Raw genomic sequence first — 72089 nt, forward strand, 5'->3', positions numbered from 1 at the left:
ATCAAGGAACTGAGATCAGAGAGGGCTCAAACCTTTTCTCAGTGGGTGTGCTAGTGTTTGTGTGAGCTCGTCTGTGGGTGACACACTTGTATGTAAGAGCAGGAATGTATATTGTTTCCTTTTGTCTGTGTGTCTGTTACCATGTGTATGTTACCATGTGCATGGGTTGGAGATGGTGGTTTGATGACCATGCCTGTGACTGAACAGGCTTACCTGACCCATGATGACACCTTCTCTGAGTGGGAAGGGGCCAAAGCATGCTTTTCAGTAATGGGACTGCGTGTGCTGCTTGTAGTGAGTGATTAATTGTGCATGTGTGTTCTTGGTGGATGTTTCTTGTGAGATTTTGAAATTGTGTGTGGCCTTGTGTGTTTTTGGTGATATGTACGTATATGATGAGTTACTGATATGTTGTATGTGAGTTGTGTATTTTACCAGGTATGTTATGCTTGTGTGTTAATGGTGCATTGTGAGTGTATTTGTGGGTGATACATTATTGCATACTGTGTGATACATTATTGCATATTATGTGTTATAAATGACTTGTATGTATATTAGTATTTATGAAATGAAACAAATACTGGCTCTCTTTCCCTTACAATGGGACTCAAACACTGGTGCCTGAAATCCTCAAATCAGCAGTGTGTGTACGCATGCGTGTGTGTGTGTGCGCATGTGTGGTGTTTGTACGTGTGTTTGGAGGCTTCTGATTTGCACTCATGACCTCAAATAGTTCTTTAAGTGACCTCCTTCTGGGGTAAAATAAACGGAGATGACCAGTGCCCCAAGAGACTGTTTTCTAAAAAGGATCTGTGTGACTGAGTGGCTCAGAGTTTTGTAACCCTTGCACGTTCACCTAACATACCAGGCAAAGAAATGTTAGTTGTCATGCCCAGTGAAGTTAGAGCACAGAAGCCCCACCAAATGGTGGCAGGGCCTTGGGAAAATCACTCAATTCTTTGGCCTCAGTTTACATATCTATAAAATGGAAGCTTACAAGCCCTCAATAAGTATTTATGGCTTGAACAGAAGTTAATGTATGTGAGAGTCTTTTGTCAGTTGGAAAATATGTAAATATGAAAGGAAATATCTAGACGGGGCACTAAGAAAACTTTGGACAACTTCAGTTTCCTTGCAAACCTAAAATAACATAGTGTGTCTGGCATTTACAACCAATGAAGTGGGAGAGTTCCATGTTAAAAGCCTGGGCACTGATCACACAGTATTAAGTTGAACTCCATGAAGTGACCACTATTTGATCATTTTAGCCTACAGAAAATGGCAATTATATATACAAGACTATAGTTCAATATATATATATATGCATATATATATATATGTATACATACATTACAGTTGACCCTTGAACAACATGGGTTTGAACTGCACAAGTCCACTTATACATGGGTTTCTTCCGATAAATACAGAACATACAGTAAGTGTGCTTTCTCTTCCTACGGTCTTTTGATGACATTTTTTTCTAGATTACTGTATTGTAAGAATATAGTATATAATACATATACAAAGTATGTGTTAATCAACTGTTTATGTTATTGGTAAGGTTTCTGGTCAACAGTAGGCTATTAGTAGTTAAGTTTTGGAGGAGTCAAAAGTAATATGTAGATTTTCAACTGTGTGCAGAGTCGGTGCCCCAACCCCCATGTTATTTAAGGGTTACCTGTATATTGCATATATGTGTGTGTATGTATATGTACATTCCATGTGTATGTTTATATATATTCCATCTAAGTATATGTATATGCATAGATGGAATATAGAGATGGAATATACTTATGTATACAATATCGTTATCTCTGTGCATATGTATGTGTGTATATGTATCCCCTTTTATATGTATGGATATACATATTCACAAGAGGAATGTGACAATATTCCAACAATGCCACCTCAGCACTGGCACTGCATGTCACTTTATAGCAGAAACAACTGATACCAATTTGCCAAGGGTCATCTACTATTTCTGCCACAGTGAACTGTTATGCTTTGACTCTATCTCAGTGTCATGAATTATCCCAGTAAGTGCATAAAAAATATACCCATAGAAGGAAGGGACCCTGCTTTTCTTGTTCGCTGCTGCATTCTCAGTCCTTAGTAGAGGGCCAGGTTCAGTCTCAATGTTCAATAAATAATGGTCAAATGAAAGAGTGAACACCCTCTTGCTTCTGTGCAATGAGATCTTGTTGGCTGCTTTTGGTTGTAATGTTTTCCCAGAACCAGACTGGGATAGAGTGAAGATGCATGCATCCACAGGTGTGAGAAATTAATAGGAATGTAGTTTAAAATGCACTGTCTTTTCAGAAATTTACAGTATGGACTGTATCCCTATCATTCTTCCCTTTTATTCCCAACCCTTCTTTATCCCCAGCATGCAAAAGCACAGCATGAGTCTGAAGAACCAGAGCAGCATGTCCGAGTTCCTCCTCCTGGGGCTCCCCATCCGGCCAGAGCAGCAGGGTGTGTTCTTCGCCCTGTTCCTGGGCATGTACCTGACCACGGTGCTGGGGAACCTGCTCATCATCCTGCTCATCAGGCTAGATTCTTGCCTCCACACCCCCATGTACTTCTTCCTCAGCCACTTGGCCTTCTCTGACATTTCCCTTTCATCTGTCACAGTTCCAAAGACGTTGATGAACATGCAGACTCAGCAACAATCCATCCCCTATGTGGGGTGCATTTCACAGGTGTATTTCTTTTTATTTTTTGGTTGCCTTGACACTCTTCTTCTCACAGTGATGGCCTATGACAGGTATTTGGCTGTCTGTCACCCTCTCCACTACACCACCATCATGGAGGACAGGCTTTGTATTATCCTAGTGGCTGGATCCTGGTTGTTCTCTTGTGTCCAAGCTCTGTTGCACACCCTCCTCGTGGACCAGTTGTCCTTCTGTGCCGGGACTATCATCCCCCACTTCTTTTGTGATCTTGCTGTTGTGCTCAAGTCCTCCTGCTCAGACACCTCCCTCAATGAGCTGCTTATCCTCACTGAAGGAGGATTCGTCTTCACCCTGCCATTGAGTGGTATCTTGGCCTCATATATCCGCATGGCAGGCATCATTCTGAAGGTCCCCTCTTTCAAAAGAATCTCCAAAGCCTTGTCTACATGTGGCTCCCACCTCTTTGTGGTGTTTTTATACTATGGGACAATTGCCGGTGTTTACTTTTTCCCTTCATCAGGCAACTCCAAAAACAAAAATATAATTGCTTCTGTGATGTACATGGTGGTCACTCCTATGCTGAATCCCTTCATCTACAGCCTGAGGAATAAGGATATGAAACATGCTCTTCAGAAAATTTTTAGAGCCAAAGACTCCCCCTTGGTGTGATTAATTTAACCCTGCTGTCATGGGCACTCATTGGGCTATAAACATGTTTCCTTTAAAAGTTGTGACTTGGGGGGCGCCTGGGTGGCTCAGTTGGTTAAGCGACTGCCTTCAGCTCAGGTCATGATCCTGGAGTCCCAGGATCGAGTCCCGCATCGGGCTCCCTGCTCGGCAGCGAGTCTGCTTCTCCCTCTGACCCTCCCCCCTCTCATGCTCTCTCTCTCTCATTCTCTCTCTCAAATAAATAAATAAAATCTTTAAAAAAAAAAAAAAAAAGTTGTGACTTGGGAGGGCAAGAGGATGGGTTAAATGGGTGATGGGTATTAAGGAGTACACGTGTTGTGATGAGCACCAGGTGTTGTGTGTGAGTGATGAATCACTAAATTCTATACCTAAAAATAATATTAGACTGTCTGTTAACTAACCGGAATTTAAATAAAAACTTGGGGGGACTAACATAACATAATAAAATTTAAAAAAAAAGAAATTGTACACTATGCTTAGAGAAAAACTGCCAATTAGCATTTATTACAGTGAACGGATATTACACTAAATTTTTGTTCTACAATTGTAACTAAAGCAAAGATATGAGCGAAATTCTATTCTCTTATTAAATGCCTGTAAGCACACACACACAAAAAAAACTTGGGAAAAAGTTGTGACTTGGACAGCTCTTACTGCTGACACCATTCTTGACGTTGTCTCATTTTACATTTCTTCTCATGTTTTTCTTCACCTGATTGGTTTTTGTCCCTACTTGTTCTCTGAATTCTGTGTATTACTGTTTCTGCAGAGAAATCCCAAGCCCTCCTGTGATGTTCACTGCAAGTCTGAGACTTTTGAGCCCACTTCCCTGAGCTTTAAGAAGTTTTCTTATCTCCATCTTTTTCTTCAATAACTCTCTTTATCTGGTACTGATATCAACACATATTTATATGAATTTTCTTAATACCACCAAATTTTGTTTATTTCATACATGAAGAATTCAGAAGTTACCAAACTGCTTTATGTATTGAATGGTGTCTATCACAGCTGGTATTAATTAACCATTTAACTGCATATTTTATTTAATCCTCAGTACAAGCCTCTTATGAGGATACTAATATTTTCCATATTTAGCAAGCCCAGAGAAATCAAGTAAGTAGCTGCCCTAAGACTTAATCTCAGACATGAGATTTAAAGCCATCTGTTTAACCAGATTACTTTATCACCACTATCCTGGTCTGCAACACCATTGACCACTCTGGACATTTTTGATCCTTATATATAGCATACAATAAATACTCTTTTGTATTCCATTTTTATTCAGTATACTTATGGTTAAATCATTCTCAAGGCTTTATAGTTTTCAAATGTGTCTATACATCTTAATTTATTCATCCATTCTAGTTTTTGTTTTTTTTTTTTTAATTTAGAGACAGAGTATGTGTGAGCGGGGTGGGGCAGAAGGAGAAGGAGAGAATCTTTTTGTTTTGGTGTTTTTTCTTTTAACATATCATGTATTATTTGTTTCAGGGGTACAGGTCTGTGATTCATCAGTCTTATACAATTCACAGTGCTCACCATAGTACATACCCTCCCCAATGTCCATCACCCAGCCACCCCATTCCTCCCACCTCCCTCCACTCCAGCAACCCTCAGTTTGTTTCCTGAGATTAAGAGGCTGTTATGGTTTGTCTCCCCCTCTGGTTTCGTCTTGTTTCATTTTTCCCTCCCTTCGTCTATGATCCTCTGTCTTGTTTCTCAAATTCCTCATATCAGTGAGCTCATATGATACTTGTCTTTCTCTGATTGACTTATTTTGCTTAGCATAATACCCTTTAGTTCTATCCACATCGTTGCAAATGGCAAGATTTCATTTTTGATGGCTGCATAATATTCCTGTGTGTGTGTGTGTGTGTGTGTGTGTGTGTGTGTGTGTGTGTATGACATCTTCTTTATCCATTCATCTGTTGATGGACACATCTAGGCTCTTTCCATAGTTTGGCTATTGTGGACATTGCTGCTATAAACATTGGGGTGCATGTGCCCCTTCGGATCACTACATTTGTATCTTTGGGGTAAATACCCAGTAGTGCAATTGCTGGTCATAGGGTAGCTCTATTTTCGACTTTTTGAGGAACCTTCATACTGTTTTCCAGAGTGGCTGCACCAGCTTGCATTCCCACCAACAGTGTAGGAGGGTTCCCCTTTCTCTGCCCCTCGCCAACATCTGTCCTTTCCTGACTTGTTAATTTTAGCCATTCTGACTGGTGTGAGGTGGTATCTCATCGAGCTTTTGATTTGGATTTCCCTGATGCCAAGTGATGTGGAGCACTTTTTCATGTGTCTGTTGGCCATTTGGATGTCTTCTTTGCAGAAATGTCTGTTCATGTCTTCTGCCCATTTCTTGATTGGATTATTTGTTCTTTGGGTGTTGAGTTTGGTAAGTTCTTTATAGATTTTGGATACTAGCCCTTTATCTGATATGTCATTTGCAAATATCTTCAGAAGAGAGACTCTAAAGGAGGCTCCACGTTCAGTGCAGAGCCCGATGTGGGGCTCAATCCCACAACCCAAGATGATGACCTGATCTGAAATCAAAAGCTGGATGCTTAAGTGACTGAGCCACCCAGGTGACCCTCATTCATTCTAGTTTTGATTGACATTTGGGTTGTTTCCAGTTTGGGACTGTGTATATACTGGAGAATGGGTCATAGTGTATTCATATTTTCAGCATTAATAGATAATATCAGAAAGTTAGATAAAGTGCTTGTACCATTACACTCATCCCTGTAATAAATGAAAAAGTGTGGTCCACTTCCTCAACAACAAATATACTGTCCATCTTCTCCAATGTACACATTCTTATGGGTTTGTAGAAATCATGTGTTGTGGTTTTTATTTGCCTTCTCTGATAACTCATGTAGTTTATCTCTTTTGCCTATGCTTATTGATCATTTAGGTATTTTCTCTTGTAAAGGACCTGCTCCCAATCCTTTACTGCTGTTTTATTGGGTAGTCTGCTTTTTAACATTAATTTGTAAAAATTCTTTATATATTCTAGGTATGAGTCCTTTGTTAAATATATGTATTGAGGACTTTTTCATTATGTGGCTTGCTTTTTCAATATATTAACAGTCTATTTTGAGTTAATTTTGTGTAATTAACACACAACTAAAGGTTCAATTTCATTCTTTTGCATGTAGATATTCAGTGTTCCCAGAGCCATTTATTTAAAAGATATTTCTTTCCCCTACTGATCTGTCTTGGCATCTTATAAAAATTCAGCTGGATATAAATTTGAGGGATTACTTCTGGATTTTCAGCTCTGTTCCATTGGCCTATATCTATCTTCATGCCTATATCATAATATCTTGATTAGTGTAGTTTTGTAGTAAGATTTGAAATCAGGACATATGGATCCTGACACTTTGTTCTATTTCTTTGACATTGTTTTTTTTAGTTGGGATCCCTTGAATTTCCATGCATAGTTTAAAATCAGCTTGTCAATTTCTGCAAAGAAGACAGCTAGGTAATGACAAGCTGATTTTAAACTACATATACTGTATTCTTACAACAAACTACGCTAGAGAGAAGAAAATATTATTAAGAAAATCATAAGGAAGAGAAAATACATTTACATACTGTCCTATATTTATATAAAAAAAAAATCCACATATAAGTGGACCCATGCAGCTCAAAGTTGAGTTGTTCAAGGATCAACTGTATATACAAAATCATCAGAAAATACAGTTTTGCTCCTTCCTTTCCAATCTAGATGCCTTTTATTTTATTTTATTTTTTGCTTGACTGCCCTAGCTAGAACCTCCAGTAAACATTGAATACAAGTGATATTGTTCGTGAACTTAAAAGGGAAGCCTAGATAGAGGTGATGGTTGCACACCACTGTGAATATACTTAATGCTACTGAGTTGTACACATTAAAATGGTTAAAATGGTAAATTTTATGTGTATTTTAGCACAATAAAAAATAATCAAACAATGCAATTTATCCCCTAAGCAAAATAAAAGAAGGACTAATGAAAAAAATTATATGAATCTCAGAAGAACAAAAAATAAAATTGGAGAAGAAATATTTAGAAAAATAATGGAGACAAATTATTCAGAGTTAAATATTAATGACTTCAGAGTTCAAGGGTCTAGAGAGTGATAAAGAGGAAAGAAAATGAAAAGCTCACACATTCATAGGTTTAATAAATTTTAAGAATTTCAAAGTCAAAGAAAAATTCTGAGAGAAAGGGAAGTTTGCCTGCAGGAATCATACTCATATCAGACTTCTTAATAGCTACACTGGATGTAAAAAAGCAATTAAATATTTTTATTTTTTTATTATGTTATGTTAATCACCATACATTACATCATTAGTTTTTGATGTAGTGTTCCATGATTCATTGTTTGTGTATAACACCCAGTGCTCCATGCAATACGTGCCCTCCTTAATACCCATCACCAAGCTACCTATCTCCCACCCTCTTTCCCTCTAAAACCCTCAGTTTGTTTCCCGGAGTCCATAGTCTCTCATGATTATCTCCCCCTCTAATTTCCCCCCTTTCATTTGAAATATTTTTAATGCATAAAAGGAATACAGCTTTAAAATCAATAATTTATATCCAGCAAAGTTGCCATTCAAATGTAGAAACATATTACAAATATTCTTATATATCTAAATAAAGGTAATTTATATATCTATATAAAGCTTCAGAAGGTTTGCCTCACTGAAATTTGTGAAGGAAACACTACATCAAAAACTAATGATGGGAGGGGGGAAAGATGGCGGAGGAGTAGGGGACCCTATTTCAACTGGTCCCCGGAATTGAGCTGGATATCTACCAGACTGCTCTGAGCACCCACGAAACCAGCCTGAGATGTAAGAAGATCTGGACCTCTACAAACAGAATATCGTAGGCGGTTGGTTTTGAGGTAGGAAGCGGAGAGCCGTGATTCCGCGGGCAGATATCGGAGGATAAAGGGCAGCGGGAGGGTGCCTGGCCGTGGGGATCCTACACCGCCGGTGAGTGACAGCCTCGTGTGTTGGGGACAGGCACAGACTCACAGACCGGTAGCGGCGGGAAAGGACTTTAGGGCAGCCCCCGGGGTGGAAAACCAGACCGGTGGGGTCGCGCACACGCGAACTGCAGCCCCCCCAGGACAGAAACCGGAGCAACAGTCGCACGCACGCGAACTGCAGCCTTGGAGACGGAAACCCGGTGTGCTGGGGTCGGGCCGGTGAACTGCAACCCCCGGGGTGGAAACCCCAAGTGCACGCGAACTGGGAGCGGCCGGCGGTTTTAGAAGCACAAAGGGCAGAGACGTGCCCGGACCTGGAGGCAGGACTGGGGGTGCCGTGGAGGGGCGCACAGCCAAGGCCGCTGCAATTTATAGCAGCAGGGACAGAAACAGAGACGGTGTGGCCTGGAGAGCTCACTGAAGAACAGACTGAGGTCTCTCTGTTCTGAGGTAGAGGGTTGGAAACGGTCTCTTCTGCTCTGACTCGCGGAAGAGACGCGGAAAGTCGCCAGGGAAAGCAGCCAGAGAACAAAAGCCCCAAAGACTGATTCCCACTGAGCCCATCCCCCACCACAGGGGCGCAGGGCAACTCCGCCCAAACAGGGCTGCCTGAGTAACAGTGCGGCAGGCCCCTCCCCCAGAAGACAGGCTGGGAAAACAAGAGGCCAGCAACCCTAAGGTCCCAAGAAAACAGGTGCATCTTGCTTGGGTTCTGGTCAATAATTTGGACTCTATACATTCCCTCAAACACCCATCAACAGAATGACTAGGAGGAGGAGCCCCCAAAATAGAAAAGACTCAGAGATTATGACTTATGCTGCAGATTTACAAATGGATGCAGATATAACCAAGATGTCGGAGATGGAATTCAGGCTAGCAATTGGGAAGACAATGGCTACAATGGAGAAATCAATTAATGGCAACATAGAGTCTCTAAGGGCAGAAATAAAAGGTGAATTGGCAGAACTTAAAAATGCTATCAATGAGATCCAATCCAATCTAGATAATCTAACAGCTAGGGTAACTGAGACAGAAGAGAGAATAAGCGATCTGGAAGACAATATAATAGATAAAAAGGGAAAAGAGGAGGCCAGGGAAAAACAACTCAGAATCCATGAAAATAGAATCAGAGAAATAAGTGACACCATGAAGCGTTCCAATGTCAGAATAATTGGAATCCCGGAGGGAGTGGAGAGAGAGAGAGGACTAGAAGATGTATTTGAGCAAATCGTAGCTGAGAACTTCCCTAATCTGGGGAATGAAACAAACATTCGAGTCCTAGAGGCAGAGAGGACCCCTCCTAAGATCAAGGAAAACAGGCCAACACCCCGGCATGTAATAGTAAAACTTGCAAATCTTAGAACCAAGGAAACCATCTTAAGGGCACTTAGGGGGAAGAGATTCCTTACGTACAGAGGGAGGAACATCAGAATAATGTCAGACCTATCCACAGAGACCTGGCAAGCCAGAAAGGCCTGGCAAGACATATTCAGGATACTAAACGAGAAGAACATGCAGCCAAGAATACTTTATCCGGCAAGGCTTTCATTTAGAACGGATGGAGAGATGCAGAGCTTCCACAACCGGCAGAAACTGAAAGAATATGTGACCACTAAGCCAGCCCTGCAAGAAATATTAAGGGGGGTTCTATAAAAGGAGAAAGACCCCAAGAGTGATATACAACAGAAATTTACAGGGACAATCTATAAAAACAACGTCTTCACAGGCAACATGATGACAATTAATTCATATCTTTCAATAATCACTCTCAACATGAATGGCCTAAACGCTCCCATAAAACGGCACAGGATTGCAGATTGGATAAAAAGACAGGACCCATCCATATGCTGTCTGCAAGAGACTCATTTTGAACCTAAAGATACATCCAGACTGAAAGTGAAGGGATGGAGATCCATCTTCCATGCCAGCAGACCTCAAAAGAAAGCTGGGGTAGCAATTCTTATATCAGACAAATTAGATTTTAAACTAAAGTCTGTAATAAGAGACACAGAAGGACACTATATCATTCTTAAAGAGTCTATCCAACAAGAAGATCTAACAATTGTAAATATCTATGCCCCCAACATGGGAGCAGCCATCTACATAAGCCAACTGTTAACCAAAATAAAGAGTCATATTGATAACAATACGTTAATTGTAGGAGACCTCAATACTCCACTCTGAGCAACGGACAGATCATCTAAGCAGAAAATCAACAAGGAAACAAGAGCTTTGAATGATACATTGGACCAGATGGACCTCATAGATATTTACAGAACATTCCACCCTAAAACAATAGAATACTCATTCTTCTCGAGCGCACATGGAACTTTCTCCAGAATAGACCATATACTGGGTCACAAATCAGGTCTCAACTGATACCAAAAGATTGAGATTATTCCCTGCATATTCTCAGACCACGATGCTCTAAAACTGGAACTCAATCACAAGAAAAAATTTGGCAGAAATTCAAACACTTGGAAGCTAAAGACCACTCTGCTCAAGAATGTTTGGGTCAACCAGGAAATCAAAGAAGAACTTAAACAATTCATGGAAATCAATGAGAACGAAGACACATCGGTCCAAAACCTATGGGATACTGCAAAGGCGGTCCTAAGGGGGAAATACATAGCCATCCAAGCCTCACTCAAAAAAATAGAAAAATCCCGAATTCACCAACTAACTCTACACCTTAAAGAACTAGAGAAAAAGCAACAAACGACGCCTAAGCCACGCATTAGAAGAGAAATAATTAAAATAAGAGCAGAAATCAATGAATTAGAAACCAGAAACACAGTAGATCAGATCAATGAAACTAGAAGTTGGTTCTTTGCAAGAATTAATAAGATCGATAAACCACTGGCCAGACTTATCCAAAAGAAAAGAGAAAGGACCCAAATTAATAAAATTATGAATGAAAGGGGAGAGATCACGACTAACACCAAGGAAATAGAAACAATTATTAGAAATTATTATCAACAACTATATGCCAATAAACTGAGCAATCTGGATGAAATGGAGGCCTTCCTGGAAACCTATAAGCTGCCAAGACTGAAACAGGAAGAAATTGGCAACCTGAATAGGCCAATAACCAGTAATGAGATTGAAGCAGTGATCAAAAACCTCCCAAAAAACAAGAGTCCAGGGCCTGATGGATTCCCTGGGGAATTCTACCAAACATTCAAAGAAGAAATAATACTTATTCTACTGAAGCTCTTTCAAAAAATAGAAACAGAAGGAAAACTTCCAAACTCATTCTATGAGGCCAGCATTACCTTAATCCCCAAACCAGGCAAAGACCCCAACAAAAAGGAGAATTTCAGACCGATATCCCTGATGAATATGGATTCCAAAATCCTCAACAAAATCCTAGCTAATAGGATCCAACAATACATTAAAAGGATCATCCAGCACGACCAAGTGGGATTTATCCCCAGGATGCAAGGGTGGTTCAACATTCGCAAATCAATCAATGTGATAGAACACATTAATAAGAGGAGAGAGAAGAACCATATGGTCCTCTCGATGCAGAAAAAGCATTTGACAAAATACAGCATCCTTTCCTGATTAAAACTCTCCAGAGTATAGGGATAGAGGGAACATTCCTCAAGCTCATAAAATCCAGCTATGAAAAACCCACAGCGAATATCATCCTCAATGGGGAAAAGCTGAGAGCCTTTCCCTTAAGATCAGGAACACGTCAAGGGTGCCCACTCTCACCACTGTTGTTCAACATAATACTAGAAGTCCTAGCAACAGCAATCAGACAACAAAAAGAAATAAAAGGTATTCAAATTGGCAAAGAAGAAGTCAAACTCTCTCTTTTCGCAGACGACATGATACTTTATGTGGAAAACCCAAAAGACTCCACCCCCAAATTACTAGAACTCATCCAGCAATTCAGTCATGTGGCAGGATACAAAATCAATGCACAGAAATCAGTTGCTTTCTTATACACTAACAATGCAACTGTAGAAAGAGAAATTAGAGAAACGATTCCATTTACAATAGCACCAAAAACCATAAGATACCTCGGAATAAACCTAACCGAAGAGGTAAAGGGTCTATACTCTAGGAACTACAAAACACTCATGAAAGAAATTGAAGAAGACACAAAAAGATGGAAAAATATTCCATGCTCATGGATCGGAAGACTAAACATTATTAAAATGTCTATGCTACCCAGAGCAATCTATACCTTCAATGCCATCCCGATCAAAACTCCAATGACATTTTTCAAAGTGCTGGAACAAACAATCCTAAAATTTGTATGGAATCAGAAAAGACCCCGAATCGCCAAGGAGATGTTGAAAAAGAAAAACAAAGCTGGGGGCGTCACGTTGCCTGATTTCAAGCTATATTACAAAGCTGTGATCACCAAGACAGCATGGTACTGGCACAAAAACAGACATACAGACCAATGGAACAGAATAGAGAACCCAGATATGGACCCTCAACTCTATGGTCAAATAATCTTTGACAAAGCAGGAAAAAATATGCAATGGAAAAAAGACAGTCTCTTCAATAAATGGTGCTGGGAAAATGGGACAGCCATATGCAGAAGAATGAAACTCGACCATTCTCTAACACCATTCACAAAGATAAATTCAAAGTGGATGAAAGACCTCAATGTGAGGCAGGAATCCATGAAAATCCTAGAGGAGAACATAGGCAGTAACCTCTTTGTCATCGCCCACAGCAACTTCTTTCAAGATAACATCTCCAAAAGCTAGTGAAACAAAAGCAAAAATGAACTTTTGGGACTTCATCAAGATAAAAAGCTTCTGCACAGCAAAGGAAACAGTCAACAAAACAAAGAGGCAACCCACAGAATGGGAGAAGATATTTGCAAATGACACTACAGATAAAGGGCTGGTATCCAAAATCTATAAAGAACTTCTCAAACTCAACACCCAAAAAACAAATAATCAAGTCAAATTTTCTCAGTATGGCAGACAGTGTTGGTGTCTGAGTTCTGGGTGCACACTAAGGAGTCTGGCCCCTGAGCGGGGGGAATTGGAGGGAGAGATGAACCATGAGAGACTATGGACCTGAAAAACAAACAGGGTTTTAGAGGGGAGTGGGGAGGGGGGATTGGTTAGCCCGGTGATGGGTATTAAGGAGGGCACGTACTGCATGGAGCACTGGGTGTTATATGAAAACAATGGATCGTGGATCACTACATCAAAAACTAATGATGTATTGTATGGTAACTAACATAACAATAAAATTTTAAAAAAATAAAAAATAAAATAAAAAAACTAATGATACAGTGGCTAACTGAACATAATAAAAAAAAGAAACACTTAAAAGATAAACATTTTTTAAGGAATTGTTGAACAGTACATCAAAAACTAATGATGGCTAACTGAACATAATAATAAAAAAGAGTAAAATGTTAAAAAAAAGATTTATTTATTTATTTATTTTAGAGAGAGCATGTGTGAGTGTTGGGGAGAGAATCCTCAAGCAGACTCCCTGCTGAGTGGGGAGCCTGATGCAGGGCTGGATCCCAGGACCCTGAGATCATGACCTGAACCGAAATCCAGAGTCAGCCGCTTAACCAACTGAGGCACCTTAAAGGATGAACATTTTTAGGAAATGCTGCAAGATGTATGGAAATTAAGGATGGTTAAACATCTTGATAAAATTTGGGGTTTTTTAAGTCTTAAACTAAAGGAAAAATGAGAAAGCATATCTACTATAAATCAGAATTAAAATTCCTACAAATCATTATCAAAAGACAATTAACCCAAAAAAAATGGGCAGACTCTTCATAAAAAGAAGATACAAGAATGGCCAATAAGCACAAGAAAATATGCTCAGCATCATTAAGGATTGGGGAAATGTGAAATAAAAGCACAATGAGCTACCACTTCATACACTTAGGATGGCAAAAATGGGAACTCTAAGATTTTTTTTCTACACACACACACACACACACACACACACATATATAATTTCACATGATACTAAGATTAGAACTTTCTGTTCCTTTAAAATAGCTAGAAACATAGAGAAGCATTTAATGTTCAGCTAGCCAACTGAGAATTTCCCAGATTGAAACCTCAACACTAAATCACTCCATCTATAACTTTTCTGCTTTCCCTATAAAAATCAAAGCAAAACCACTCAAGTGAGACATTTTAATTTTCAGATATTGGTTGTTCTCCCTATAGAAATTAGCCTGAATGAAATTGACCTTTTTATTTGTTCAGCTCTTATTTTTCTGTTATTATTTAAATTTCAGTTAGTTAGCATACAGTGTGTTAGCATACAGTTAGTTAGCATACAATATAGTGATTCAACACTTTCATACAACACTTGGTGCTTATCACAACAAGTGGACTACTACTTAGTCCCCATCAACTATTTGACCCATCCCCCTAACCACCTTCCCTCTGGAAAAGATCAGTATATTCCCTACAGTTAAGAGTCTGTTACTTCGTTTGCCTCTTTTTTTCCCTTTGCTTGTTTGTTTTGCTTCTTAAATTCCACATATGAGTGAAACACGTGATATTTGTCTTTCTCTGACTGACTTATTTCACTTAGCATACTACTCTCTAGCTTCAACCTTGTTTCTGCAAATGGCAAGATTTCATTCTTGTTTATGGCTGAGTAATATACCACTGTGTGTGTGTGTGTGTGTGTGTGTGTGTGTGGTGTGTGTGTGTGTACAACATCTTCTTTATCCATTCATCAGTGGATAGATACTTGGGCTGCATCCATAATTTGGATTTTGTAGATAATGCTGCTATAAACATTAGGGTGTATGTACCCTTTGGTTTAGTGTTTTTGTACCCTTTGGGTAAATATGTAGTAGTACAATTGCTATGGAGGTTCTCTAAAAAGTTAAAAATAGAACTCTAAGATTTCTATTGTGAGAGAACATTGTTTTCTGACTTACTTACCTGAGAAAATCAAAGTCCAGAGAGGATAAGTGAACTTCCCGAAGTCACAGAGCAGTTCATTTAGAGTTTGAGGACTCGGCAACAGACGAAGGTGTTCCCACAGTGAATACTTCATCTGGGAATACTGGTGTTCCCAGATGTCTCTGCAACTTCCAGCAGGGAGCTCTGGGTATTGCTCCAGAAACTGCAGGTAGATAGCTTCTTTTCTTCTGGGTTTCTAGTCAGTTTGGCTGACTCAGGATCTAGGATGGCCTGCTCTCATTTCTCCATCCTTGGAGTAGATGAGGGTTCCATGTCCCAGGAGTCCCTTATGCTTTAAATATAGAGGAAGATGCTGTCTTTTCATCTGGTCATCAAATATGGTTTCTCCACTCTTGACAAGTGAGAACCCAGAGCAGATGAGTCAAATCTCTACCTTAACGTGAAAAAATGAGGCACTCTTTTGGGCCCAACTCAGGACTGAGCGTAAGTCACTGGCCATGCTTTCCCCCTTCCCTGTCAGTCAAGAGAAGCAGAATGGTCCTTTGGAAATTGCTTCAGGAATCCTGTTTGTGGTATCAGTTGTGGTGCTGAACTTGGACAGATTACAGCAGCTCTTTGAGATTCTGTTTACTCATTCATAAAATTGAGTTGTATAAGATGGCTTAATATCCATTAGTCCTTAAAGGGTGGAGTGGCAGGGTAGCTTTGATCCAGAGGACTATTTCACTGGGTTATGAATTTAACCCTCTAGCACCTGAAACTACATTCCTGAAACCTCTATATATTCCTGAAAGGGACTTGACATGTGGATGGAGCATGTCAGGTCAGACTGACTGTTTTCCAATATGGAAAAGCAAGAGATTTGGGGGAACATTCCTCAACGCTCAGAAGGGGCACCTAAGGAATGGATTCAGACCTATGAGAAGATATGTTCCTATTAAATCTGAATTCCAAGCAACAATTTTCTCTGCATTTTTAAATTAAAACCCAACAATATTTAATTCAAATGTAAAATATAAACCACACATTCAGTGCTTGTGAAGATACGCAACCAATTAGACTTACTAATTCAACATTCACAATACTTTTTAAATTTTTCACAATTTTGAATACCCTCAATGTATTAGAATGCATGCTAAAAAAAAAAAGAATGCATGCTAGGCAACCTAAGATCTTCACACACCTTTTCCATTAACTGTAATTTACTTATAGTGTAAAAGGCAGTACACTGCTGGTAGCTAAATGATAACATCATACAATTTCATCATAGCTTAAGAAGCCATTTTACTGCCCATCCATCCACTATCTTATTCAACAGTACATACGAAGTACATACACAAGAAGAAACAAAATGAAGAAAAATGAGTCCCTGGCACTGAGGGACACACCATCTAATAGGGATGAGCAACTAATTATAAGGCAGTATGTCAAGTGTTCCAGCAAGACCAGAATACAGGGTTGTGGGAGCACAGAGGGTAAAGCAATGAATTCCAAAAGGAGAATGTAAAGTACTGTCCAATGTTGACACCCGAGCTCTTGCCAGGTGGAGAGGAGGAGGAAATATCTAGGAAGATGAAAGGGCTAACTACCAAAGTCACGCAGGCAGGATGTGTGAGCTGACGACCGTGAGCAGTTTCATAGGTGGGGGGGGGGGGGGGGAAGCATGATGGGGAAGTGTCACTGGACAGAAAGATGGAGACAGACTCAAGAAGGGCTAATTATGTCATGATAAGAAAGAGCCTGGACATTTTTCTGATGGTTAGAAGGAGACCCACAACAGCCTATGACATCAGTTACCCTTCTTCACAGAGGGGGAAACTAAAGTTTGAGAGGTTAAATGAATTATTCGAAGCCATATTACAATGTTTGATAGAGAAGGTGAGTCAAAATTTTCTGAGTACAAACTAAATTTTTCCCTTTATGCTATGTAACCTAAATACTCTCCTTGGAGACAAATAAATGAGTCTCATGTAGCGGTTGTAAGTACATAGATACAGTGGGGATTCAATTTTGAGAAGTATAGGAAATGCCCCAGGTGGCTTTGACACCTCCCACAGCTTGGACCACTAACCATAGTGTTAGACCATCTGTCATAATAAAGTGGAGACCAAAGGACCTATCTTTTTCCCAAAAGTCAATTGTTTTAGGTTGTATTAGTTTATTTGCCCAGAATATCAGAAGAATTCTGAGAATATTAATTTGTTTTTGTAAATTTTTCCTTTGGAATCAATGGAACTGTTGATGGGCTGTACGCTTCTAGTAAATAATTCGATTCCTGAAGGTTAATTACCTTTGAGCAAGAAAAGCAAAAAGTGGAATAAATGTTCCTTTATTTCTAATTCTGACTGTAAAGGTGACATGATTAAATGAAAACAATGAATTATATCACTGTACTTCCTGCTATTTGCTAAGCTCCTGAGTCTGGACTTGGTTGCAGTTGGTGGTGAAAGAGATAGAGATACCAGCAAGAAAAGAGTCTGAGCCTCTCAGAATAATAATCATGGTCTGAGGCCATTAGCTTTGCCAAGTATAGAAACTGGATCTTATCCAAGCATTGGGTTAAACTGAAATGGACTGACTCACGTCAATCACACTCACAAGAGACAGATGCATAAGTCAAGAACATCAATATCTTCACTTGCCGGGGCGCCTGGGTGGCTCAGTCGTTAAGCGTCTGCCTTCGGCTCAGGTCGTGATCCCAGGGTCCTGGGATCGAGCCCCGCATCGGGCTCCCTGCTCGGCGGGAAGCTTGCTTCTCCCTCTCCCTCTGCCACTCCCCCTGCTTGTGTTCCCTCTCTCACTGTGTCTCTCTCTGTCAAATAAAATCTTTAAAAAAAAAAAAAAAATCTTCACTTGCCATGAGAACTGTATCTGCCAAATTGGGTATTTACATTCTCTAAGGCAAAAGATGTGTGAATTAATTTGGCTGTGATCATCATTTTACAATGTGTATGCATATTAACACATCACACTGTATACCTTGCATATATAGAGTTTTATCTGTTAATTTTATCTTGATAAAGTTGGAATGAATGAAAAAATGAATTTATTTATTTTTAAAGATTTTTTAAACTTATTCATTTGAGAGAGAGAGAGAGGGAGCATGAGTGGGGTGGAGGAGCAGAGAGAGAGGGAGAGAGAGAATCTTGAGCAGGCTCCACACCCAGCGGGAGCCGGACATGGGGCTGGATCCCATGACCCTGAGATCATGACCTGAGCGGAAGTCGAGTCGGAGGCTTAACTGACTGAGCCACCCAGGTGCCCCAAAGAGCTGGGAACTTTAAAAAAGGGACTGAATGGAGTAATTTAATTTTAACAAAAATGGAATTATAAATACATATGTTGTTCTGAATTTTTACCTTAAAAAATCTTAAATTGATTACATAATTATTTATAATTATTATATATAGTGTTAATTATTTTCATTTCATTTTAATTAATTGTTAAATATAAGTACAACATTATTTACTTAATTATATTATTCTTCAATGAAAAAAACTGACGGGATGTGTGCGATGAGAGCACACTGGTTTTTTCACCAGGTACCGCCATGTGTCATGGGGACAGCTGGAGTAGTTGGAAGGAGCCTTGGAGAGCTGGTCAGGTGCTGACAGCAATCTATAACTTTACAAAGAGTTTGATCCAAATGGTCTTTTTTAACACACACAATTATAAATTTGAGCTTTGCCGAAACAAAATTGTCTAAACCACATGAGGTTTCTAATAGGAATATGATATACACAGCATTATTTTACTTTTTTGCTACTTATAATAAAAATTTGTTTCATACAGAATTCCAGACATGGACAGAAGAAATCAGACCAGCATCTATGAATTTCTTCTCACTGGCTTCTCTGAGCGGCCAGAGAAGCAGCCTCTTCTGTTTGGGCTTTTTCTGGGCATGTACCTGGTCACCATTGTGGGGACCTGCTCATCATCCTGGCCATTGCCTCTGACCCACACCTTCACACCCCCATGTACCTCTTCCTAGCCAACCTGTCCTTTTCTGACATTGGTTTTATCTCCACAATAATTCCCAAGCTGCTAGATAATATTGGCTCAGGAAGTAAATTGATTTCTTATGGTGGGTGTCTGACACAGCTTTATTTCTTTGGCCTATTTGCAGATCTGGACAACTTTCTCCTGGCTGTGATGGCACTTGACCGCTATGTGGCCATCAGCCACCCCCTCCATTATGCCATGACCATGAACTCCCAACGGTGTATCCTGTTGGTGACTGGGTCTTGGGTGGTCACTACCTTCCCTGCCCTAGTGCATACCCTCCTGGTGATGAGGCTTTCTTTCTGTGGCCCCAATATCATCCCCCATTTCTTCTGTGATCTGGTTCCACTCCTGAATCTGGCCTGCTCCAGTACTTATGTCAATGAGCTGGTGCTCATCCTTGTGGCAGGAACATTGCTAATTGGACCCTTCATCTGCATCCTTACATCTTACTTTTATATTGCTTTGGCTATTCTAAGAATCAGTTCCACAAAGGGTAAGCAAAGGGCCTTTTCCAACTGCACCTCCCAGCTCTCTGTGGTCTCTCTGTTTTATAGCACTGCTATCGGGGTCTATTTATGTCCTCCGTCAACCTCCTCAGGTGGAAAAGACAGAGTCTTCTCAGTAATGTACACAGTGGTGACCCCTATGCTGAATCCCTTCATCTACAGCCTAAGAAACAGGGATATGAAGGGGGCTCTGGGAAAACTACTCAGAAGAAAAACACTCTAACATCCTTTCCTAGGACCTTACAGTGCTGACTCCAGGACTCAGAGCTGGGAGTTGAAATTGGACTCCTGAGAGCCTAACCTCTGTAGCTTCCCTGAACTTGAGACTTCTTTTTTCTTAGGTTTATATTTCAAAGTACAGATTGACATCTAAGGACAGGGAGGGACCAGTGATAACAGTAACCTCAGATCATCTCTGTGAAATGCCCACGCTCTGAGTAGTTTACTACCTACTCTCAAAATGGCTCTTGTTTTTACTGGTCTCTAAGCAAAGCCTGTGGGGGGCGGGGGGCTTGTATACAAAGAAAATGAAAATGAAAGTCCAAATTTTTGTTTAGGTCAAGTTATAACTGAACTATGGAAGATGTCCTTGGCCCAAGAATATAGGATTCATTATGTCTGGTAGCAATAAATACAAAAGAAGTAACCTGACACTTTATATTTAAACAGGCAGTGTTCTATTGAAACATCAGAATGAGGCGTTAGTTTAAGCCCTGGGTTCCAGGGTGGACTTTGTCAGAAATGAACTGTGTGACAGTGGATAATCACTTGATTGTCTCTGAGCCTTGGTTTCCTGAAACATTTATAAGATAAAGTGATCGAATTATGTTAGTCTAACACCCTACATGCATATACCCCAGTTCCAATAATATTTAGTGTTATAGTGACAAGAACTAAAGACTTGAAGTCAGAAGTTACAAATCAGGACCAAAAGCCCTCCACTCTCACACTATGTAATTTGGGGAACATTATTCCATTTTGAGGTCTGGTTTCTTTATCTGTAAAACTGGAAAAACAACTACATAATAAAAGTAATGAATAATAAATAATATATAAGCTTACTTGGGTCACAGTTAGTGCTCCACAAATGTTTATGGAATCTAAATCTTCGGTTCTGTTATTTATCTTAATCTTAGGACTTCCCTCTCTCTGTTGGGACAACCCTCAATCACTCCCTCTCTGGAAGCCCTGTTTCCAGTCTTCTTGTCATTTATGAAGGCTCTTCTAGGTGATTGCTCTCTCTGGTAAATATTTTGGAGGTCTCTGAATATGGAGGTAGAAACCATGTTAAGGAGAATTCTTCCAGTGATTATTTAATTCCTCCATATTTGCTCCACGTGGGTCACCAAAGGTTGATTTAATATAGGTGGAAGAGTGTGCTAGTGTTGGGAAGAATATTTCTTCACCCAGCTTGACTTGTACCTCAAAGTGGAGGAGATTCAATTCGTGTAATAACTGCCCTAGTTTGTTCCCTTACTCACTCTGCCCCAGAAAAGAAATTTGGGCACACTCAGCCCAGACCATCCCTGTTTCTTATTGAGAACCAGCCTGTTCACAGGGAGCATGTGCTCTGCTATATACCTCCAAGGGCAAATCGGCCACTCATACACACCTGGGAACCCTCCCTAATCCAGCAATAGTTGCTTCTGGGGTCAGTCAGAAAAACATTTAGGTTCTCACCTCAAGTCATGTTTCCAACCTAGACATCATCAGGAGTAAAGTAGCAATTTGGCCCCCATCTTTTGTTTGCCCTTGTCTTACTCAGTAGTTGATTTAGAACCCAACTGGGAAAGCGGGTGTTGTTTATTGAGATCCCTCAAACACCCCCAACAATCTGAAAATCATAGCCCCAGCACATATCTAGAGTCTGGGAGACTCTAGAGTAAGTTATTTAGCATCTCTGAGTCTCCTGGTACATAATAATGAGGTAACAATATGTTTTTATAATTTTGAAAAAACAGTAAATAACTGAACAACTATAACTGAAGTGCTTATCATGATCCCTGACATGTAGAAGGGACCCAAAAAACAGCTGCTGTTTTCATAGCAGCTCTTCTCGTTGTTGTAGGTCTTGTGAGCCTGACCCCTCCCTGCTGAGTAATCAGGCAGCCAATTGAATCATATGCTTTTTAAAGGTTGTAGTTCTTCACATTTACTAAAAAGAAGACATACAGAATTTGGCAGGCATATTTTAGGCCATTTCATTGCCAAATAGCATCCACCATGAAATGAGAGATTTGACATGTCCTGGCCCAGTGCTTTCTAAGAGAGGGGGACCTTTACAAGGTGTTTTTAAGCCATAATATTGGAATCTATTTGGGTTCACTTAGAAACAGGTCCTGAGACAAGAGTTTGAATACAAGCAGTTCCTTTGGGAGGTGATCCTAGGAAACAACAGGAGGGAGTGGGGAACCAAGACAGAAAAGGGAAGGTAGGCAATAAAGGGACACTACCACGTGAGTTACCACTGTGCATAACTAGCCCTTACTATTGCTGGGGAACTCTGGAACCAGTGCAGAACAGATACCTCTAAGTTATCCTACCCGAGGGATCTAAGTTATCCCACCCAACTCCCACCAGCTGAGACTGAAGGCTGCTCCTAGGGAGCATTAATTCCTCAGCACTTCTTCTCTGCTATGCATGTCTATCTGGAACTCATGGGACCCCCTGGGACACATCCGGCTGCCAGAAATAGCTCTCAGACGTAGACAGATATGCTGCTATCTGAAAGTATGTGGGGGAAAGTCACATACTTCCTGTCAGTATCATGACAATGATAAGACTTGAGGGTACATGGATGAGGCAACAACAGTGTCTACTGCTGTTTACCCCTTGCACCGCTCAGACCCTCTCGCACCCTACATTAAGTTCACTACACCCTGTCACTGCTCCTTTAAAGTGGTGGCTGAGTGCCATTTTTCTTTTAAAAAAAGGTAATAGGAGGGTTAGTAGGACAAGCTGTAGTCCCCACTGCTACAGTTTGCCTCAAGATTGTAGTTAAAATGTCATCTCCTCCACCAGATTTCCCTTCTACTTGTTCCGTGCTTCTACTGATCTAGGTTGGTTGTCCAATGGTGTCTTTCAGGTCTGACTTTAGGTTCTCTGATTCTGCTTTCCATGGCCTTGTTAGCTGTGCTTGGTGCAGTTCTCTGTGGTTGCAGAACATTATTACAATGTTAAAGGTCTTTGTACAATTACTTGACAAAGGAAATCTGTGAATTGGAGTGGATCTAAATTCCAGTAATGCTGGGGGCCCCCCAATTAAAAGAGTTGTTTCTCTTATCTTCCCTGTATAAATTACATCCTCCCTAAGCATTTCAAGCAGAGGTTGTGTGGAAAAGACACCCCTGGAAGCCTTAGCTGAGTGTCACAAGCACATGAGCTTTATTACCAATTATTTATCTAACAACAATTCACTCTTAGTGATGCCCTGATTTCTTCTTCTGTAATATTTATTTTATCACTTTGAAACACTGTACCTGTGCTATATCATAACTTTGGGTCCTCAGTGAACAATCAGAATCAGGGTTCTCTGCCCACACTACCCATTATAGGTCTAACTCATTACAACCATTCATGAAAGCACCTGCTGGTGTCCCAGTGAATCCCACGAGTTCCAGACATATACCTCCTTGCCCTCATTAATTAGCAGCAATCTTATTTCCTTATAATAATTTGGATCAACACTGCTACAGTTTGAATGTTTGTGCCTCCCCCAAAATTCCTTCTGCCTAAAATGCTTCTTTTTTTTTTCTTTTTTAAATTTTGTTATGTTAGTCACCATACAGTACATCATTAGTTTTTGATATAGTGTTCCCTGATTCATTGTTTGCATATAACAATAAAACGCTTTCTTCTCCTCCTCTTCTCAGATCTCAGCTGAAGCATCATTTCCTCAGGAAGGTTAGGTTAGATCTTTGTGATTCACATTTTCCAAACTCCCTGTGTTTCTCTTTCAATGCACTTATCTCAATGATATTTTAACAAGTAATTGCCTAAGAAACTACTTTACTTATTCTTCCATTCATTCTACAAATATGTACTAAGTTCCTATTAGGTGCCTGACACTCGATACTGGGGCTACCATGAAGAACAAAATACACCTTGCCCCTGACTTCATGGAGCTTATAGTCTAGTGTATAACATCTCTTATGCTTTATTTTAAGTTCTATGAAAGGAGGAGCTCTGTCTTATCCACTACCATATCCCAGAGGATCTAGCTAAATAAAAGAATAAAGAAATCAATATAGAAATTAATGAATAAGTGAGTGAGTTCTATTTGGAATATTTATTTAAATTTTTTTCGAAATTTTTAAAAATGTATTTTAATTTCTAATTTTTGTTTTTATGGTTTGATGATTTCTCCCAAGGCAAACCCTACGCATCTACCACCTGTTTAGGAAATAGATCATTGCCAGCTTCCCAGAACCTGCCTTTGTGCCTCTGTCAAATTGCAACTCCCCTCTCCCCCATGAAAGTACCACTATTCTATGTTTTATGTTAATCACTTCTTTGATATCCCTTTTAATTTTACCACATACACATCTGTGCCCAAACAGTATAATTTAATTTTTCCCATTTAAAATTTTTTTACTGTTTGTTTTTTCCAGCTTTACTGAGATAAAATGGACCTGTAATACTGTGTAAGTTTAAGGTGTAGAACTTGATGGCTTGGTATACATATATACTGTGGAATGATTACCACGGTAAAGTTAGTTTACACATCCATTATCTCATAGTTACTGTGTGTGTGTGTGTGTGTATGTGTGTGTGGTGAGAACATTTAAGATCTATGCTCTTAGCAACTTTAAAATACACAACAGTATTGTTAGTTACACTCACCATGCTGTACATTACATCCCTAGAACTTACTCATCTTAATAACAGTTGAAGGATATACTTTTGACCAAGCTCTCCATTCACCCACTTCCTGCCCCAGCCCCTGGAAACCACCATCTACTCTTGGTTTCTATGAGTTTGGCTTTTTTAGATTCCACATATAAACGAGATCATATAGTATTTGTGTTCTCTATCTGACTTTGTTCACTCAGCATAATAGTCTCAAGCTTCATCCATGTTGTCACAAATGGAAGGATTTCCTTCTTTTGTATGGCTGAGTAATATTCCATTGGGTGTATATCACATTTTTTTACCCATTCATCTGTCGGCAGCACTTAGGTTGTTTGCATATCTTGGCTACAGTGACTAATGCTGCAATGAACGTGGGGGTAGCTCATATGGTCACTGGGAGGATTAAATGACACGAAAGCATCTGAGCACTTTAAACAGAAGGCCTGACTCATAGTAAACACTCAACTTATGTAACCTGTTATGATTGCCAACTACGTGCATTCCATGACATCTGTGTCCATGTAAGTTTCAGATGTTTGGGAGCAGATTGACATGAGAGCTGATAAGAATGTTCCATTTCTCTTTCTAGGGAGATGAATGATTTGTGTTCCCAGAATGAAGAGAGCATAAGTAAAAAGGAAAACATCTATTCAAGCTGCATACTGAGAACAGAGAGTTATCAGTCAGATCAAGAAGGAAAACATAACAGAATATTTCTTAAGCACATTATAACCCTTGCAAAGTAATAATAAAAACAGAGCAACCACAGAGAAAAAATGGGGAAGGATTTAGCTGGAAAATTCAAAGAAGGGAAACACTAAAATGGTCAAAAATACAAAAAAATTCCCCCAGCAACTAGGAAAAAAAGTAAAACTGTAATAAAGTATAGTTTCTTTTTCCATCATCAGACTGAGAGATAGAAAAGAGTTTGCAAAAAAAAAGAAAAGAGTTTGCAAACAGTGCTGTTAGGCCATGTGGAAAAGGACACTCTTATATGCTCTTGGATGCTGTATAAATTGACTCCAATTTTTTGGAGGATAATCTGGTGGTGCCAACTGAAATTAAAAATGCACATATACTTTCATATAGCATTTCCATTTCTAGAAAAATATATATACACAAAGACATCTGTAAAAATAATATCCATGTAGCATTGCTTTTGTGATAGCCCCCCAAAAAAGGAGATACATGGCCTGAGGAAGGAATCTCTATAACTTGTAGAACATCCGATAATCATTACTTTTAAAATAACGAGGTAGGGGCGCCTGGGTGGCTCAGTCGTTAAGCGTCTGCCTTCGGCTCAGGTCATGATCCCAGGGTCCTGGGATCGAGCCCCGCATCGGGCTCCCTGCTCGGCGGGAAGCCTGCTTCTCCCTCTCCCACTCCCCCTGCTTGTGCTCCCTCTCTCGCTGTGTCTCTCTCTGTCAAATAAATAAAATCTTTAAAAAAAAATAAAATAAAATAAAATAACGAGGTAGGTCTGATTGTGACGTAGGAGATCTGTGATATATTGATGAGAGAAACAAAGAAAGCTCCAGAACAAATGACCCCATTTTTTGTAAAAACAAAATTATCCATATACATATATGCATAGAAAAGTGTCTGGGTAAGTACATGTCAAAACGTTAACAGCAGTTACTCCTGGAGAGGAATGGGGAAGGTGGGAAACAGACTCTCACTTTTCACTTGATACATGTTTCACTGCTAAGTATTTTTAAATAAGGGCGTATAACTTCAGTGAAATGTAAAAATAAGAGGCGAATCTTCAAGGACCTCTCAGAGTCAAATTTTGGAGCCCATGTCAGAGAACTCCATGTCCAGGCTGATCTCCCAGGTCCTGACCACTCCCGGGATCACCTGCCAAGCCTCAGGCAGTCACTAATGTTAATATTGGAAGCTCTGCCTCTTGGGCCCCACTCCCCAGGGACAGCCTCAGATTTGGACAATGACACGCCTGGGGCTCTGTGCTAGTGAGAACCATGGAATCATGCAGAAGCATGTGATAAAATTTCCCAGTGCCTTTCCCAGGCATGCCTTCCTGCCCCTGACCAGCAGAAGCCCCACACCCCCTCCCCCCATGAGGCTGGCTGCCCTTTCCCTTTAACTCCTTCCTGATGCCTTCCTTTCTGCGATGCTGGGCCACTTCCTCTGTCCTCCCAGAGTGGTTGGCTCTATGCTACTGTTAAAAGAAGACATGATGACACATGCTGCCTGAGGGAGGAAGTACCCAGCCCAGCCCGTTCCAGTCCAGTTGGAGACCCACAATAAGGTGAGTCTCTGCACTCAGGGCTTCACAAGCACACTGCAGTTGCTGAGCCAGTCAGGTAATTCCCCCGCAAGAATTGCTCTCTGCAATTTCCGGAGGGATAACCATCTTTCTCAAATTGGCTCCTTTGCACAGTATTGTGCATTTTGTGAAGTTTGTCTTTGACTCCCTAAGTTTTCTTTTTTTTTTTCCTTTTCTTTCCCTTCGTAGTGCCTCTTCCTTATGCCACCCTCAGACATGCTATGTCTTCATGGACTCTCCCCTCCCTTTATTAAAACCTAGCCACACACACACACACACAAAACCAAAAACCAAAAACAAACAAACTGAATGATTTAAACAGTCAAGAGTGCTTCCTTTCAGGGAAATTTTCCTGAGTCAAAGAGAAAATATCTGATGGAATCCCAGAAAGCTTCAATCACTTGGGGAGGTATCATGGGTAATCAGGATTGGATGATTCTAAAATGAACCCCTGGACATAGTTGTCAACTTCATCTTTCTTAAAAACTGACCCAGACTTTTCTTTCCACTTCTAGGAATTAGTGATCAAACTGAGAAACCCAGAGAATAGACTAAGTTGTGTTATCCAAGTGCCTCTTCTATTTATCAAGGTCATTTTGGAAAGAGGCAACTCTGTTATCAGGGAAGTGTGTGGCTCTGACTGCCAGGAGTTGTGGGGACCTATTCTGTGATAGGGAAGCCAAGTTCCTACAGGAATTTAAAACAAACAACCCTGCACTGTTTCACAGACTTGTTACAGGGCCTTTAAGTCCACAGTCTCTTTTTGGGTTTTTTGGGTTTTGTTTTTGTTTTTTACAAAGCCTCTTGTATTGAAAGCAGGGGTTCTTCTTCCCATTTCCCAAAAGAAGAAACTGAGGCTCCCAAGAATGAAGAGATTTTCCTAAGGCCCCCAAGAAAAGTTTCATGGCAATCTGAGACCAAAGCCCAAATCTTACCATTCTTGGATTAAAACTATTCTCATACAACACACTACTTTTTCTCTGTCCACATTCTTATATAAAGACTCTTCTCTAGTAGTTCCCCATTCCTGGCTTCCCAGCCCTTGCCCCATACCACATTATTCTCCTTTACCCACAAGGAGCTGATATGCTGCACTATGCGTCAGGTAGGGTAATCTCCAGCAGCTATGAGGGAGATGAGGAGGACTCCAAGGTTCCAGGCAGCCCACCCTCCAAGCACTTCTGGGGCTTTCTCCAGTCTTATGAGCAGCTTTGTCACAGAAGCTTGATGGGCATTGCCCCAGGGAGCAGCCATAGCCTGCAAACTATCTGGTAGAGGTCATTCACTTCTTTTTTTTTTTATTAACATATAATGTATTATTTGTTCCAGGGGTACAGGTCTGTGATTCGTCAGTCTTAAACAATTCACAGGGCTCACCATAGCACATTCCCTTCTTAGAACTTTTTACAACTACCCTAAGAACTGAGGGGAGACATCTCATGTTTTCTAAATAAACTCAGGGCCCCCTGCTCTGATTTGGAGGCTCCAATTACGATGACAGACTAGTAAGGGGAAGGAAGCACAGGACAAGAATAAAACATTAGGTGCTAAATGGATGAGCTGGGACAGAAGGAGCATCACTTCTGAGTTAGCTCTATGATCCAACCCTATGCTCTGCGGGGAAGTTAATCCATCCCTCTGGGGAAGTTAATCCATCCCTCTGATTCTCAATTTAATAATCTGAAAATGGGAATGATAATATCTACTCTCTAATTCTATAATGAGAATTAAAGTAGGAAAAAACGTGATAGACACATATCACTGGCCAAAGGCACAAGATAGCACAGTGGAAAACAAGAAACATAGAGTAAAGCAGGAACTGGAATAGTTAGGGAATGCTTAAGGCATGGCATAGTCCACTGGTTAAGAACATAGACATTGAGGAGCGTCTGGGTGGCTCAGTCGGTTGAGCATCTGACTCTTGGTTTGTTTGTTTGTTCTTTCATGTTCGGTTAGCCAACATATAGTACGTCATTAGTTTCTGACGTAGTGTTCAATGATTCATTAGTTGCATATAACACCCAGTGCTCATCACAACACGTGCTTTCCTTAGTACTCATCATCCGGCTACCCCATCCCTCCACCCCCCTCCTTCTGTAACCTTCAGTTCATTTCCCGGAGTCCAGAGTCTCTCATGGTTTGTCTCCCTCTGATTTCTTCCCATTCAGTTTTCCCTCCCTTTCCCTGTGACTCTTGGTTTTGGCTCAGGGTCATGATCTCATGGGTCATGAGACTGAGCCCCATGTCAGGCTCTACGCTCAACGGGGAGTCTGCTTAAAGATTCTCTCCCTCTGCCCCTCCCTCCATTCTCTCTCACTCTTGCACACACACACTCTCTCTCTCTCTCAAATAAATAAATTTTTTAAAAAAAGAGCATAGACTCTGGGCTTAAATGAAACTGAATGCAAATTCTAGTTCTACTACTTACTAACTCTGTGACTTTGAGCATGTCACAGAACCCCTCTGAGCTTCAATTTCTTCACCTATAAAACAGAGATAATAATACCTATGTCACATAATTTCTGTGGTCACCAAATAAAAATCATATAGGTAAAGCTCTTAGAACAATTCCTGGTTTACAGAAAGTGCTCATTAAAAGAGTGGCTACAACTTTTAGATCTCACTCATTATCATACCATATTGAAATCAATAGTTCAATAGCATACTATAAATTTCCAGATCTTTGTAATTGAAAAGTCTCACGTTCACTCTCTTGAGTTGTATCATGGTGACATCCTTTAGTTTGAAATATAAAAGCAGACAGTCCAGCAGTGATGGATAAATCCATTTCCATGGGGAAAGAGCTAAAGTAAACTAAATGGGCAGTGTGATGTAGCCCATGTAGAGAACTCAAGGTATCCAGTTGTAAGGTGAAGCCCAGCCAGACCACTTGCCATTGAGTTATGCTGAGCAAATCACTTCATGTCCCGAAGCTTTGGTTCCTCATCTGGAAGATGAGAATAGTGAGTGACTGTTGCTGCTGGAAGTATCTTCAGGATTGCTGATGATTATATGAGATAATGCATGTGCAAGTGCCTTACAGAGAGGCTGTTCTTAATTGTTCGCACTTTTTTCCCCAATGATCTAATTGTAAAGTTTAAGAAATCTTGGGTTAGGGGCGCCTGGGTGGCTCAGTCATTAAGCGTCTGCCTTCAGCTCAGGTCATGATCCCAGGGTCCTGGGATTGAGCCCCTCATTGGGCTCCCTGCTCAGTGAGCCTGCTTCTCCCTCCCCCTCTGTCTGCTGCTCCCCCTGCTTGTGCTCTCTCTCTTTTTCAAATAAATAAATAAAATCTTTTAAAAAAAGAAATCTTGGGTTAGCCATGGACACAGCCAACTCTCATCTCCCCCAAAAGGCTATGATTTATGACCAGCCCAGATCATTATGACCCTGTGACGAAGGACCGAACTCACAGAACTTTGCTTAGTTCTTGGGAACCACATTTTTTTTTTACTTTTTTTTTTATTATGTTATGTTAATCACCATACATTACATCATTAGTTTTTGATGTAGTGTTCCATGATTCATTGTTTGTGTATAACACCCAGTGCTCCATGTAATACGTGCCCTCTTTAATACCCATCACCAGGCTAACCCATCCCCCCACCCCCTCCCCTCTAGAACCCTCAGTTTGTTTCTCAAAGTCCATAGTCTCTCATGGTTCGTCTCTCCCTCCGATTTCTCCCCCTTCATTTTTTCCCTTCCTACTATCTTCTTCTTCTTTTTTTTTTAACATGTAATGTATTATTTGTTTCAGATTAAGACAGTGACAATGCGGAGCAGATTCACTGTAGAGAGACCTGGATAGCAGAAACACTTACTCCCAGAAAAACCTGGAGAAGAGTAGAACAGGACTGAAAAACTGATAGGCATAACTTCCAGCATTTACTGAGCACTCGCCATGGACCAGGCACTCTTATTTCATTCTCATACCAACTTCATGAGTGATGTGTTATTAATATTCCCCCACTTTAGAGATAAGGAAACCAAGGCTTTTTTGAGAACAAAAGATTGGAAACCCCTTATCTAAGAAAGGACTTATTATTGGTTATTAAAGTCATCCATTTTATTCATATTCTGATTGTCCATTCATTAGACTCCTTTGAGGTTTTTCTATCCTGAGCCAGTACATCTAGTAAGATTTCGGATGGATGAAAGTATGTCTTTCATTTGCTAAGCAGAAGACAGAATAATGCATAAGGTTCACAATATCTTGAAGACAAAATGATTTCAAGAGAAATATAGAAGCTGAGAGTCTGGAAACGGTTTCTCCTAAGATGTGTCTGTATACTCTTTGAGAAGTCTTTGGGTACCACCAGGAGTATGCACTCCCCAAAATAGAATAATACAAATAGCCTCTGAAATCCCTTTTAGTAGGCAGATTACCTGGTTATATAGCCCATCAAGAGGTCTTATTACCATGAATAAGGTGCCTTGGTTTTATTTGAGGAGTCATGCTATATAGTGTCACTAGCATAGACTTTGGAACCTGATAAGCATGACTTTAAGATCAGATTTTGCCCTTCATGGGCAAAAAAAAGGTTAAACTTTCCATGCCTTAGTTTTCTAATTTATAATACTGGTGCATCTGTACAATTTGTAATAGTGATGATGCTGTTGATAATGAAAAATCCATACCTCACTATTTTGGAAAATAATTAAGTACTTGATCCCATTATCAACACTGTGTGCAGTTTATATCGGAGCACAAAAGTGATAGAAATCAAACAGCCTGCTCAGATGTCTAATGGAGTTACCTCAAAAAAAAAATAAAACTACAACTACCATATGATCCAGCAATTCCACTTCTAGGTATTTATTCACAGAAAGCAAAAACACTAATTCAAAAAGATATATGTTCACTTATGTTCACTGCAGCATTATTTGCAATAGCCACGACATGGAAACAACCTAACTGTTCAACTATGGATGAATGGATAAAGAAGATGTAGTATATATATACAATGGAATACCATCCAGCCATTTTAAAAAATGGAATCTTGCCATCTACAACAACACGAATGGACCTTGAGGGCATTATGCTAAGTGAAATAAATCAGAGAAAAACAAATACCATATGATCTCACTTATATGAGGAATTTAAAGGGGAAAAAAGGTTCTGGGGCGCCTGGGTGGCTCAGTCAATTAAGCATCCAACTCTTGATTTCAGCTCAGGTCATGATCTCAGGGTCGTGGGATCAAGCCCCACATTGGGCTCTGTGCTGGGTGTGAAGCCTGCTTAAGATTCTTTCTCTCTCCCTCTCCCTTTGCCCCTACCCCGCTGCTCACGCACACTCTCTCTCTCTCTCTCTCTTAAAAAAAACAAAAACAAAAACAAACAAACTCATAGATGCAGAGAACAGATTGATGTTGCCAGAGGCAGAGGGCAGGGAGTGGTGAAATGGGTGAAGGGAGTTCAAAGGTACAAACTTCCAGTTATAAAATAAGTCATGAGAATATAATGTATAGCACGGTGAATATACTTAATAATACTGCATCACATATTTAAAAGTTGCTAAGAGAGTATATCTTAAAAGTCTTCATCACAAGAAAAAAATTTGTAATTATGTATGGGGATGGATGTTAACTAGAGTTAATGTGGCAATCATTTTGCAATATATACAAATATCGAATCATTATGGTATACACCTGAAACTAATATAATGTTATATGGCAATTATATACCTCAATAAAAAGTGATAATCCTGTTTATTCTTATGGCAACAGATGGTCAATACCAACTGGACCAGTGTATCCCATTTTGTTCTCTTGGGCATTTCTACCCACCCAGAAGAGCAGATTCCACTCTTCCTTCTTTTTCTACTGATGTATGCAATCAACATTTCTGGGAACTTTGCCATCATCACACTGATTATCTATACTCCACGCCTCCACACCCCCATGTACATCTTCCTCAGTAACTTGGCTTTGGCAGATGTCTGCTTCACTTCTACCACAGTCCCCAAGATGCTGCAGAACATTTTCTCTCCTACAAAGGCTATTTCCTACATGGGATGCTTAGCCCAGACTTATTTCTTCATTTGCTTTGCAGCCATGGAAAACTTCCTTCTGGCTGTGATGGCCTATGACAGATACATCGCCATCTGCTACCCTTTCCGCTATCCTATGATCCTGACCAGAACGCTGTGTTCACAGATGGTGGCTCTGTGCCATATCCTCTCCCATCTTCATGCCCTGCTGCACACTTTTCTCATCGGCCGATTGATCTTCTGTGCAGATAACAAGATCCCCCATTTCTTCTGTGACCTCTACCCTCTGATGAAGATTTCCTGTTCCAGCCCCTACCTCAACACCCTGATGATTCACACAGAGGGTGTTATTGTCATCAATGGTGCTCTGGCCTTCATCATTACCTCCTATGCCCACATCATCTCAGTGGTCCTCCGGAGCCCCTCAGCCAAGAGCAAGTGGAGAGCCTTTTCTACCTGTGGCTCCCACCTCACTGTGGTGGCTATCTTCTATGGCACACTCACATGGGTCTACTTCAGGCCCCTTACCAGCTATTCAGTGACTGAGGGTCGCATCCTGACAGTCATGTACACGGTGGTAACCCCCATGTTGAATCCCTTCATTTATAGCCTGAGGAATGGGGATGTCAAGGGAGCCTTCAGAAAATGGGTGAGCAGAATATGGACTTCTTTCTTTAGACAAAACCCCAAAACACAGTTCCTAGTTAACAGTTTTGTCCCTTACACATCTGTTTCCTTTAGAACTTCCCAGAAATATCTAAATTAGTTACATATTATGGATTTTCCCATTGAATACTGTCCTGACCTATCCCTTAAACCAAAGCACATAAGACCATGTATTTAGCGTAAGCCACTAGCATGACTTTAATTATAATTGAGTGTTCTCTGGGCCTGCCATTAAACAACAGGGTTGTAACATACTTAGATATAGGCAACAGAAAATAATTCTGGTTGATTCATAGAGGAAATAAGTTTATTGAAAGTGTATGTGGAACTCCTGAATTTCCACAAAGGCTAAGCAACCAGGCTCAATAAAATGGACAAGACTAAGAAAGGTCATATAGTCAGAACCACAGTCAAAATCATATCCCAGAATTGTCTGATGAGGTCACTGCTGTAGACACTAAACTCTTTTCACTTATACCGCCACCAATACTATCAGCAATAGTCACTGCGCATAGCCCCCAGAGGCCTGAAAACTAGATGTGACCACCTCCAGAAAAAAATTGCCCACTTCTTGTTCTTTACACCAGTACATCTAGATTCAAAATAAGGTGATCCATGCGGCTGGCCAAGACTTGGTCATATGTCCCTGCTCTAGTTCCCAGGGAAACTGGGCAAGCAATACTGCTGCTTTTATTTTCCATAAGTGGGAGAGAGGTTCTGCCTCCCACCAAGACAAATGAAATGGTGGAACTACTCCAGTATGGGAAGAGGGACATGATGACAAGTGTTTACTGTATAGGGTCAGAAGTTACAGATGTTGCAGAATTAAGCACTGTCATTCTTGTGCATCTATTGTACTTGTATGAGTTAATTTAGTAGTCAGTATCAGTGAAATAATGTAAAGGGCTCTCCAACTTGCATTTTCTTAACCTTCATTAGCTGCACCATTCAAGGATAACTTAACTCCTTTTATCTCGGCATGCTCCTAATCTTCTCTGTAGCTGACATGTGGAACCTGACTATTTCACTGGGTATTTGCCTGCTGATCAATCAGTTCTGGAAATGAGAAATAGGTCCAAGAGCCAAAATGTCTACTAAAATGTCAATTCTTTAGTTTCATGGGTGTTTCCAGTTTCCTTTTCAAAAGGAAAAGGTGAGAAGGACCTCCCTGGACATGAGGCAGAAGTTGCAAGTGCAGGCTGATTTATAGGCCATTTGACAATAGAAAGTTTCTTTTATAGGATATAAGCAGTTAATGGCACTGAACTGAGAAGAAGCTAAAACTGTGGCAAATCTGTGTAATGAGCTAGAAGAAGGGTTTCTTGGGACCTATATGTAAGCCTTGGTCACAATCAAAACTGGTTTGAGGAGCTACACTCCTTAAGTTTTTGGCTGCATCAGGATAATAAATTCTTCCAAGATAAAGGGGGCCTAACATTTATAAAATGATAATAACAAGGCAATGAAACCAACTTTTGGTTACTTAACTCTGGTTCTTCACATTTTCCAGAAAGTATCTTACATACCCAATATTTTTCTTTTGGATTCCACTGTTTCCCCTTATTTTCGTACCTGCCTCCTTGGTCCACCTTCCTCCTTTCTGTGTCTTTAGGCGTCAGTTCCATGGCTGAACCTACTTTACCAAATGATTTGCCTCAGCTGTTAGCATTGTAGCCTGTTCTAACTAGCCCCAAATGCCCCTACTGAAAGAACTTTCTTAAGGTAAAGAAACTGACAGGAGAGTAAATTAATATATTAATAATTGAAGAGCAACTGGGAAATGCTATGAAACAATTTTGTATTTAGATGATACACTTCCACTTCTAGGAGTTTATCTCATAGGATTAATATATATAAGGAATGAATATATTATATATATATGTAAATACACTCATATATTCTATGTTCAATACACTTTTGTCTAGGATAGTGAAAAATTAGAAATCATCTTCATGCATGCTAATGGAATTCTGGTTCATTTTGTTTTGTAGTTAGATAGATAGTGTTATCTGTTCACAGTTCTTCCTTACTTTCCTGTCTTTGCCATGGCTTTGCTGGGGCAGAATACACATCTCCATCCCATTGACTTTGGGCTGGCTTTAGCTAGCAGTTTATGAACAGGCATAACAAATGCTGTTTCCAATAAAAAGATTTGAATGGGTTCAGATCATTTGGTTTGCCCTCTTGAGCTCTGGCCTTCACCATGAGAAGAAAAGCTCATCTCATGTAGCTAAGGCCCCTTAGCTTGAATCTCAGAATGAGAAACACATAGACCAGACCTGAACTTGATCCAGGGTCTGAAACACAGTTCCCTCTTTCAACCTGCAGACTTTTTTTTTTTTAAAGATAAGGCTGAGTTGTCATCCAGAAATGTTGAATGGTATGCTTTATTTTATTTTATTTTATTTTTAATAAGACTTTATTTATTTGATAGAGAGAGAGCGAGAGCAGGAACACAGCAGGGGGAGCGGGAGAGGGAGAAGCAGGCTTCCTATTGAGCAGGGAGCCTGACGCGGGGCCCTATCCCAGGACCCTGGGATCATGACCTGAGCTGAAGGCAGACGTTTAACGACTAAGCCACTCAGGTGCCCCTCACCTGCAGACTTTTGACTGAGAAATAAATGTCTGTTGTTATAAGCCACTGAGGTTTGGGGTTGTCTCTGATTCAGTACTTTGAAGGAAATCTCAACCAAAACAATACACACATATTATGAACTGCTGTTCAGTCAATAAAAAAAATGAGGCAGATTAATTACTGGCCTTACTCTCATTTCATCAATAGCCTTTAGGTACATACAGATATCTAAACCTTTACCCACCAACTCTTTGTTCTTTTCTCTCATTATTTCTTCATCTGTAGGCTATTGATAGTAATAATAATAATAATAGTATACACACATATGGTACTCATGAGCTGGTCTATTATTATGAGTGCTTTACATAGATTTTATTCATAAAATCCTTTTAACAATCCTAAATTATAGATACTGTTTCTCTCTTCTTTACAGATGGATAACTGAGGCAGAGTAGTTGGATCATTGTCAAAGATCACTATAGTGCAAGCCCTACAGTTGGTTTTACTTTTTGTAGACCAAGTACTTGACTTAGCTTTGATTTTGGAGGTTGATTTTGGGTTCCGCATCAAAAGCCTATCTCAATAAATACATTGCCAGCCACACTGACTAGTAAAGAGCCAGAACCTTCCAACCTCCTATGCCACTGCCCCCCTGCTCATTTGTTTCAGAAGTCTTGGTTGATTTATATTAACGGACTATTTGTTTTTTCTCTTCCCACACTTCAAATTCCTGCTCTTATGTTTTAAGTCCACCCATAGAATCAACCTGTGAAACCCAAGGCCCCTTCCCTCAACCTCAATAAAAGCAGAACACCAAGCCCATGCTCTCCCATGCTTTCTCTCTACCTGTGACCTCATTGTGTGGCCCCAGGTGTGCAATATGCTTTCCAGGACCTGAGAGTAATAAAACTTGTTTTTTTCAAAGTTTCCTGATTATCACTGAGGTTATCTTGAAATCATAATAACTATAAGGGCAGGTCCAGGTACAACTCTGGTTACCAATAGCCTGAGAAAAAAACCACATGGCAAGTAAAGACAATAGTGGGTTTCTAATTTGTGTTATCTGGCTCCACAGTCCATCCCCCAGAACATGACCCTACACCACCTTCAACAAAACCCCTTAGCATTTTCCCTTGGGTTTCTGAACTCTATTTCATTCTGACCTCTTCAAAGAGAATAATTTCTGGAAAATCATGTTTGCACTGAAGAGCTACTTACTTCTATTGTTTCAGTGTAATTATAATTATACTGCCCCCTTTATCTCTCAAAGGTATGTTTCTTTACACCAACAATACAGAGACTGTCACATATAAATAAATGGTTCCACCCATTTCCATAGTCCATCCTTGATTCTTCTTTTCCCCTTACATATTACATCAAGTCTATCAGTGTGTTTAAACAGCTCTACTTGCCATATGTCCCAAATGGGACCACCTACTTCTGGTGTTAGAGCCACTGTGAAGACTCTCTCTCCCAGTCTCTATTACCAGTGACCTATACTGTCTTTTATGGAGTGACATAAAAGTTCAGATGGAATAATTCAGTCACTGTAAGTACTGAACTGCTTATTATTACTGTGAGTTGAAAATAACGGGAGACTGTAAAATTATTACAATTTTAAAAGAGTTTTAGGCTATTCTATGGTCTACTCAAAAATCACTCTCCTGGGTGAAACACCTATACGCTGAAAACTATAAAATGCTGATGAAAGAAACTGGAGATTACACAAATAAATGCGAAGATATTCCATGCTCATAGATTGGGAGAACAAATGTTGTTAAAATGTTCATACTACCAAAAGCAATCTACAGATTTAATGCAATCCTTCTCAAAATACCAACAGCATTTTTCACCAAGCTAGAACAAATAATCCTAAAACTTGTATGAAACCACTAAAGACCCTGAATAACCAAAGCAATCTTGAAAAAGAAGAACAAAAGTGGAGGTATCACAATCCCAGATTTCAAGATATACTACAAGGCTGTAATAATCAAAACAGTATATATAGTACTGGTACAAAAATAGACACATAGATCAATGGAACAGAATAAAGAGCCCAGAAATAAACCCACAATTATATGGTCAATTAATCTTTGACAAAAGAGGCAAGAATATGAAATGGGAAAAAGATAGTCTCTTCAACAAATGGTGTTGGGAATAGCTGGACAGCTACATGCAAAACAATGAAACTGGACCACTTTCTTGTACCATACACAAAAATAAACTCAGAAAGGATTAAAGACATAAATGTAAGACAGGAAACCATAAAAATCCTAGAAGAGAGCACAGGCAGTAATTTTTCTGACATTGGCCATAGCAACATTTTTCTAGATATGTCCCTGAGACAAAGGAAAGAAAAGCAAAAATAAACTATTGAAACTACATCAAAATAAAAAGCTTCTGCACAGCAAAGGAAACACTCAATGAAACAAAAAGACAACCTACTAAATGGGAGAAGATATTTGCCAATGATATATCTGATAAGGGCTTAGTATCCCAAATATGTAAATAACTTACACAACTCAACACCAAAAACCCACAAATAATCCAATTAAAAATGGGCAGAAGACATGAACAGACATTTCTCCAAAGACCTACAGATGGCCAACAGACACATGAAAAGATACTCATCATCCCCCACTTAGCATCAGAGAAATGCAAATCAAAACTACAATGAGATATCACCTTACACCTGTCAGAATGCCACAGTATCACTAAGATGATCAAAGTTCTGCAGGCCTTACTGATGTATAATAATTTGGCTTAGTAATCCCCTATGCCCCATATTAGTTTTGAAAGATGAGAGGTTCAGGTTTGGTGATCTAAAAACATCCGTCCAGGGGGTGCCTAGGTGGGTCAGTTAGTTAAGTATCTGACTCTTGATTTCGGCTCAGGTCATGATCTCAGGGTCATGAGATGGAGCCCCACGTCAGGCTCTGTGCTCAGCATGGAGTCTGCTTGAGATTCTCTCCCTTCCCCTCCTTGTGCCCCTCCCCCATTCTCTCTCTCTCTAATAAATAAATAAAATCTTTTTAAAAAATAAATCAATAAAAACATCTGTTCAGTTCCAATATGATGAGATTCTAGGTCAGTCAATGGGGACCAGAACTATTTATTCATGAACTCACTTCTTCCCGAATCCAAAAAAGAGGGAGCCAACAAGGAAAATTATTCCACAGGAATGCGAACCATACCAGTTATTAGGAATGTAACCCATCTATATGAGGCATTTTCTAGTTAGATCTTAACTCCTTGGGCTCAGGAGATGTGCTGCCATCCCCTGTTTACCTAGGAACCATGTTGGAAGTTTCCTGAGATGCAGAGTTTCCTGAAAAGCCTTCGCAGAGCTCTCTTAACTTCCTGGTTCCTCAGGCTATAGATCAGTGGGTTTAGCATAGGGATAACTACTGTGTAAAAGACGGCAACTTGGCGATCCTGGTCCAAGTCATAGCTGGAAGATGGCCGGAGGTACATGCGGATCACAGAGCCATACAGGAGCAGCACAACCAGAATGTGGGAGCTACATGTGGACAGGGCTTTGCACAGGGCAGCAACTGAGTGCATGTGGGCTATGGCAACGCTAATGCGGGCATGGGAGCCTAAAATGAAGAAGAAGGGGCTGACCACCACCGCTACACCCTCAGTACATATTAGCATTTCATTGACCACTGGTCGGGTGCAGGAGAGCTTCAGCAAGGGTGTGATGTCACAGAAGAAGTGGGTGACCTGGTTGTCGCAAAAGGGTAAGCGGGTGACCAACACACTATAAAGGAGGTTGTTAGGCTGACGACCACCCATGAGGTCAAGGTTATGCGTAGACAGAGGTGATGGCTGATGATGGCAGAGTATCTTAAGGGGTCACAGATGGCAGCATAGTGGTCACAGGCCATGGCAGCCAGCAAGTGGCCTTCCATGCTGCCCACAGCCATAAAAAAGAACAGCTGGATCATGCAGCAATCAAAGGAGATGGTTCTGTTCACAGACAGTGTGTGCTGTGTTGGGGAACAGTGATGGTTGTCAGAAACGTATCAATAGAGGAAAGCTGACTGAGCAGGAAATACATTGGTGTCTGAAGCTTGGGGTCTGTGAGGGCAACAATTACTAATAGGGCATTGCCCAGAAGTGCCACCAGGTACATGGCAAGGACAATCCCGAAAATAACTGGCTGCATCTCTGGCCAGCTGGACAGGCCCAATAAGACAAATTCAGTTACTTCTGTCCTGTTTCTAGTGGCCATAACACATGATCAATATCACCCGCAAACAGCCAAGTGTTAGGATCAAATAATGCTCAAGTTTACTGTAGGATAGCTTTAAGAAACATCTTTTCTTGCATGGATGTCCCTAGTTTCCAAAAGAGCTTTTTCTTTCATCTCTTTGTCATTATCTTTCTATCCATCCACTCAAGTACCCACCCACACTCTTTAGTTTATTCCAGGCTCATTTACTGACCACTTACAATCTCTTTTTTTTTTTTTTTTTTTTTTAAAGATTTTATTTATTCGACAGAGAGAAACATAGCGAGAGAGGGAACACAAGCAGGGGCAGTGGCAGAGGGAGAAGCAGGCCTCCCGCGGAGCAGGGAGCCTGATGTGGGGCTCGATCCCAGGACCCTGGGATCATGACCTGAGCCGAAGGCAGCCGCTTAACCGACTGAGCCACCCAGGCGCCCCACAATCTCTTGATGTGATATATATTAAGGGTAGTATGATAAATCACACATGGTCCCTGTATAACAAAGAAGTCATCATTAAATACAGAATTTCTTTGTTGTTTGCTATGCACTGAAGAGCATACCAAATATCATACGTTTAATTGTCACAACAATACCATATGGTACAAACTACTTTTATATTACAGATGAGAGAGCTAAAGCAAAGAGACTACTTTGTTCAAGGTCTTATTGGCTCTGAGAGGCAAAACCTGGACTCAACCCTGTATAGTTTTATTAGACATAAGCACCACATTTTGCTGATTGTCAGAGTTGTAAAGAAAAGGGAACTATGTCAAGGCTCCAGGCAGATGTCCAAGTCTCTATATCTTTGATGGAGCACTGGAGTGAAGATCTGGTCCTAACTTTGTATGTCCAGAAGCTACTGTTCTTTTGTAGGGGAATTCTTGTTCCATTAAGTCAACTAAACTTACCTGGGATGAGAGTAGAAATGATTAACATCATCATTGATTTTATTAATGATCAATTTTCTTTTTTTATTTTTTTATTATGTTATGTTAGTCACCATACAGTACTTCATTAGTTTTTGATGTAGTGTTCCATGATTCATTGTTTGTGTATAATACCCAGTGCTCATTGCAATGATTAATTTTCAATAAATAATGTAATCTGCCAATGGATGGGAGTCTTGTTTCCTTTCAGCTCAGGTTTCCCTATAGGCAGATGTACATGGTACACCAAAGAGGTAACATTTTGAGGCCACTATATGGATAAGGATATTTCAGTGAAATACTATATTTTTTTCATGAATGAGAGAAAAATTGTTAAAATAGTAAAGTAAAAAGAATATACAATAAAAAGCAGAGTCTCTAACCCTAACTTTACTTCATGTTTAGTTTTATCTCTTCCAGTGGTTCACACCTCTATGCCTCTAAATCATAAACCACTTGTTTACGCATCTATGTACCAGTTTTATCAATTTATCTTCTGGCTCTCTATTATGAAAGATGAAGTTTTACCTTGTTTACATTGTCCCCATTCTTCTCTCATCCTTTCCCCAATTTTTGATGATTATTTTAGTTCTTAAATTAGTTGCTTTTCTGCTTTTAAATGGTATACTTAAATCTATATTCCTTATTCCATCAACTTCAGACTCCACTTCTCTTCCTCATCCCTGTACCCTTCCAACCTTTGGAAAGCTGTATCTTGACTTGTACATTGTCAAAATTGAAGACATATAAATTGAGTTGTAACCACAGTTAACTTTCCAGGTAAAAGCTAAAAATTAGTAGACCACATTTACATTAGTTTAAACTACATAAATATTTTTCACGCAGAGCCAAATGATGTGCTACAGTTGCATTTATTCTTTGATGAATTCAGTGTTCTACCCCACTAAAGGAGAGTATTCCTAATATTCAGATAAAGAATCAAAACTATTTTAAGGACATCTCTCTTGGCGATTTTCTTTACTCTAAAGATCATGAAACAGGAGCTTAAAAGATAACAAAAACTTATATTTTCCTTTTAGTATTTATTTCTTCCTGTATCCTTCTCTATGTCTGTGGATATAGATCAAGCTATACCCTCTTCCAATCCTATTACTCATTCAAGGCAGCAGCCATACAAAGACTTCCACAGGGAGATATAAATGAAGGTGAACAGAAAGGATGGGAAGGAAGAGAGATGGGATAAGTCCCTTCACAGGTAAAGGGTGAAAGAAAAAGATCTCCAAGAAGGAAAAAGTAGCAAAGGGTATAGATTTATCCATTATGGGAAGAATGTAATAACATAGAGTCCATTTTCTTCCAAAAAAAGCAAAACTGCATTTGTAAACTAATTATATGCAAAAAGAGTAATAAGCAGTGGTAGTGCTCTTGTTGGCTGATTTCTTCAAGATTCATTTCAATAATATAAATAAATAAATAAATAAAATCTTCATAAAAAAGGAAAAAAAAAGACTCATTTCTGTATACTTTCTATTTCCCAATATCTCAACAATAGTCTCATCAGAGTCTAAGTTCTGGAGGTCCTGTTTAGACAACTTTGAGGGATCAAGGATGCTGATGCTAGGGGGGGATAGAGAAAGGAGTAGTCCATTTAGGAAAGGTATGAAGATATACACATATACAGATTTGAACACCTTAAGACAGTAAACTAAATTGAAATTGGAGAGAGAGAGAAAAAAAGTAAGAATCCCTGGTATGAAACAGAAAAGGATCTCAGGTTTCCTCATTTCCACCTGGTTCTTCGGGGACATCTAAAATCATGGAGAAGGAACAGAGCTAGGGTGTCAAGCCTTAATCCTGCTTATTCTCATCTTTCTTCCATGATGGAAGAACCAAAAGACATGAGATCATTCACTGCTTTATCAATATCTAAATATTAGGAATATGCTCTATTAAATGCTTCTTGGTCTAAATTCTATTTCTAGTCTGTTCCCCTGTGTTGATGAATCATAAAGTTTGAAGCTGAGATGTATAAATCAGAACCTCCTTTTCTCTGTCTCAAAAATGTATCTTCCAAATTATCACAAAATAAATTCGGTCCTCTGTCACACATTTCTTGCACCGGAGAACTGTGAAATGTCTTTCCATTCCCTCTCTGATTTCATGACTATATTCTCCATCTAAGCCTTCATATTTTCACTTAAAATCCTATTTTTTCTGTGTTATAATTGACAATGCTTCTATCCCATTGCTTCCCTTGACTATAATATTTGTACTTCATTCTATCCTTTGATCTTCTTGGCACCAATATCACACCATTTTCTAAAAGAGGATTATGATTATTTTCTGTGCCCTTTCTGTTTACCATGAGGGCAGAGTATAACCTTATTCTCACCTTTTCTCTGTATCTAACACCATACACTCAAGATAGAAAGTATGAATAGAGCTGTGCTCCTTCTTCACCACGTTCTTACAAAATTAAGGATTCCCTTTTCATCATTTTCCGTAAAAGCCTTCCTATACGGTAGCTCATCCCAAAGAAGCAGCATCACTTACACGGACTCATTCTACCAACCCCAAGAGCCTCCAACTGTGTTCAGATGAAATATTAATTCAAGGGGCTGAGCCCATCTACCTTCCTCCATCAGCTGGGACTATAGCTCCAGAGTCTGCTCCTTCTCCTTCCTTATACCTAGATCTCACCATAGAGCTTCTGAAAACAATTGTGTCTATAGGGAAGGTCTACCCTTTGAGGGACACCATAGCCTTCCTTGCATAATGTCAACAGTTGAGCAAGAAAAAACCCCAAGAGGAAACTGATTTCTATTTCATCATTTCAAGAAGCCAGTTTTCCCAACCTATCCTTCCTGTTATTGAGTGTTTGTTACTAATCCAAACAGCTTAACCCAGCTGAATTAGCTGCAAGGCATGAGGCTTTATGAAATACCAGTGGGACAACTCTGACCAATGCTACGTTTCTATTCTCCTCTCCAATGACTTCCGCATTTCCTGTCCTCATCCAATTGCATCCTTTGCTGAATTTCATCTACCCATTTTGCTTATCTATTTTAGAACTATCATCCACAGAATACCTGATTTGAACAAGCCTTTGAGTATAAAAGCAGCAGCAGGAAGTGGAGCACCTCCCTGAAAAATCTGACATTATATGCCAATGGGATATTCTTTGTCCTACTATAAAGTAATAACGACATATGGCTTATTGATATAGATTAGATATTGTGGAAATGACTATAAATTGGATACATACCAGTACTGTCCACCATTAACCTGCACAGAAGCAGCTTAGTTACAAACTAGAACACCACAAATTATTAACTGACAAATACGATCAGAATTCAGTGGAAACAAAGAGATTTTAAACAATCAAAATAATATTAATTTCCTCAAAAAATGTAACACATTTATTTTTGTTTGCAGAGGATCTATTTGACTTTCTAAAAGCCCTCCTTACTTTGGGAAAGTGACTTATTTCCCCAGTGGATACAGGCTGATGGCATTGTCAAATGGATGTGATTCATTTCTATCAGTCTCGTTCTGAGCAGACAGTCTGGATTTTAGACTGTTCTTTCCTCCTTCCACCTGATTTCTTACCCCTTCCATACACATATACCTCTGCTTTAATTATTGCTCTAATGAGTAGATCTAGACATTGAATAGCAACAGCTGCTAATTTCACCAAAAAGTGACCTAACCAGACACTACATCTCCCACACCACCTATGGAGTAATCTCTCCTTTCCAAAAGTCAAACATGAATCTGATAAAGCTTCTACATCCAACTTCCAACTTATGGAAAATACAGAGCACAGAGGAACACATTAAACTGCAATATAATGATGAACTCACACAAATCCAGACTATAGGGAATTCCACAGGAAAATTACATGGTATCGTCTACAAGTAAATTGCTAGAGATAGAGGACAGCAGGGGAAAGAGGAAGAAAAAAGGGAAGGGAGGAAAGAAAGAGAGAAGAAAGAGACTGAAAAGACCAAATAACCAGTCACAATATGTAAACCTTATTTGGGTCCTAATTCTTAAAAACTATAAAAACATTTTATTATATTTATGAAACAACTGGAAATTTCAACACTGACTGGCCATTTGATAGTATTAAAATAATTTGTTTCTTTTTAAAGATTTTATTTATTCACTTGACAGAGCGAGAGAGCACGGGCAGGGGGAGCAATAGAGGAAGAGGGAGAGAAGCAGGTTCCCTGCTGAGCAGGGAGCCTGATGCGGGGCTCGATCCCAGGATCCTGGGATCATGACCTGAGCCAAAGGCAGACGTTTAACCATCTGAGCCACCCAGGTGCCCTAAAATAATTTGTTTTAGTATGAAACTTAAATTTATTTATTTTTTCTTTTTCATGAGTATTAAGGAGGGCACTTGTGATGAGCACTAGGTGTTGTAAATGATGACTCCCTAAGTTCTACACTTGAAATTAAAAGAATCATTTACATGAGAGACTCTGGACTCCATGAAAAAAACTGAGGGTTACAGAAAGAAGGGGTGTGGGAGGATGGGGTAACCAGGTGATGGGTATTAAGGAGGGCACGTGTGGTGATAAGCACTGGGTGTTATAGGCAACTAATGAATCGTTGAACACTACATCAAAAACTAATTATGTACTATATGCTGGCTAATTGAACATAATAATAAAAAAATAAAAAATAATAATAAATTTTAAAAAAAGGAAACAGTTTTAAAAAAGCTACAGGAGTCAAAAGAATGTGGTACTTGCAAAAGGAGAGATATATAGATCAATGCAATATAACTGAGAGTCCAGAAATAAACCCATTTAACTTTGTCAATTGACTTTTGACAAGGAAATGAAGAATGCTCAATGAAGAAAGAAGAATCTCCTCAACAAATGGTGTTGGTGAAACTGGACAGCCACATAGAGAAAAATGAAACTGAACCCCTATCTTATACCATACACAAAAATTAGTTCAAAATGGATTAAAGACAGAAACATAAGGCCTGATAATGTAAAACTTCTGGAAGAAAATGGGGAAGAAGTTCTTTCACATTGGTCTGGGCAATGATTTTCTGGCTATGACACCAAAAACACAAACAACAAAAGCATAATCAAGTGAGACTATATCAAATTAAAAAGCTTCTGCATAGCAAAAGAGACAATGAAAAAGCAACCTAGGGAATGGGAGAAAATATTTGCAAACCAAATATCTGATAAGGGGTTAATATCCAAAATATATAAGGAACTCATACAACTCAACAGCAAAATTAAAACCCACAAATAACCCAGTTAAGAACAGTGCAAGGGAGGGTGCCTGGGTGGCTCAGTCGGTTAAGCGTCTGCCTTCGGCTCAGTTCGTGATCCAGGATCCTAGGATCGAGTCCCGTATCGGGCTCCCTGTTCCGCAGGGAGCCTGCTTCTCCCTCTGCCTCTGCCTCTCTCTCTGTCTCTCATGAATAAATAAATAAAATCTTTAAAAAAAAGAAAGAAATTGGCAAGGGATTTGAACAGACATTTCTCAAAAAAAGACAATCAAATAGCCAACAGGTATATGAAAAAGTACTCCACTTCACTAAATCAGCAGTGAAATGCAAATCAACACTACAATTAAATATCACCTCACATCTGTTAGAATAGCTATTATCAAAAAGACAAGTTGTGGAGAAAAGGGAACCCTTGGGCACTAATGGTGAAAATGTAAATTGGTGCAGCCACTCTGGAAAACAGTATGGAAGTTCCCCCCAAAATAAAAAATACAGGGTGTCTGGGTGGCCCAGGTGGTTAAGTGTCTGACTCTTGGTTTCGACTCAGGTCATGATGTCAGGGTCGTGAGACTGAGCCCTGTGTCAGGCTCCACACTGAGCCAGGAGCCTGCTTAAGATTTTCTCTCTCCCTCTCCCTCTGCCCAACCCCCTCACACTCTCGCTCTCTATCTAAAAAAAAAAAATTAAAAATACAACTATTATATGAACCAGCAATACCATTTCTGGATATATGTCCAAAGGAAATGAAAGCAGGATATCAAAAACATATCTCACTCCCATTTTTATTATAGCATTATTCACAATAGCCAAGATATGGAAACAACCTAAGTGTCCGTCAACAGAAAAAATGGATTAAAAAGATGTGAGATTTATATATATATAAATAATATATATCTATTATATATAATATATATAATATATATCTTTTATATATATATATATAATTGAATATTATTCAGCCATGAGAAAAAAGGAAATCCTGTCATGTGTGACTACATGGATGGATCTTGAGGCTGTTATACTCAGTGAGATAAGCCAAAGACAATGACAATTTCACTTATATGTGGAACTTAAAACAGATGAACTTATAAAAACAGAGTTTAATGGTAGTCCAGAGACTGAGGAATAGGGGAGTTGGGGAGATGTTATTTAAGGGTACAAACCTGCAACTAGTAGATAAATAAGTCCTGGAGATCTAATGCACAGTGTAGTGATAATAGGCAACAATATTGTATTATAAACTTCAAAATTGCTAAGAGACTAGATCTTCATTTTTCCCACCACAAAAAAGATGAAAATTACATGACTTGGTAGAAGTGTTAGCTCACACTCTGGTGGAACAGCAGTCCCCTCTTATCTGTGGTTTCCTTTTCTGCAGTTTCAGCTACCTGCGGTCAACTGCATTCCAGAAGCAGATGATCCTCCTCCTGATGTATTATCAGAAGGTCAATAGCAGCCTAATCCTGTATCACAATGTCTACGTCATTGACCTCACTTCATCTCACCACATAAGCATTTCATCACCTCACATCATCACAAGAAGAAGGGTGAGTACTGTACAAAAGATATTTTCAGAGAGACAGACTATATTCACATAACTTTTATTACAGCATATTGTTATAATTGTTCTCTGTTTTGTTATTGTTTATTACTGTTAATCTCTTACTCTGCCTAATTTATAAATTAAACTTTATCATAGTTACATATGTATAGGAAAAAACATAGTATATAAAGGGTTTAGTACTATCTGCTGTTTCATGCAGCCACTGGGGATTTTGGAATATAACCCCCAAGGGTAAGGGGAACTACTGTAATATTGCAACACATAAATGTATCAAATCAACATATTGTACACCTTAAACCTGCAATGTTATATTTCAATTATATCTTAGTAAAAAAAAAAGTTACTGGTACTATCAGTGTTGTACGGTGACAGATGGTAGCCACACTTGTGTGAGCACAGCATAACATATAGTCATCAAACCACTATGTTGTACACCTCAAACTAATGTAACATTTTGTGTCAATTATACTTCAATAAAAAAGGAGCTCAAGAAGTATTTTTAATTATCACCGTAAATCTCATAAGAGCTAGCAAAATAGAAGTCAATGTCCAGCTCCCAAGAAGCTAATAAGCACAGCCAATTTGTTTTCTTCATTGTTGAAATAGTTCACTGTTCCTTGTTTTATAGTTCCTTATGCAGCAGAGTACTTAGCTTTGCATTTTCTTTGTATATCTTATGGAAAATGTAAATAAAATTAATTTAAAATATATGAAATAGAATTTACACACATCAGAATAAGATGCTCACACTATGACAAGCCCATAGAAACTAAGGCTAAGATGTGGAATAGCAGAATCATGGCCCCTTTCACACTCACTTTTGGGCCAATATTCGCTGAGTGGAACAGGTGTAAAATTGCCATCCCTATTTACCTGAACTGTTCCCTTCCCCTTTCTGATATACACCAGCACACTTCCCACAAGCAAGCGCATCAAGTTAGACGTGACCTAATTAACTTTACTGTCTCTGCTTCAGTTCAGATTTCACAGTAATATTCTCATATTTCTTCAAAACTGTGGCCTAGTGACTCATTATTATCCACTTTGATAACTGAAGATAAACGGTCTGGGGAAGGGGTTCCCGAGGCAGGCTGATGAGGAGCCCTGAGCACGTGTGGCATGTATTCACCGCTCTGTCAGATCACCACATCAAGAGCTGAATCTGGAGTTCCATAAGTTAGCCAGGCCATCCTTCCCTCATCTCTCCAAAACCAGCCATGCTCAAACCTTCCCACTGCTTTCCTTAACTAACCAAAATGGCTCTTCGGCAGGCTAATCAGGAGTCCGCCCTCCCCCGTCCAAGCAGCCTGTGAAATGCACTCTTGACATCCTTGTTGCGAAGGCTGTACACAAAAGGGTTGGCCAAAGGTGTAATGGCAGTGTACATCACAGCAGCCACCATGTCCTGTTCCTGAGAGTTCTGGGAAGGAGGCTGGAAGTAGACCCAAATGATGGTGCCATAGAGGAAGCCAACCATGGTGAGGTGGGATCCACAGGTGGAGACTGCACGGTGGCGACCAGCAGCGGAAGGCAAACGTAGGATGGTGGCCCCAATGTGAGCATAGGAGAGTACAATGAGGGCACAGGGACCTAGCATGAGGAAGCCACCCTCCAAGAATATGGCCAGCTCATTGGAATGTATGTCAGAGCAAGAGGCTCGCAGAAGTGGTCGGTGGTCACAAAAGAAGTGGGGAAGTTTAACATTGCCCTCAGCATCCCCAGCCCAGTAAAGAGGCAAGAGAAGTCCCACATGTAGCATGGTGTGCACTATGGACACCACCCAGCTCAAGGCCAGTAAGAAGGCACAGAGTTGGCGATTCATCACTGAATGGTAGTGTAGGGGATTACAGATGGCCACGTAACGATCTAGAGCCATGACAGAAATAACAAGTGTATCCGTAACTCCAAATGCATAGAAGAAAAAGAACTGGGCCAAGCAGCGGGCAGCAGAAATGGCTGGGTAATTAGAGACCAGATGGGCCAACAACTGGGGCAGGGTGACTGTGGACAGCCCCATGTCTATCATGGAGAGACCACGGAGCAGATAATACATAGGTGAGTGGAGCCTGGAGTCCCTGGAGATAAGCAGCATTAGAGTCACGTTCCCTATTATGGTGACCAGGTAAATAGCCAGGAACAGGAAGAAAAGGAGACCTGGGGAGACTCTAGCTTTTGAGAACCCAAGGAGCAAGAAGACTGGAGAATGTGAAGCATTAGGGGTGCAGCCCATGATGAGTGACAATGAGCCTGCCTGAAAGAGAGTTTGAATCAAAGAGCAAGTCATAGGTAGTAGGCTGGGGATCATAATAGTTCTAGTTGATTTATTTATGTTATTCAAGCTCCTTAATGACTTAAATTCAACTGACCACATGGCCCTTCTGCTAGGTCTATGACTTCACTCCTGTAACTTATTAAAGCATTTTTTCCTACTTCCTTTTCATCCACTCTAGTGGCTCATTTTCTATAATCTATAAACCTTGACAAAGTCCCTCAGCCAGTTATAAACCCTTCATTCAATAGTGTCTTTTCATCCTACTGCTGCTTATCTCCTTCCAATGGCAAACTTCATGAAAAAATTCCTATACTCACTGGCTCTAACTCTTCATCTTCAATTCACACTTCATCCCACTGTAATCCTCATGATTTCTTCTCTCCGAACCTGTAAGGAACATAATGTATCATTTAATATGTAACATATAAAGAAATGGTTTATTATAAATAGTTGGTTTTTATAGTGAAATTGCTTCAGGTTGTCATAAAGTAACTTGTTTTTACTCTTGATTCCATTTTGTTGGTTAATGGCATCACCATAATCATCCATCTGGTTGTCCAAAGCAAAAGCTGGAGGAATCTCTCTCTCATCTCCTCATATTCAATCACTCCTTGACTTCCACATTTATCCTTACGTTCATCCTTTGTCCTTAATCCACTCACACTGTTTAAGCTTCAGCATCTCCTACCAGTGCTAACTTCATAGCCTCATGACTAGTTTCTCTACTTACTCCCCTGATAGATCTTCCATACCGATGCCAGAAGAAAACTTTCAACATGTGATTCCCTATTTAACGAGTCAGGGCCTTCAGAATAGAATCCAAATAGCTTCATCTGGCTTTTAAAGAACTTTTGTTGTCAATAACTAACCTATCTTACCAAGTTCGTGCTGAGACATCTACCCAGTATGTTTAAAACTAGACAGTTCTTTTTTAGTTTTCTGAACATGGTAAGCTCTCACATTTCTGTAGATCTTCACATGTTATTTTGAAAGCTTCAGCTTGCTGAAATATGAGGTACTAAGCACCTTCCCACTTAACATAGGTATAAATTTTGAGAAAATATAACAATCATCCTTTTAAATTCATAACTGAGTGTTTAAGAATGTAAAGGAAATACAAGGGTTGATAATCAAGGAGGGATATGAAAAACTAATCTCTAAACTGTCCACAAGGAGGGCATGTGTTGTGATGAGCACTAGGTGTTATACACAACTAATGAATCATTGAACACTACATCAAAAACTAATGATGTACTATATGCTGGCTAACTGAACATAACAAAAAATAAAATACAATAAACTGTCCACAATGGCATAGTGGTGGTGGTAACAGGTAGGTGGGAGGGGTATACCATTAGTCTTCATTGTCCAGAAGCTAGACAAATAACCCCGATGGTGGAACAGGAGGTGAGAGTGGAGGCCTGTGTGAGGCAAAAGGTAGACACCACCACATTAATTCAGGACATTCTAAAGGGTAAGCCTTCAATGAAAGAATATACACAAACAGGAAAATGTATATATACCAGTGTCTACAGGTCACCCAAAGAAAACTCGTCTCTCTCATCCTGTACTTCCTGGAGAGGAAATGTCTCCCATGGGAATGCAGTTATCGGTCTATACAGCACATGGAATGGATAAGCTTAATTACAAGACACATATGATCCTAGACCCCTCAAACTGAAAAACTAACATAAAAATCATTCCCAGACTGGTAAAAGCCTTGGGATACCTTTTAGAAGCAAATATAAAACTTCTCCACAAGGAGTTGCAGACTCCAGACTGTATAGGAATCCCACAAATAAAAACCAACCAAAAAGATGAGTTCACAATTCAAAATTACTAAACAAACACAAAACCTATTTATTATGAAGATAATCAGCAATCAACAAGTGATAGAATTACCTCCCCCTAAATATCATAAAATTAACTAATCTGTTAGGAATTATAATTTATGTTTAAAATACTTTGTATCTAAAAGAAGGAATAAAGACTGTAAGAAATAAGATTTTATAAAAGTAAAATACAACAGATTTTGGAAAGACCGAAAATGAATTACTAGAAAATACAATATTCACATTCAAAATAAAAACTCAGTGGATGGCTTGGACAATGACTGAAGAGAGAGGCAAGTTCTGAGAAAAATACCCAGAAGACAGTACAAAGTGACCAAGATGTGGGGAGAGGAGTCAAGACTTTTGGGGGGGAAAAAAATAAGGAGATCCACTATACACTGAATAAATCCAAGAAAAAAATCAATGAGAAAATAGAGGAAAGGAAATATTGAAGAAACAGACTGAGAATTTTCCAGACTTAATTAAAGAAATGAGGCCTCAGATTGAAGAATCACAATGACTCCCAAACAAGATAAATTTTTAAAAATCCTTGCACAGACACTACATTAGAGAAATTGCTATAGAGCAAATAAAAAGATAAAATATTTTACCTTACTGATTATTTTATTTTATTTTTTCCAAGTTTTATTTAAATTCCAGTTAGTTAACCTACAGTGCAATATCAAAGTGTAGGATTTAGTGATTCATCACTTACATACAAAGATAAAATATTAAAACCAAGCAGAGAGAAAGGAAAGATTACCTACAAAGGAAAGATTAGACTTTCTGACAGAAGACTTCTCAGCAACAATAGACTCTAGAAGGCCTCATACATCTTTATCCCAATGGGTTCTGTAGAGGCAGCCTTCTCCAATTGTCCTCCATGCACATGCTCCCTTACTCAAATTTTCTTGACATAATACTTAGAGTTGTAATTTTGTTTCCATACATGTTTTCTTAAACTATCTTTTCATTATTGAGTTCCAATTTAAAAACATCATGTCCTGACAATGAAATCTGTATGAGATTGGTTCTCAAGCTTCTTGAGACTCACTCTGTGGTTAAGTGGAATACAGAAAATGGCAGCCCCAAAGCAAACTCACAATGTCTAGAAACTGCGATATATGATAGAGATGACCTTCTCAGTGTTTGAAGGAGAGGTTATTCAGTCAAATGTAGTACCACATACTATGGTTTACTCATAGTATACATCAGTAGAAAGCAGAGCCACATGCATCAATAAATATAAGTCTCCAAAACATAATATTAACTTTAAAAATACCAGTTCAGAATGACAGGAAAATATGACATATATGAAGATTTAAAGCACATAAAAATATTGTGTAGTATATATACATATATATGTATAATATATATACAGTATATGTATAGTATATACACATATATAGTATATGTATAATATATACATATAACCCCATTATAGTATATGTATAGTATAGTGTATGTATAGCTACTATACTGTATAGTGTATGTGTGTGTGTATACATATATATACATATATATATACTAAAACCATGCATAGGATAATGAATGCTTTATTTGAGATAGTGGTTACCTTTGGGGAAGGAGGAAAGGATAGAGGATAGGAGAGAGAAGTAGTCTGGGTTTTTTTTAAGATTTTATTTATTTATTTGAGAGAGAGAGCAGAGAGAGAGAGAGACAGAGAGAAAGAGAGAGAGCACGAGTGGGGGTAGGGGCAGAGGGAGAAGCAGACTCCCCGCTAAGCAGCGAGCTTGATGCACGCTTGATCCCAAGACCCTGGGATCATGACCTGAGCTGAAGGCAGACGTTTAACCAACTGAACCACCCAAGCACCCAGGAGTTTGGGTTTTAACTGTATCTGTAGCCATCCAGTTTTTTTAAAATAAGAATTGAAAAAAAAAAGAATTGAAACCAAAAAAGGTGAATCTTCAGTATTTTTTAAAGTTGGATGCTGACTATATGTATTGTCTTGGTTTCCACACATTTTTCTATATTATGAAACTTTTCTTACTAAAATATATAAACAGTAAAGGTAAGAATAGAAACAAAAACATAGAAGCTTTAATTTTCTTATATTTTCATTATTTATTCCTTCATAAGACTAAGTATACCACTCTAGCTCAAAATAACATCCACCTCAGTTAATTCAATCCCTGTACACACACAACACTGGGACACTCATGGAGAATCCAGAATTAGGTATTATCTATCTTAGAACTGGGAGAACCAGAGGTTTATTTCCAAAACAATTTTCTAAAATCTTGTGGATGAGAGGAAGATGTCAAAATACATGTGAAATGTTAACTATCAGAACTATAATGAGCCAATGAGCCTAGACATTTCTCTAAATTGTCTTCCCCTAACTCCAGGCATGTTCCCTGTTTCCAGTTACCATTCCTATTTCTCTGTCTTGCTGTATTAAATTCTACATTAAGTTTCTAATGGAAGTCATTTGGGACTGACTCTAGAAATCTACAGCCAGGGACAAAGTTTAGACAGGACTCTGGAATAGAAGGGAGAAATCTTCAGCAAGACTATAATAGACAAAGGTGGAGGGCTCATAACTGCCTACATTTCTCCAGCCTCAGGAGCCCAGGACTAGATTAATCATAATCCCTCACTCATGCTACACCCTATTCATCAGTCCAAGCATCACCAGCTTGCTTGCTCCCTTAGTTTTGAATACTATTATAAACACCCATTAACTTGATTTTAACACAGAAACTAGAACATTGATTATAATTCATATCTATGTATACATCAGCTCACCCTGACACTTCCTGCCTAAGGTAACCAGCCTCTTGAATCTTGGGTTAATCATTCCCTTTCTTTCATCAATACATGTTTATATTTGATATATATTTACTATAGGTATTCCAAGAAGAATATTGTTAAGTTTGAAATGATCTGAAATTTATAAAAGGGTAATAAAATTTAAGTAATTAGGGATTATTCAATTTTATGTCTGAATATTATACTACTTAGATTCAATGATATTATTGGGTACAGCTGCCGCTTATTTATTTTTCATTGCTACGTAATAGTCCCTTGTATGAATATACCACAATGTATTTATCCAATCTCTGTGATATGTATTTGTGTTGCTTAGTTATTCCTGCTACAGGGTATGGGTCAAAGCAGACATAGTTTATATTTCTGTGCTCCAAGTTACTAACTCTCTCATATGGGCAAGTTTCTTGACTTGTCTGAGTCATGGATTTCTAAGATTGACATAGAAGCTATTTTTGCAAAGTTGTTAGAAGAATTAAATAAAATGCCTATTACCGTTTACAAAATTTTAAAAATGTGATCACCTCAAAAGATGCAGAAAGTGCATCTGAGAGAATTTGATACCCATTCATAACCAAAATCTCTTAGCATACTGGAAATAAAAAGAATAACCCAATAAAGTTCATCTAGTATTAACCTACAGTGAAAGTCATACTTGGTGCATCTCTAAAATAATTTCACTGAAGTTTAGGAACAAGCCAAGGATGACTACTATCAAAAGCTCTTATTCAACATTGCTTTGTAAGTCTTGGCCAATGAAGTAATGACAAGGAAAAGAAATAAAATGAATATTCAAATTTTAAAAATATATATTTCATATTTCATAATCTATTAACCATTTGCTCCATCTTGTATAGTTAGTTTAATTAAATACAGTTTGCTTATAAAGTAATTTATTCAAATTTTGCTTCCAAGGTTATCAATAGACAGTCCTCATTATATACAATGACCTGTAATGGTGGTAGTAATAGTAATAGTAGTAGTAATAATAAAATAGGTAACATTTGTGGACCCCTTGCTACATGACAAATAGTACAAAACACTCTACATGCATGATTTTATTAAATCTGTACTCTATGAGGTAAATACTATTTTATTCTCATTTTACACATGGGGAAACTGAGGCATAGAGAAATTAAGCAACTTGCTTAATATTGCACAGCAAGTCAGTGGCAGAACTGGAATTTTAACACAGAGAATGGTCAACATCTCAGCCACTGCTTCTTTCAACCCTTGATTTTCCTTCTCTATCAATGGCATTCTTAATCACTATCCCCCATATTCTTGATATTTGGTTTTTTCCAATCTCCTGAATATTGTAAAATTGTGAATTTCATTCTCCTTTCAGTGGTTAGCTCTTTTCTATATTTTTTTCTCCCTTCTTCCCCCATTCCCTTCACTGTGCAGGCTCTTCAAGACCAAACCTGAAGAACATATCCAGTCCTAGAGCCTCACTGACCAACTTAATGCTGATTATTCATAAATCAACATCTTCAAACCTGGCCAACTTCACTGCTACAGTAAAGGGCTGAAGGATTCATCCTACAGTTTTGGTAAAAAATGAATCACATAATGAATCAGAGTATATCAGGGAGGGTTAATAATATAGGTGAAGGATATAGAGAGAATATGAGGACCAGAAGAGAAAAGGAGATGGAAGGACACTCAAAAGAGAAGCAGGAAAGGAAGTGGAGTATGGAGTGGGGAACAAAACGTAGATCTAATCACTATGAATCATTCACACTGGGGATTTTTAATAATTTATAAGAATAATTGCCAAAGGATATTTTGCTCTCAAAGTACACTTGTTACTCCAAGCAGGGATTAGCAACCCTGAAATCTGTGCCTCAGGAAATATCTGACAGGAAACAACAGAAGGGATGAAGTTTCTAAAAATTAATCTAAATACCTGAGTTTGCTTATGGTTCCTCAAAAATAATTTTAGCTAGATCAACTGCAGAAGGTAATCACACAGTCCAGAAGATCATTCATTTATTTATCCATCCATTTGTTGATTAATTCATCAGTTCTACAAGTATTGATTTCTTACCTATGATGGTACGTTAAGACAAACCACACAGTGGTTCTGCCATAAGGAAGCCACAGTGGAGAAAGAGGGGAAGATAAACACTGGATGAAAAACAGTGTGGGGGCTCAGTCATTAAGCATCTGCCTTTGGCTCAGGTCATGATCTCAGGGTCCTGGGATGGAGCCCCGCATCAGGCTCCCTGCTCCGTGGGAAGCCTGCTTCTCCCTCTCCCACTCCCCCTGTTGTGTTCCCTCACTCGCTGTGTCTCTGTCAAATAAATAAAAATTAAAATTAAAAAAAAAAAAGAAAAACAGTGTGGTAAGTGATATGATAATATATGCAAAGGAGTTTGTGGAGCTTATTTGGAGAATGTTCCATCTCAGCCTTAGGTAAGATCAGGGATGGGCTGAGGGCATGAAAAGGTTTCTGGGAGATAGCAAAATCACAGGAGGGTTAACACATAAAAATTCTCTTCGCTGACGCCAAAAGTGCCCTCCATTTTACTCAGAGAGCTGCTGGCATTCTGAATGAATAATGTGAATGTTATATAACTGTGTGTGTGCGTGTGTGTGTGTTGTGTATAAGCTGTATCTGACAAAAATTCAGAAAATAATTCTTGAAAAGCAGAAATTTACTCTCAGTTGAGAGTTTCTCCTAAACTTTACTTCCTAAAGTTTCAGGCTTCTAAAAATAATTGTGTGCTGTCACAGAGACGACTGGGAAGAACAGTGAGAGTCAGAAACATGGAAATGGAGATGGTGGAGGAAAGGACAAATGGAAAGAGATAATGAAGAAATAATGCAAAGTGGTGGGGAGAGAGAGAGAAGAGAAACGCACAATGGGAAAAGGAGTAGAGTGAATGGATGAATGAAAGAAACATAAGGAAAAAATAGGAAGAATTTTGATGTGAGAAGAGCAGAATTAAGGGTGGGAATTTTTTTTTAAAAGATTTTATTTATTTATTTGACAGAGAGAGAGAGAGAGACAGCGAGAGAGGGAACACAAGCAGGGGGAGTGGGAGAGGGAGAAGCAGGCCTCCCGTGGAGCAGGGAGCCCAATGCAGGGCTCGACCCCAGGACCCTGGGATCATGACCTGAGGCAGACGCTTAACAACTGAGCCACCCAGGCGCCCCAAGGGTGGGAATTTTTTTAATGACTAGGGCATAGATAATGAGCAGAAATAAGATTTTTTTTTTTTTTTTAAGAAGAAAGGAGAAAGGCATGTGGATGAAGAGTGAGAAGAGGGTGATAATGTGGACAGGGTAGAAGGAGAGAAGAATAGAGAGTGTCATGAAATGGTGGATATAAAGGGAAAGTGAAGGCAAGTATGAGAAACGGACCATCAAGAATAGGAACAGAAGGACGAGCTGGTAAAAAAGATTGTCAGGATGGAGAGAGAGGGGAATGGCTGTGAAGATACAAAGCACAAAGGATGATGTTAAACAAAATGGGTTCAGAGTGAGAGATATCTAAAAGACAGAGAAATACAAGAATGGGTCAAGGAGAGACAAAATGGAGAATGAAGGCTAGTTCTACCCTCACACTCACCTGTCAAGAAAGAACTGCTCTAATTCTGGACTTTGTGGCTCCAGCCTACTGGCCGACCCAGGGATCTGGCCATGGTGCTGAAGGACAGATCGGTGAATGGGACCTGAAGTCAGGGCTGGTGAGGTTGGATGAGATTTAGAGGCTGTGGGGCCCCAGAGACCTTTCCCCTAGAGTCTCCTGGAGGAAGGTCAAGTACAACATCTGCCTCCCATAAAGCAAGAAAGTGTGGACACGATCTCAAGAGAAAGTTAAAAGCACTGTAAGCTCCTCCCAACAACTCCACTCCACTCTTCCAAATGGGAGACGTAAGGTCATTGTCTATGCCCAGGCAACCCCAAATGGCAGACACTGTGTATCATTATCCCAGTCATTTACACCATCATCATATTATTATTTCCCTATAATAATTAAGTATTATGCAATGGCCAAGACCAGAACATTGAAACTAAACAACAACTGAGTATAATTCTGGGACATACCACTTGCAAGTTCTGTGGATTTGGCAAATTATTTAGCCTCTCTGAGGTTTTACTTCCTTATCTATAAAATTATAATAATATCTAATTCTTTTTTAAAATAATTGATTTAGGGGCACCTGGGTGGCTCAGTCATTAAGCGTCTGCCTTCAGCTCAGGTCATGATCCCAGGGTCCTGGGATCGAGCCCCGCATCAGGCTCCCTGCTCAGAAGGAAGCCTGCTTCTCCCTCTCCAATCCCCCTGCTTGTGTTCCCTCTCTCGCTGTCAAATAAATAAATAAAAATCTTTAATAAAAAAATAATTGATTTAAGGTTTAGAATATTATATATAAGGTGCTGAGTATGTGTCTGGTGTGCAGTAAAAGATTTAAATGATATTTGCAACTGTAGCTGCTTCTACAGCTACTACTATGATCACTGTAGGTATTACAACCAAAATAAGTTCAGGTTTTTCAGATGTTGCTAAGATGCACTGTTCATAGTTCATTTCCTCCATTTGACTATGTGCTCCTGGAGGGAAGGGGCTGTGATGAATTCACATCTGTATCCAGTACCTTAGCACAATGTCTGGCAGAAAGCAAGCACTCAATAAAGACTGGCTGGATGAATGGCCAGTAACTATCCTTCTCTCATTTACCCTAATTTCCTGAGCCCATTGAAATGCCCTACCTTGTCTATCATTCTCCAACACAGAACTCTTATAACAAGACTAAATATTGAGAGGATTAATGCATTATTTTCTCCTTATTTCCTTTGTTTTTGCAATCAATTAGCTAATCCATTCTCCCATCTCTTTACTAGGCTGATTAAACATTCTAATCTGGGGATCAATTTATTGTTAATGTTTTTTTTTTTAATAATAAAACATACTCTCACAAACTTAAATGGTGCTTTATCTTAGCAATACACATGAGGCAGAATAGACACAGTGCTCAACCAGTGAATTTAGGGGGTGGCAAGGACTCAGCCCCATGCTGTGATCTCTGACAACAAGGATTGCATCACATTCCAGAGACTGATTTATTTTTACAAACTTAGTCAATGAAATTCCAAAGCCTGGCTTAAAAGTTAAGTTTTCATAATTAGCAAGGAGAATCTCAGAAAAAGATGATGTAAATGGCCTTTAACCTGATGACCTGTGGGAGAAATAACATTCTTTATTATAAAACCCATTCAAAGAATCTGATTTGGTAAAGTGTTAGATTGAAAACTTTCACAAAAACATCAAAGTTAAAGATTTGCCTGAATATTTATCACTGTTACCAACTTGTTCTATTTTGTTGTAATTAATTTATATTGTTATAATTCACTTATATGAATTATATTATTGCAATTAGAATTTGAACAAAATGATTTTTTAAATTCCAAAGACTTTAGAAATTGCTGTCATATTCTGAGAAAGTAAGTTTTAAAGAGAAACCCATAACTCTGATTGGTTGTCCCAGTAATTTCTCGCCTTAGTAATAATACTTAAATTGAAAGGTTGCTGTTTCTAAACAATATAAACACATTTAAAATCGCTCTGTTAAGACAGAGGAGGACCATCAGCACTTTCTTCTTTTCCCTCATGTATATTGCAAAAATAAAATCCTTCAATACTGCTTGATTTCTTATTCTTTAACAGTTTTTTAAATGCTATTTACTAGCCTGTCTTCTTTTTAAATTGAAGTATAATCAACATACAGTGTTTTATTAGTTTCAGGTGTACAATGTAACGATTCAACAATTCTATACATTACTCAGTGCTCATCATGGCAACTGTACTCTTAATCCCCTTTATTTCACCCAACTGCCCATTCACCTCCCCTCTGGAAACCACCAGTTTGTTCTCTGCATTTAGGAGTCTGGTTTTTTGTTTGTTCATGTGTTTTGTTTCTTAAATTCCATATATAAGTGAAATCATAAGGTATTTGTCTTTCTCTGTCTGACTTATTTCACTTAGCATTATATCCTCTAGGTCTATCCATGTTGTTGCAAATAACCAAGAGAAAAGACACATGAAAAAGTACTCAACATCACTCATCATCAGGGAAATGCAAGTCAAAACCATAAAACATAAGAGACTCTTAACTATAGGAAACAAACTGAGGGCTGCTGGAGAGGAGGTGGGTGAGGGGATGGGGTAACTGGGTGATGGGCATTGAGGAGGGCACGTGATGTAATGAGTACTGGGTGTTGTGTGCAACTGAGGAAATTACTGAACTCTACATCTGAAACTAATGATACACTATATGTTAACTAATTGAATTTAGATAAAATAAGTTTAAAAAAACCACAATGATATATCACCTTACACCTTACATGTCAGAATGGCTGAAATCTAAAAGACAAGAAGTTGTCAGCAAGTGTTGGCAAGGATGTGGAGAATAAGGATCCCTCGTACACTGTTGGTGGGAATGCAAATTGGTGCAGCCACTGTGGAAAACGGAATGGAGGTTCCTCAAAAATTAAAAATAAAATTTTTAGTGATCCAGGAATTCCACTACTGGGTATTTACTGAAGGAAAATAAAAACACTAATTCAAAAATATATATGTACCCCTATTATTGCAGCATTATTTACAATAGCTAAGATATGGAAGCAACCCAACTGTCCATTGATAGATGAATGAATAAATAAGATGTGTGTGTGTGTGTGTATGTATATATATATATATATATATATATATATATATATATATATGAGGAGGAGGGGGAGGAGGAGGAGGGGGAGGAGGGGGAGGAGGAGGAGGGGGAGGAGGAGGAGGGGGAGGGGGAGGAGGAGGAGGGGGAGGAGGAGGAGGGGGAGGAGGAGGAGGAGGAGGGGGAGGAGGAGGAGGAGGGGGAGGAGGAGGAGGAGGAGGAGGAGGAGGGAGGGAGGGAAGAAAGAAGGAAGCCAAAGTTTTAGAAAAGGAAACTAGTTTGAAAACTTTGTTATTAAGAAGTATTTTACAAACTGAGATGTATACATCTCTAGGGAACTGTGAACTTAGCCTCAGGGGTTCAGAATCATCTCTACTAGAATTTAAAAATGCAATTTCATTCCAGTAATAATCTAAAATAATTCATGTAAAGCATATTCAGACTTAACTAGGTTAGCACATTATATTTGAGAACTGCCCCTCAAACTCAGTGCTGGCATTTGTGTATTTTATTTACCATGTTAATTATAACAAAGAACAACATAAAAATGATAGCATCTAATTTTTAATGTATAGTTAAGGAAACCTAATTACTCTTAAAATGTCTTGTTTTAAAGTAAACAGCAAAACAACTCAACATCCCTCATTTATGTCTGCTGAATTACTTAAATTTAAAAATAAAACTCTTAGAATTGAAGCATATTTTTTTATTTTTTTTATTTTATTTTTTTATTTTTTTAAAGATTTTATTTATTTATTTGACAGAGAGAGAGACACAGCGAGAGAGGGAACACAAGCAGGGGGAGTGGGAGAGGGAGAAGCAGGCTTCCCACCGAGTAGGGAGCCCGATGTGGGGCTCGATCCCAGGACCCTGAGATCATGACCTGAGCCGAAGGCAGACGCTTAACGGCTGAACCACCCAGGCGCCCGAAGCATATTTTTTTAAAAAGTAGTCTTTAGTTTCTTGAATTCTTTAAGACACTGAAACAACATTAAGCCAATAATTGGTGTAACAGAGAAATTAACTTGCTACTATCACTTTTCTGAATTTATTAGCTTATTCTCAAAGAAAGGTGTTTCCTAGTTCATATACTCCAATTGGAAGGAAAATGAAAATGATTGTAAGAAATTTGATTTGTTCATGAATCATTGACATTATATCAAAAACTAATGATGTACTATATGTTGGCTAATTGAATTTAAATTTAAAAAAAGAAATTTGATTTGTTATGAATTCATTTTTGAAATTATCACTTCCATTATCTATTTATTCCACTGAAGAGTCAGCCAGCAAACCATGCTGAATTAAAAAGTTTTTCAAAAAAATTTATATGATCTTTATATATATTTATACTCACATAAGTATAAACATATATACATATATAATCTGCACTGGTAAAGTTAAAAACAGTCAGAGATTAAGTCATAACTGGAATTTAAATTCACACTGTTAAAGCCACCACTATATATTTGCTTCAAATATGCCGTGTACAGTGTATTCATGGTGTGATGGGGTCTGGCCCTTACTGAGGGAAGTTAAGCCTATTGTTACAAAGGTTAGGCTGAAGAAGAAGAGTTCATTGAGGACATGTAAATTATCAAAAGGAAAGAGGACACTTTCTCCAGGGACAGAAAGTGTCTGAGGATTATGAGAGCGTAATGATGATAAAGTACTAGTTAATTTGTATTGAGTGATGACTATATGACACACACCATTCTATTACATGCTTTTGTTCATTTCATACTCACAATAGCACTTTTTTATTAGTACTAAGAAAGGCAGTATAGCTTAGTGTTTGGGCTAACAGACTATAAAGTTGCAATCCTAGCTCTACCACTTACCAGCCATGAGATCTTGGGCAAATATCTTAACCTATACACACCTCAGTTTTCTAATCAGTAATGAGAATTAATAATAGTCCACACCTCATAAGGTTGTTAATTGGTAAACAATGAGATTATGTAAAATATTTAAACAACCCTCATACATAGGAAACATTACATAAAAATTATTATTCCTGTTGAAATATTTCAAAAATAGATAATTGAGATTCTCTACAGTCTTAAAGTATTTGAACAAGATTCAGTTCCCAGTCTGTCTGAAACCAAACTTATGTTCATAATCTCCTCCTGTAGCATTTTCCTATGGCAAGGCTAATTGAAGTTGTAAAAACACATTTCTCAACCTTTACAATCTTTCTCTTACTAATTTGTGAAGGAATATATTCTTGTTAAGGATAGAGAGTTTGTCATGAGGATATTATTCAACCCATTCAAGCTCAAGATACTCTTAGAAATTAGGGGATAGGAAACTCTCATTTACCTGAGGGCTTACTTAATTCAAGACTCTGGACTAGGTAATTCATTCATCCATGTATTTTTTAAATTGATCATCAACTATAAAATACTCTGGTGGGCATTAAGGATAAAACAATGAAAAATATCTGATTAGGTCCCTAATGGATCCTCACTCTAGTGAGGATAAAAACATAATTTCAAGTGTCATGTAAGCAAAAGAGAAGTACAGTTGAAGATGGGAGTTTTATTCACAGTAATTTACATGTGGATGGCTGAAACTATAAGAAAGAATAGGTTCTTCCCCACATCCCCACAATTTGGAAAAAATGTGTTGAGACTAACTCACAATGTCTATCTGATTTCAATTTCTCCACTAGACCACACTGTCTTCCACATGAAAACTCAGTGCCCTGTTGCTTCAAGAATATTCCCCTTCTTTCTGCTTTAACCACATAGGGTCAATTTCTTGGATTTCTGACAACTTTTTTGTTTTGAAATTCCAATTATTCCTTAGTATGCCAAATTCCCCATCATATTTTCTAACTATATCCTTCTTTTTTGTTGTTTTTTGTTTTGTAGTTTTGTAGTTTAGTTTTTTGTTTTTTAGTTTAGTTATTTAAATTCTATTAATTAGCATACTGTGTAATATTAGTTTCAAGTGTACCTTTTAGTGATTGAGCACTTATGTACAATACCTGGTGCTCATCATAAGTGCACTCCTTAATCCCCATCATCTATTTGACTCATCCCCCCACCCACCTCCCCTTTGGTAACCATCAGTTTGTTCTCTATAGTTAAGAGTCTGTTTCTTGATTTGCCTCTCTCTCTCTTTTTTTCCCTTTGCTCATTTGTTTTGTTTCTTAAATCCCATATATGAGTGAAATCATAAGGTATTTGTCTTTCTCTGACTTATTTCACTCAGCATAATACTTTCTAGCTCTAAAACAAATTGTTTTTTTGCTGCAGTTGTTAGGTACATTGTTCTTTTTTATTGTTATGTTAATCACCATACATAACATCATTAGTTTTTGATGTAGTGTTCCATGATTCATTGTTTGCGTATAACACCCAGTGCTCCATGCAGGACGTGCCCTCTTTAATACCCATCACCAGGCTAACCCATCCTCCCACCCCCCCTCCCCTCTAAAACCCTCAGTTTGTTTTTCAGAGTCCATCGTCTCTCATGGTTCATCTCCCCCTCCGATATCCCCCCCTTCATACATTGTTATATATATATATGTGTCACTTAGTTTAAGTATCAATCATGTTCAAACCTCCTATATCCGTACTTTTTTCTTTGTTTGTTCTATCAGGTACTGAAAAGGCATGTTAAAATCTCCCACTATGTTTGTGGGTTAGTCTATTATTGTTTAGTTGTGTCAAATTTTGTTTCTATACATTAAGGCCATATATTTGGGGACATGAATTTAGAATTACTATGATTTCCTGGGCAATTAAAACTTTTAACATTATGAAAAAAAATAAAATAATAATGTATCAATGTTGGCTCATCAATTGTAAGAAATATATCACACTAATGCAAGATGTTAATAAATGAGAAAACTATGAGGTGGGAAGGGAGTATGTGGGAATTCTCTGTACTTTCTGCGCAATTTTTTTTGTAAATCTAAACTGTCTTTAGCTCGTTTCCGGCGGTCGCGCGCTCTTTTCTCGGGACGGTAGAGGCCGTGTAGCGTTGCCGTTACTCTGAGGAGAGAACAGTCGGTAGAGGGGTGCAAAAACGCAGAGCAGTAAAACCTTTAACTTGGAGAAGTAAAACCATACTCCAAGGAAGCATCATCAGCATCACCCCCAGCAGCACCACCAGCAACAGCAGCAGCTGCCACCACCGCCACCAGTACCTGCAAATGGGCAACAAGCCAGCAGCCAAAATGAAGGCTTGACTATTGACCTGAAGAATTTTAGGAAACCAGGAGAGAAGACCTTTACCCAACGTAGCTGGCTCTTTGTGGGCAATCTTCCTCCTGACATCACTGAGGAGGAGATGAGGAAACTATTTGAGAAATATGGGAAGGCAGGCAAAGTCTTCGTTCATAAGGATAAGGGCTTTGGCTTTATCCACTTGGAAACACGAACTCTAGCGGAGACTGCCAAAGAAGAACTGGACAACATGCCACTCCGTGGAAAGCAGCTGCGTGTGCGCTTCGCCTGCCATAGTGCATCCCTTACAGTCTGAAACCTTCCTCAGTATGTTTCCAATGAACTGCTGGAGGAAGTCTTTTCAGTGTTTGGCCAGGTGGAAAGGGCTGTAGTCATTGTGGATGATCGAGGAAGGCCCTCAGGAAAAGGCATTGTTGAATTCTCAGGGAAGCCAGCTGCTCAGAAAGCTCTGGACAGGTGCAGTGAAGGCGCCTTCCTGCTAACCACATTTCCTTGGCCTGTGACTGTGGAGCCCATGGACCAGCTGGATGATGAAGAGGGGCTTCCAGAGAAGCTGGTTATAAAGAACCAGCAATTTCACAAGGAGCAAGAGCAGCCACCCAGATTTGCACAGCCTGGCTCCTTTGAGTATGAGTATGCCATGCGCTGGAAGGCACTCACTGAGATGGAGAAGCAGCAGCAGGACCAAGTGGACCGCAACATCAAGGAAGCTGGCGAGGAGCTGGAGATGGAGATGGAGGCTGCTCGCCATGCGCATCAGGTCATGCTAATGAGACAGGATTTGATGAGGCGTCAAGAAGAACTTCGGAGGATGGAAGAACTGCACAACCAAGAAGTGCAAAAATGAAAGCAAATGGAGCTCAGGCAGGAGGAGGAATGCAGGCACTGTGAGGAAGAGATGCGGCGGCAACCCGAAGAAATGATGCGGCAACAGCAGGAAGGATTCAAGGGAACATTCCCTGATGCGAGAGAACAGGAGATACACATGGGCCAGATGGCTATGGGAGGTGCTATGGGCATAAACAACAGAGGAGCCATGCCCCCTGCTCCAGTACCAGCTGGTACCCCAGCTCCTCCAGGACCTGACACTATGATGCCAGATGGAACCTTGGGATTGACCCCACCAACAACTGAACACTTTAGCCAAGCTTCTACAATGGAAGGAATTGGGGCAATTGGTGGAACCCCTCCTGCATTCAACTGTGCAGCTCCTGGAGCTGAATATGCTCCAAATAAACGTCGCCGAGACTAATAAAAATTTCAGTGTCTAGTTTCCTAAAAACCCTTAAGAGAAGGACCCTTTTTGGACTAGCCAGAATTCTGCCCTGGAAAAGTGTTAGGGATTCCTCCCAAAAGTTAGGTCTTCCTTGCCTGTACTACTCTGAGGGAGTTTGCTGGAGGCTGAGGGCAAGGGAGGGGCGATATTTAACAAATCAGTTCTGTGTGGTATATCGTTTAACTAGTTGATTTTGTGTGGTGCATTCCTGAAGTCTCATGTGATTGTTGAGGGCCTGTGGGGGGTGGAAGGAAACCATGGCAAAATGGATCCAGTTAGAGCCCCCATTAATCTTGATCATTCCATTCTTTGTCCATCCTGTTCTATTTGGTTTCTCATTATACCCTCCAAACCCCAGAAACACTGCCACATACACCACAAAAACAAGCATCCCCCAGTGACCTTAGCCCCAGTGTTCCATTCACTCGCAGGTGGGAATTCAGGCAAATGTCCACAGAGGTCACAGACAACATACATACGGTTCTGTTATATCCCATATATTACCCCTTCATGTCCTAAGGAAGACATTTTCTCTTAGAGATTTTCATTTTAGTGTATCTTTAAAAAAAAAAATCTTGTGTTAAGTTGCCTCCATCTTTTTTCTTGGGTTAGGACAACCCAGGAACGGCCCTTTTGTGTCTATGATGTTGCTGTTCACAGCTTTTCTTGATAGGCCTAGTACAATCTTGGGAACAGGGTTGCTGTATGCTGAAGGTCGGACAGTAGCTCTTAGCCTTGCCTATCTTAGGTAGTTATGCTGTGCATTTTTTTTATTGGTGTACCATGTTTGATTCGTCCCTGATATCTTTGGAATTTTTCTGAGAAATGGAGCAGTAATATAGCATCAGCTTATTAAAATACGTTTTAAGCCTTTAAAAAATAATAATAATTTAAAAAAAAGTATGGGGGGCGCCTGGGTGGCTCAGTCCTTAAACATCTGCCTTTGGCTCAGGTCATGATCCCAGGGTCCTGGCAGCGAACCCTGCATCGGGCTCCTTGTTCAGCCAGGAGCCTGCTTCTCCCTCTCCCACTCCCCCTGCTTGTGTTCCCTCTCTCGCTGTGTGTCTCTCTCCGTCAAATATATAAATAAAATCCTTAAAAAAAAATCATTGAGCATCTACTGAATACCAGTCCTTGTCCTAGACACTGGTGACCCAACAATAGAGAAGATAATATATATTTCTTCCCTCATGTGTCTCCCAGACCAGCTGATACAGAAGTAATTACAAGTGTAATGAATGTTTTGAAAAGAATTAGGGAATAATCTTGGGGGGATGTCTAAATCAGCAAGGCTTTGCTTTTACCATGTGATCTCTAATGCTCAGAACCCAATTAGGTAGACTTTATTAGTCCTATTTAAAAGATGAATATATTGAGGGGCACCTGGGTGGCTCAGTCAGTTAAGCAGCTGACTCTTGATCTCAGCTCAGGTCTTGATCTCAGGGTCATGAGTTCAAGCTCCCCAAGATGAATATATTGAGACTCAAATAAGAAAAAGTGACTGGGCTGATGTCCCTGAGTTTGTGATGTATGGACCAGGGAGTCAAAGACAGATGTGCTACCTCCAAACTCGCGAGCTTTCCAGGAGACCAGGGAAAGGAAAATACAAGTTGCTGGACCACACTTAAAGCTCCAAGGCATGTTCAGGTTTAGAAACAGAGTAATTTAATTCAAAGTGTCCTTTTTAACATCATCAGAAGAAATACTATTGCAGTACTTTTCCAAAACTGAAAGCTGCTCTGCTCATTTATAATTTTTGGAGAAAGAAATATCTAGAAAAGTAGAAAAACATTTTGAACCAAAGACTTCCTCTTGGATTTAGATATATAGTCACCAATGAACCCAAAAAATGCACTTTATGAACAATCATTATCTTCTTTCCTAGTCATGTTTTACAGCTTTCTAAGATTATCTAAAACCAATTTTTACTTTAGGTGTCTCAGAAAACAATTTATTTTTTTTAAAGATTTTATTTATTTATTTGACAGAGACACAGCAAGAGAGGGAACACAAGCAGGGGGAGTGGGAGAAGGAGAAGCAGGCTTCCTGCTGAGCAGGGAGCCTGATGCAGGGCTCGATCCCAGGACCCTGGGATCATGACCTGAGCCGAAGGCAGACGCTTAACGCCTGAGCCACCCAGGCGCCCCAAGACAGAAAACAATTTAAGAGCAAAAAGAATAATGTTATTTTTTAAGATAAATAATGTTATTATTTAAAAGCAAAAATAATGTTATTTTTAACATTAACTGGAATGAAAATGAAACAAAACAAACCTGAATTTACGACAAGCATATTTAAGTTTAATTTACATTAAGACCTTGTTTTCAATATGGTTAGGTGGTTAGCAAAAGATCTTTGGTTTTTATTTTTTCTTATTGTAGACTAAGGTATTTTGCAGTCTAACACCTGAAAAAAAGTTCTTTTAGATTGCAATGATAAGTTTTATTACCTCTCTCCCTTTGATTAGAGTTGATTATTTCTTTACAGAAAAATTCTTCTGATTTTATTTTTTCATTCTCAAAGAGGAGCCTTAGATGAGTATGATTCCATATTTTACCTTTGATATTTTATTTGTCTTAATATGACTTGTCCAATTGCAATCATTACGAATTTTTGTACACTTTTTCCACCTTTTCTTTAAGGGTGCACCTGGGTGGTTCAGTCGGTTTTAAGCATCTGCCTTCGGCTCAGGTCATGAACCCAGGGTCCTGGGATTGAGCCCAGAGTCGGGCTCCCTGCTCAGCAGGGAGCTTGCTTCTCCCTCTCCTTCTGCTACTCCCCCTGCTTGTGCTCTCTTGCTTACTCAATCAAATAAATAAATAAAATCTTAAAAAAAAAAAAATTCTGATAGATAAAAGAGTATTGCCCCAGCATTTATATCTTCTTGAGGTATTGACTCTTTTATCATTATATAATGTCCTTCTTTATCTCTTGTAACAACTTTTTTACTTAAAGTCTGTTTTGTCTGATATTAACACAGCTCTCTCTTGGTTACTACTTTCACTGAATATCTTTTCCATTCTTTTACTTTTGCTTGTGTCTTTTTTTTTTTTTTTTTTTATTATGTTATGTTAGTCACCATACAATACATCATTTGTTTTTGATGTAGTGATCCACGATTCATTGTTTTCATATAATACCCAGTGCTCCATGCAGTACATGCCCTCCTTAATACCCATCACTGGGCTAACCCAGCTCCCCACCCCGCCTCCCCTCTAAAACCCTCAGTTTGTTTCTCAGAGTCCATAGTCTCTCATGGTTCGTCTCCCCCTCCGATTCCCCCCCTTCATTTTCCCCTTCCTTCTCCTAATGTCCTCCCTGCTATTCCTTATGTTCCACAAATAAGTGAAACCATATGATAATTGACTTTCTCTGCTTGACTTATTTCACTTAGCATAATCTCCTCCAGTCCCATCCATGTTGATGTAAAAGTTGGGTATTCAGCCTTTCTGATGGCTGAGTAATATGCCTACTCTCGCCACTATTGTTCAACATAGTACTAGAAGTCCTAGCAACAGCAATCAGACAACAAAAAGAAATAAAAGGTATTCAAATTGGAAAAGAAGAAGTCAAACTCTCTCTTCACAGATGACATGATACTTTGTGTGTAGACTCCATTGACAAATTACTAGAACTCGTACAGCAATTCAGTAATGTGGCAGGATACAAAATCAATGCACAGTAATTAGTTGCTTTCTTATACACTAACAATGCAACTGTAGAAAGAGAAATTAGAGAAATGATTCCATTTACAATAGCACCAAAAACCATAAGATACCTCAGAATAAACCTAACCAAAGAGGTAAAGGGTCTATACTCTAGGAACTATAGAACACTCATGAAAGAAATTGAAGAAGAAACAAAAAGATGGAAAAACATTCCATGCTCATGGATCGGAAGAATAAACATTGTTAAAATGTCTATGCTACCCAGAGTGATCTATACCTTCAACGCCATCCCAGTCAACATTCCAATGACGTTTTTCAAAGTGCTAGAACAAACAATCCTAAAATTTGTATGGAATCAGAAAAGACCCTGATTGCCAAGGAAATGTTGAAAAAGAAAAACAAAGCTGGGGGCATCACCTTGCCTGATTTCAAGCTATATTACAAAGCAGTGATCACCAAGACAGCATGGTACTGGCACAAAAACAGACATATAGACCAATGGAACAGAATAGAGAGCCCAGATATGGACTCTCAACTCTACGGTCAAATAATTGTCAACGAAGCAGGAAAAAATATGCAATGGAAAAAAGACAGTCTCTTCAATAAATGGTGCTGGGAAAATTGGACAGCCACATGCAGAAGAATGAAACTCGACCATTCTCTAACACCATACACAAAGATAAACTCAAAATGGATGAAAGACCTCAATGTGACACAGGAATCCATCAAAATCCTAGAGGAGAACATAGGCAGTAACCTCTTTGTCATCGCCCACAGCAACTTCTTTCAAGATACATCTCCAAAGGCTAGTGAAACAAAAGCAAAAATGAACTTTTGGGACTTCATCAAGATAAAAAGCTTCTGCACAGCAAAGGAAACAGTCAACAAAACAAAGAGGCAACCCACAGAGTGGGAGAAGATATTTGCAAATGACACTATAGATAAAGGGCTGGTATCCAAGATCTATAAAGAACTTCTCAAACTCAACACCCAAAAAACAAACAATCAAGTCAAAAAATGGGCAGAAGATATGAACAGACACTTCTCTGAAGAAGACATACAAATAGCTAACAGACACATGAAAAAATGTTCATCATCATTAGCCATCAGGGAAATGCAAATCAAAACCACACTGAGATACCACCTTACACCAGTTAGAATGGCAAAAATGGACAGGGAGAGAAACAACAAATGTTGGAGAGGTTGTGGAGAAAGGGGAACCCTCTTACACTGTTGGTGGGAATGCAAGCTGGTACAGCCACTTTGGAAAACAGTGTGGAGGTGCCTCAAAAATTTAAAAATAG

At 39.2% G+C, this 72089-nt stretch overlaps 5 protein-coding genes and 1 pseudogene across 5 annotated transcripts; 4 read left to right on the top strand and 2 right to left on the bottom strand.

Moving 5' to 3' along the window:
- Window positions 1–2402: 2402 nt before the first annotated feature.
- Window positions 2403–3344, top strand: LOC118545511 (olfactory receptor 1J4-like). The gene has a single exon (XM_078061297.1). The coding sequence runs from the start codon at window positions 2403–2405 to the stop codon at window positions 3342–3344; it is 942 nt and encodes a 313-aa protein (XP_077917423.1).
- Window positions 3345–19046: 15702 nt separating this feature from the next.
- On the top strand, window positions 19047–19978 carry LOC118545518 (olfactory receptor 1f45-like). The gene is given in 2 exon segments (XM_036107848.2): window positions 19047–19167; window positions 19170–19978. Coding segments are annotated over 2 exon segments (930 nt in total).
- Window positions 19979–32620: 12642 nt separating this feature from the next.
- Window positions 32621–33649, top strand: LOC118545557 (olfactory receptor 1Q1-like). The gene has a single exon (XM_036107909.1). It carries the CDS (start codon window positions 32621–32623, stop codon window positions 33647–33649), a length of 1029 nt encoding a protein of 342 aa, XP_035963802.1.
- Window positions 33650–39412: 5763 nt separating this feature from the next.
- On the bottom strand, window positions 39413–40525 carry LOC118545516 (olfactory receptor 1f45-like). Its single transcript, XM_036107846.2, is given in 3 exon segments — window positions 39413–39906; window positions 39909–40121; window positions 40124–40525. Coding segments are annotated over 3 exon segments (945 nt in total). The 5' UTR covers window positions 40362–40525.
- Window positions 40526–48878: 8353 nt separating this feature from the next.
- Window positions 48879–50301, bottom strand: OR1B1 (olfactory receptor family 1 subfamily B member 1). Its single transcript, XM_036107844.2, has one exon. The coding sequence runs from the start codon at window positions 50299–50301 to the stop codon at window positions 49348–49350; it is 954 nt and encodes a 317-aa protein (XP_035963737.2). The 3' UTR covers window positions 48879–49347.
- A 15294-nt stretch (window positions 50302–65595) lies between these two features.
- On the top strand, window positions 65596–67466 carry LOC118545513 (non-POU domain-containing octamer-binding protein pseudogene; annotated as a pseudogene).
- The last annotated feature ends 4623 nt before the right edge of the window (window positions 67467–72089 follow it).

Source organism: Halichoerus grypus, chromosome 14, assembly GCF_964656455.1.
Source record: "Halichoerus grypus chromosome 14, mHalGry1.hap1.1, whole genome shotgun sequence".
NCBI lineage: Eukaryota > Metazoa > Chordata > Mammalia > Carnivora > Phocidae > Halichoerus > Halichoerus grypus.

What these genes read in the sequence shown, in the direction of transcription:
- LOC118545511 (XM_078061297.1), top strand. Translation starts at nt 2,403, where the DNA reads ATGAGTCTGAAGAACCAGAGCAGCATGTCCGAGTTCCTCCTCCTGGGG.
- LOC118545557 (XM_036107909.1), top strand. Translation starts at nt 32,621, where the DNA reads ATGGTCAATACCAACTGGACCAGTGTATCCCATTTTGTTCTCTTGGGC.
- OR1B1 (XM_036107844.2), bottom strand. Translation starts at nt 50,301, where the DNA reads ATGGGCTGCACCCCTAATGCTTCACATTCTCCAGTCTTCTTGCTCCTT.